A 72,089-nucleotide genomic window follows, 5' to 3' on the forward strand; every position below is an offset into this window, starting at 1 on the left:
TAAAAAAACACTCACGCACACACGAGCACGCGTTCAGAAATTAGAGCAAATGTCTGGAACGCCAACAGATTTGTATCATCTTGCTGACTCGCCACAATTATGAGGATTACTAACCTGAGAGATTCAGAGAGAGTTAGAGAGAGAGAGAATGGAAGAACGAAAGCTGACCTCATGTTAACTGGTTTAATAGTTAGCAAATTAGAGTAATTTAGACGACAATTTTTTTTCTACGTGCCACTCAATTAGGGTGTAAGCGGCCCCCTTGCCGGGTCACACTGGGGACTCGTCGGGGTGGTGGCGGTGATGCTGCTGCTGCTGCTGCCGTGCACGAACACCGCCCGTAATTGCGACGGAAGGATTTGTTGATGCGCCAAGCACGGAACGCATTTGCCCGCGATAATCCGCGTGTTGTTTCGCCGACGCTCCGTACGCGCCACTTATGTCAGGTGATGTTTAATGGACACTTTTATACACGGGTGATGTTTAACGTCGACACTTTTACGCTTCGCGGTCAAATTGCCGACCCGCTCCGTAATCGCTTTTAATCAACCCACTGGGGGTGGGGTGGGCGGTGGGCGTCTCATGCTACGAAAGCAGAACCGAGTGGACAGATTCACACGAGACTCGTGTCACATCATCCCAAAAGGTAGGTTTCACATGTTGTTGTTTATGTGAATGCGTCTTGACATCGAGTGGGGTATTAGTACATCAGTCTAAAAGAAACAACATCAAGGGACCATATTCACATCAGACACTGTCCCAGCATCCAAAAATGTAGTTTTAATTGTTATTTATTTATTTATTTGAATGCGTGTGATACAGTCGGGGTTATGACAAGCGCAGTCGAAAAGGGTGATGACTTCTTGGCAGGAGTTTGCGGTCACCAGCGACAACTACTTTAAAGATCTTCATGGTTTGTGTTCACTTGGCATCCTTAATCATCCTTCACAACTGGCTCGATAATGATAACTATCAGACATCGCCTCTTTCCCCTCTTTTCTCTCCGCCTGATGAAGACCGCTTGTGTTGCGATAGAAACGTCGTGGGTTTTTTTATTTCATTAATTACCATTTTTTTTTATTTTTTATTTTCTATCTACGTGACTTTGCCGAAAGAACCAAGAAGATCAGACATCGCCGAATTAGTTTCTTTTGGGTTAGATCGTGCAAGAGCAGCGTTCTTCGCGAATGTTCAGAGGGGAGCCACCTTCGGCGATAAGACATCGGTGTGAGGAGCGCCACATTTGAAACCACTGGCGGTGGACAGCAGCACGACGATGAGCGGCGGGGTGTTTTCACATCTCGTGTATTGTGGGGGGTCACACGTCAGGGCCCGTACTAAAGGCCACCAGCGGTCGCCAGTGAAGTACACTGGTGTTGTTAAGTAAAACCCACCATTACCCGACAGAGCCCATACAATCACGTGGGCAGATATGCAAATTCATTAGTTTTTTTCAGCAAACCTGAATGTTGGAAATAAAAAAAGCGAATCAATTAGGATGCTTGAGCCCACGTGACAACTTGATTTGACTGGATCTGTCGGGTGGTGGAGGGTTATAGTTAAAACAAATGACACTGTACCTAAACGATTTAACCCACAAGTAATTATGAACCATATAGGTCGTGAAGTCCTAAAGCATAACCTCACACGTGACGCTAGTGACGATTGTGATCATGACTATGGCTATATTATCACACTGAATGGCACTATTTAAAATATAAATAATATTAGAACTAAGTCAAATTGCAAATAGTATTGGGCACAAACACTCACATGTTCTAAACTACTGCGTAGTGTTTTTTTGTATAGCCATCTCAAGTTGTACTGCGAGCTGTTCGGCACGATGTCCAACGTTGGGAGATTCTTCAGGGAACTGAATTTGAGTTTTTTGATAATACAGAAACCCCCCCCCCCGCCCCCAATAAATTGAAGAATGAAAAACTACTTGCTTAACACGCGGACAGTTTGAAATCAATGCTGACCCAATAAAAAAAAAATCAGAAAAAAACACTTCACCGGCCCCTCAAATGTTGCGCTAAGCCCTCCCGCATCCCCAACGCGCCTTCTTGCCCCTGTCCACCACGGACCCAGTTTCAAAACCGACCAGGACCCACCAAATTTGCGCCCCCCCCCCCATCCCCGTAAACTCTACTCTTCTCCTTTTTCTTCAACTGTCCAGACTCCAGCTCCCCCCTCTGCGACCGCCAGCACAGCTGAGTGAGTATAATTGCATCTCCTCGCAGGGGCTGTCACGAGGATTATGCTAACGGCCTCGAGACACGGGGCCCGCCTCACCTGGCCGGGGGGTGGCCTCCAGCAGGTGCGGAGCTCGGCACGGGTGGGGGGGGGGTGGGGGAGGGGCGACGCCGTCACGCACAGAGCCCCCCCCCCACCACCACCACTTCCTCGGGCCCCTCCCCCAACCTCGGCGGGCCACGCCGCGCCATCTGCCCGCCAGGGCTGCCCCGTCACCTGGCGTCCGGGCTGGGAGACGGGGAGGGAGGAGCGCTCCCACCGCCGACTCCCACGCCCACGTCTGCTCGCTCGCTCGCTCTCTGCGGCAGGACGCGGTGCAGGGGAGGGGGTGGGGGTGGCTCGGATGGACGTCGTAGGGCGTGGGGACGGTGCCCGGGTGCGCGATGCCGCGACCTGCGCGATGAAACAGCCGCTGGCGCCACCGCCTACCACCACCGCTGACGCTGTTGCGGCTGTCGCGGCTGCTGTTGCTGCTGCTGCTGTTGCTGCTGCTGCCTGCGAAACAACGAAAAAAAAAAACCATCAGCACATGTTGCGCGCCGTTCACGGACGATGAGACATCGGAGATGAATGCGCGACAGGCCGGAAGTGTTGCGGGTAGGCATCCACAATTAACCGTGCAAAGGTAAAATTAAAGAACGTGCATCAATCGGATCTCGATCAGCAACCGTGTTGTTGTTGTGTTGTTTTATCCCAACTGGCCAGAATAGGATTGGTTATTTTTAAATTCAACTTTGACATCCGTCATGGTTTTTTTTTTGCGGTCGCATAGTCACCCCTCAGTCTCGTCTTGACGCAGATCACATCGCCGTGGGATTACAAACCCCGGTGCTTCGGTTTCCGTAAAAACAACCTCAAAAGCGCTACGCGGAGGGCTGCATTTTCACAGCGTGAGGTGCGTCGCTCAATATTTCACAAAGATCTGCTTTTTCAGGGGGTGGGGGCCCTCTTAACTCCTCACTTTATCGAGCCTCCTCGGTTTTTATGAGCGCGTGAATTATTGCTCGGTCCAATGCACCGAGGGGTGGGTGGGGTGGCGGGGCTTCTGCCTTGTTATTGAAACACACATAAAGAAAATATTATTCCCAGAATAGTCAGAAGTTACCGTGAGTTTGGGAAAGTGACCAGCGCACCCAAACACTTTTTTTTTACTGGCTTATTCAGCGACCGGGAGAATTCCAAAGACGCAGACAAAAGTCTGGTGTTTAATGTTGCGTCTGAAATGCGCGTCTTTCTCACCATGTCTCGGTTGGTCTGTCTGGTCTGCCCTGCCGCCAGCGACTAGTAAACACTGCACATCTAGCCACCGAGGGCTACCCACATTAGCTCACATCTGGAGTAATACTCACTACACACAGCCACGCAATATATTCAGTGTACGGCACACGTGCTCTGTCCCTTTTTGTAAGACGTTTTTGGTTAACTCTGCATTGCAGGTTGCGTGAGAGATGGCGATGGTTTGGGAAGGTATTCATCCAATCGTGGAATGAGCATGTCTGATAATGACGAGGATGATGTGGATTTACCAGTGTTACCAGTGTAAATGTGTATTCCTGGGTGGACATTGCATACAAAATTAATTATTGCCTTTTGTCTCAACACATTAATCCTTTTCACTTCGAGCATCAGATAAACATTTTGAGACCATTGTCAATCCAATGCTGGATGAATTCCACGTCGGTGTCAAGGGGTATTGTTTGACCATACTTCCCCACCCCTGGTCAGCAGTGGGGGGGGGGGGTTGGCCAATGTAGGGGGGGATGGGGGTCTCAGGAGCGGTTCAGATGTCACGCGCCATCGATGATCGCTGTGGCAAGGAATCAAACTCGGAGTGCAGTGCCCTGACCATTGCTTCACCGTGCCCGTTCCCGCACATCAAATATGGCCCAAAAGTCAGGACACATAGGCTTCTTCCATTCATGTTAACACTGGCATTAGCATGTTTTGATTGTTTAATATTTAATTAAATGTTTTAGCCATTCTCATTATGAATTATATATTTTAATGTTTTCCCGTGGAGTCACCTCAAATCCGACCGAGAACTTGAATGAATGGAAGTGAGACGAAACATAATTGTTACAATTTTTAAAAACGCTACTCCCGTAATCTTACGTGACAAAAGGTCCTAAATTCATTTTATAAATATAATTCATGCATCGTGCATTAATGTTAACTGAAGTCAGTTTAAAAATGTGTTAATATGTACTAGATAGCCCTATGTGATTTATTAAAATCAATATAATAACCCTACGTGTCCTGATGTTTGGACCACCCTGTATCACATCGTTTTGACAGCAACGTGTTACCTGTCACGTTGATTTTTGAAAGAGGAAGAAGAAAAACACACGGATAAAACAAACACGGAGTTAGTTGTTTTCAGCACGCTGTTGCCAGCGAAATCGGTCCTGTAAAGGTGTGCCAAGCAGCGAATGACTACGGGTGTCATTCCACGCTACAATTACTCTCACTTATTCTAATGACGCGGCAATTAGTGACATCAACGGCACGGACCGCACAGCGCTTTGTTTGCGCTCCCTGTAAACGCCGCAACAACAAGCAGCCCCGTATTTATAGGCATCTACTTCACGCCATGCGGAGCTTTTGCAAAATAAAAAAAAGCCCCCTCCAAAACTTCCCTGCAGTTATTTTAATGCGGTGACTCCAGATTTTAAAAAAAGCAAAGCGCGGAATCAGACAGCCACGAGCGGGCGGTTTGTTAGTCACCCCGTGAGTAATTGTGTTTGCCTTCGGTCTGGTCCGCAACTCGGGCGAAGACGCGCAACGGGTGGCCGAGTGCAGGGAGGCGGCTGTTGGGATGGAGGGAGGCAGTGAGAGATAGAGAGCTGAGGGTAGAGAGGCGAGGGACGGAGGGAAGGATGGCGGTGCTTTTCACGGCGATATTGGCCCACGTGGGACACCGCCGTCCCCCTTTGTTCGCGCGCTCCACGGTGGCGGTGATGTTCGTGGGGGCACGCGGCGAGACGAGGGCGCAGGGAGGGCGTCGAGGGGGACCCCTCGCGCGCGGTGGTGTTCCAAGTGGCTGCTGGCATGAGAAGTTGGCACGAGGAATTAAATGGAGGTCCCGCTGTTTGAATTTCTTTCAGAATCAACAACGTAATCTCGATATAAGAGGTGGACGAATCCGATGAACTTTGACGCTTTGTTTTTGCACGGATATCCAGTAGACATTCCTCGTAGCCCGGAACCTGGGCCCCATCCGACAACCGTGGTTGCAGTTGTACCGCCTGCGCACTCGATAGCCACGCCACCGGCCCCGCGTGTGAGATTGGGGGGGGGGGGGCATGACCTCACGTGTGCGATGCTGGAGCCCATAGGAGAAGTAGGGAGCGGTGGGGGTGGGTAGCATGCGAACCACACAGACGCCACCGGGCGCTTGGGAAAGACTGCCCAAGGGACACCTGAAATTGCCCTGAACACGTTCCGCGCGGTAAAAAAAAAGAAACCCCGTGTATACTGTGCCGCATACACCCAAGAAATGTTTTCTTTGTCTTTTGTTTAACTCGTTGAGTGAGCCCCGATTTCCTTTTTTGGGGGGGGGGGGGGGTGGTTGTTGCATTATTTCAGAAAAGTTTCAATCTCGTGTCACATTGGGTAATATAAATCATTAAAATTTCCGTTGGAAAAATAGTTTTCTACGAAGGAAAAACAAGCAAAGCAAATAAATGTGAAAAGTAAGGAATCGCAGGGCCCCGGCTGCGTGAGATGGCGAACGTCACAGCTCGCCAGTTTGAGGTTGGAATGAGAGCTTCGCTTCACTCGACGTCTGCGCACATCGTTAATCATAATCATAATAAGTTCGACTTGTAACGCGGTCAGCATTCGCTCGCTCTTGACGAGAGAGGACGGACTCAGAGGCGCGACGAGGAACCACAGACGAGCGGGAGAGGCAGCCGGCAGGTGATGAGGCAGCACCAACAATTGCCCCAGCTCTGTGACCCTCGATATATTAAGATGCTCGCAGACAAAACAATGAGTGTTTATAAATGAGCGAACTGGAGCACACGGAAACAACCATACGTGTGCGAGGGGGCAACACTCTATCCCATGCAGATTTGAACAGATGGAGACTAGTCCACATTCTGCTGTTCCGCTTTATCTTGGCAAGCCAGGGTATGGCAACCTCCACGTCCAGGGGAAAGGAGTTTCGCAACATTTGTGTGACTCACCAACTCCTCGCATCCACAGCGCTGGTATCAGAGGCATGTGCAGCCACCACTGCCCTACCGCACGACCACCTCGCACTGCCAACGAGTCATCTCTCTGCACAGAGCACAGCGGGCGACCGTCTCGCTGCGTCGAATTTCTGCGTCGAATTCAACTCCAAAGCGCGATGTACATAAACGAAAACGCGCGACGCGTGACCATAATTGCAGTGATCCTAGAAACATGTTTTACTCCTGAATTAAAAAACGACAGCTCCCATTCATTCTCACATCTCAGCCCGGGTTCACGTCCCCTACCAGCACCGTATCCACGATAGATGACGAACAGCACGCCATTCACACAACGGACCTGCGAAATGTTTACATGCCACATTTATTTGCCTTGGTTATTTTTCTTATTAGGCAACCTGTTTATATAATCACATTTATTTTGGCGAGTGGGGGTGAGAGGGGGGGGGGGGCTGGTAGGTGGTGCTAGTGGGGGGTGCGTTGAGAAAAGCAACGTAAATAAAAAAAAATAACAACCCACTACACGTTGCCGATGATGTTGATGGCCTGGGACAAGAGGTCAGAGTTCAACAGAGCTGAGCAGAAGCTGTGGGATTCCCTCGTATGGAGCGGTGCCTTCTGTGAGCTCCCCCCTTTGGCCCCCTACCCCCCACACCGTTCGTTCCCACTCCTAATCCCTGCCGCCTGCTGCCGACTCAGCTGTGGGTGGGGCCTCGCGGTGAGCAGGCAGTGGGAGGACCCCGGTGGGGGATGATGGGTGCGGGGCTGTGGGAAGCGGAGAGGTGCCGGCTTACTGTGGCGCCACGTGAAGCTGTGCCGTTTCGCGTGGGGGCGACGAGGGAGGGGGCGAGGGGGGGGGCGAGGAGGGAGGGGGGTACGCACGGTGTGTCGAGATGGCGTGGCGGTGATTGGTGCGTCAGGGACGGTGTCGCGAGAGATCGCTGTGGGGTGATGAAGATGAAATTCGAGTTCTAGATTTGAAGCTTTCGTGACTGCAAGGAATCATATTCTTAGGTTTTTTCGGTAAAGTCACGTAGGTAAAACATCAAAATTAATGAAAATAAAATAAAATAAAAACAAAAATCACGACATTTCGGAGGCAACACAAGTCTCCGTCAAAAACCTAAGAATATGAAATTCGAGTGGTTGAGATGGCGTGGCCGTCGATCGTGTGTTGCTGGAACGGTGTGGCTGAGATATTAGTGAGGCCGGAACAATACATGCGTACATATTTACGCAATTTTTTTTTCGATTCATAAATCTAGTTTAAACTAAATGGTAATCCCCGTGAGCAACAGGTATCTTATGAAAGAGGGAGACCCGGGACAAATACCTAGAAGATATCTTTCAAAAATCGTTATGTATCACCAGGTGAGAGATATTCTGCTCTTTTCCAAGGAAAATATGGATCTTGAAAGCAAATACACGTGTATAGCATTACAATAGAGTTCATAGACACTTGGAATAAAACATAAAATAGTAAACAAATATAGGGAAGGCCATGCAACACATACATCGTTTAAAATATCACCACCAACAACCGTTTATCCATTGCTGGATGAGGCCTTCCCACAGCCTTGACATCAGTGCAGGGGACCCAGGTCTTGTTCAGATATAATTCGCCATCGATGTTAGCCGTGGATATAAATCAAACTAAGGTAGCTGTGTTTAGAGCGTAGTGCGCTGACCACTGCGCCATATATATTACCAAAAAATAAGGGTAAAATTCCTTCGCATATCCGTCTCTCCACATAAAAAAAATACATAAAAGCATTTTTTACTCAAACCATCAGCCGTCGCATGTGGGAGTAGCATCATTTCAGCAGCATTGATTGTCAAGTCGACCAAACTCTGAACCGGTTTCGACGCACAGTGTCTCATCAGCTGAGTCAGGCTCGCTTGAATCAACGCTGGCGAACTGCCGATGTTACAGGCAAGGAGCGTGGCTTTAAAAAAACAGCATTGACCTCTCGGACATATGTAGAGCAACTCGAGTAATTTCTCCTCGGCTTGCCTGCGATGCTAACACGCTTGAGGCACCGACGATCGAAGATTGTGGAGAGTAAAGGAGGGGGAACCCACGCTGCGTAACATTTCTACGCGTCCAATTCGACTCAACCGCAGCCATGGTCACGCCACCTCTGCCCACTGTAATTGCCCGCGGCTAATTTGGCTGCCTCTAATTAAACACTACACGGCAATCGTTGGGCACACGGGGAAGAGGGGCGGAGACTGCCGACGGTGCCAGCACTGCTGGCCCGTGATTCCAGCACGAGTGCCAGCCTCAGGGGGTTGCCACCTGCCACGATTTGCCCCAGGGGTCGTCATCTTTTAGAGGTAGCTAGTTGTCCTGGGAAAACGCGCAAGGCCCGTATATTGGTCATCCCTCGGTTCAGGCTGGCCTCTGGCTCAAGAGAGCAGCCTTGCTCACCGTGAGTCACAGGGCTGCACTGACCTCCTGCGATAAGAGGTGGGCAGCGACTGGCTCACGTGGGCTGCTCATCTCTGACGTCATCACGCCCGTGATGTCAATGGATCACACGTAATGATGATGATGATGGTGGGCCTAATGATGATGATGTGATACAATTATGATGAGACTAATTAGACTGTGGATAGTGATAATGATTTTGTTAGGTGTACTGTGTTGATGTTTGCACTGATCATGATAACGGGACTGGTGATGGTGATGAAACGAACGACTGATACAACGGATAATGTGTCTAACAATAACAAAGCCGAGGCTAGTTTTAGAGGCGACCTGGCACAGTGAAACCACCAACCGAACCTCAACCTCACCCATTCAAAGCAGGGTCCCACCATATTACCATTAATTATCATATCGTTGATTAATCCACTGCTGGATGAAGGCCTCCCCAAGCTACCACCTATCACAATGCCATCACTATTATTACGTGTTTAGTTTGGTGTCTTCACGCATCTCCGATTAGCGGGGGTGCCTACGTATGGTGCGAAAGAAGTTCAACGTACATGCATTAGTGCTCTCATCATCATCATCAGACGATTATACTTGTCCCACAAGCTTCATTAGTTCAATCACCGCAATTAATTTTCACCGCCATTGCTGTCATCCCAAACAGCATTACTCCCATTGTTTTCATCACGAGGTCTACGATCACCAACGCCACCATCATCATCATCGTGATCATAAACAATGCAATCGCTCTGCTCTTCTTGGCTCGAGCTCGATCGAAGCATGCGTCCCACAGCCACGCTCAGAATCTTCCTCGAGACCGAGCCTGAGCCAAGCCACGACTGAGCCGCTCGCTCCCCGTGTGTCCTTAAAATCAACTGAGCAGCTCCAGCCGGAGCTGAGCCGTGTTTGGAAGCAAGCCACGGAACAAGAACACGGGGCCTAAGTCTTCCCGGGGCATTTGGAAGTCCCGGTTTTTGTCAGTCGTGTAACAACACTCCCGGTGCTTAATTGTAGCTGGAACGGTATGGAACGCCGTTTCGGAAAAAAATGTTGGCACGCCACATCCATCTCGCCATATTCTGTCCTCTGGATACTATTGGCACGGTGTGCGGTGTGCGGTGGTGGTGGTGTGCGAAACACGTGCTCGCAGGGATGCCAGATGTCCTGAACGTCAGTACTTGAGAATCTAGGGAACAAAACACATAGGAGAGGGGGGTACTTTATAGAGGATAGGAATACCGTATACTCTAGTGGTAGTGCCTTACGCCGATAATTCCTACTCCGATGCAATCTAGCAAGATTCCGAAACGCATATAGTGAGAATTGAAGCCCCCGAGTGCACCGTTTAATATAAATGGATCTACATCTCGTTCTGCCCTCTTCCGGTAGCTAGATGTTCGTGTTTCCCCGTGATATGCGCTGGGGTTTTTATTTATTTTTTACTACTTCAGAGGTGGTAACCCTTAGTGGCCAGGCAAGGGGTGGCTTCAGCAGCAGCAGCACCACCGTCCCTCCCTCCCGTCTCCGCCTTCAGTGCCGGGAAACAAGAGGCCGCGTTGTGGAATCGCTTCTCACACCACCGGGCTGCCCTCGTTCTCTCGAGGGGGGATTAAATCAGCGTGTAAAACTTCGTGCCGCAACACGCCGTCAATCACCCACAATTAGTGAGGTAATCCAATCGGCACCGGCGCAAAGTGCCCCGCCCCCGCTACCGTCCACCAGCGGTTTAAAAAAAAGCGCCCGAACACCGGCAAATGCCAAGTGCAGCTGATAACAGCTTACCCCAGTAGCACAAGTAGCTGCATATGTAGCTACGGGCCCCGCACTTTCAAGGGTCCCCGCGCTAAATGCTTTCAGGCTAAATTTCGATTTAAAGCTTTCGTGACTGCAGGGATTCATCTTCTTGGTTCTTTCGGTAGAGTCACGTATACGTGACTTTACCGAAAGAACCAAGAAGATGCTTTCAGGCTATCAATTCCGATTCAGTGATTCTGCACTTGCTCTGTTACTATAGTACTATACCACCTTCAACTTTTATGAACGACTGGGTGTTTAAGGTTAGCGATTTGTCGTGTTATCTGGCTGTATAGCAAAAGAAAAAATACAATAACGTAAACAAATGTATGTGTTGTAATATTTACGTATGTTCTTAGGGCCCCCTTTAAAACACAGATCCCACACTCGCTTAATCCGGCACTGACCCTGCGGATAGCACAACAGTACGCAATTTCAGGTTTTCAGCCGCAATGAAAGTACAGACCACCTGACCGCTCGAATGCTAATTATGGTTAGTCTGGCTGTAGAAGATGACTTTAACAAATAACCAAAAGAAATGTGTGTCATGGGGAGCGGTGGTGTAGTGGTTAGCGCGCTGCACAACTGAACCCGGCGGCCCGAGTCTGACTCCCGCTCACGGCCAACACCAGTGAGGATTATCTGAAACGATACCTGAGCCTGCCCTAAGTAGACTCAGCCTCAACTGAGTACCTCGTGCGATGTGTAAAAGCATTGCCACTAGGAAGACAAAGGCGGCCGGGCGTGATGTTGGCCACTCCCACTCTCTCGTGTGCCGTTCCGGCCTTCATAGGTGCTACTCGCTAACAGCACTTGCCCCAACAGTCCCACCCCGCGATGTCTCCGATGTGTTTTAGGGATCGTACTTGCGCGCTATTTCCCACAATATCTGCCAAAGTTTGCTCCACGTGCCGGGGGTTTCTGCCTTCTTTAGGAAACTGACTGGATACGTTCCCCAACACCCACTCCCAGCGCCAACAAGCTACACCGCACAACCGGCTAAAGCCGATGAGCTTTGTTGTTTTTTTATTGCCGGAAGGGAGCGATGCGCTTGACATTTTTTTTCAGGAGGCGCGGGGCGACGAGACCACAGTGGTTTGGCGCCCTTCGGCACCCGGGAAAGATGGCAACGAAGATGTTCCAAGCCTCGAGCAGACCGAAGGCGGGCTTAACGTTGATAAAAAAAAACACGTTCGGCGGAGAGAGGTTTAGAATGTACATTTAAACAAAGGTGGACACTTTCAAACTGGATAATGTTGTTTTGCTCTGTAAGTTACACTGCAGAGTTGATGTGACCTTTAACAAGAGGTTAAACTGAAATGAACGCAGGGCCCTTTTGGAGTGAATTACACTCTGCCTTGCGGGAATCTGGCTCGGCATCGCCGACGATCTGCTTTCACTTCAGTCGCGTTAAGAGGGCCCAAGGTCAAGCTGTGGGGATTGCAGCAAAGTCCTTTTTGGTGGGCACAGACGGACGGCCTTTTGCTCCCCCCCCTCCTCGCCGCTCCTAAAACCAAACAGACGTGGAGGAAAAACAGCCGAAGGCGAAATCTCATCGTTTTTTTTTTTACCCCAAGTTGCTCGTATTTGTTTTTGGTACTAGCGGCGCTTAAAATATTGTCATTGCTTATGTAAAGCTGTCTGCTTCGAAAAAAAAAATCCGGTTTCGGTAAAAAAAGAATCAAGCAACTGAAATACAACATTCCACTCCACGAGGGCTTTTGGAGTTGGATAGCTCGCGTAAATGATAACGAGCACATCACGGCAAAATTAACTGCATACTTCTTCTTGTACGTATGTACGTTGGACTTTTTTCGCACCGTACGTAGCCAACCAGAGCTGCTTTTTGGAACGGCAAAAACAAATGGCATAAATCGGTGTCTGGGATCTTTGGCCGTTCAGTGGCGCTGGCTGTGAGCCGACGCGCGGCTTCGATGCCACGGCCCCACCACGGTCTCGACGTGCGGGCAGCATCAGCAGCAGGTGACCACGTGCTCCACCGGTCGTTCCGCCCGTGCAGTCGCAGGTGGGGACTGTCTCCTGCCTTCCGCTCGCGGAGGAGACGAGCGCATCGGTCCGTGCGGCGATGTCCGAATGTGAAGATTGAACCGTGGTCCAGAGTTTAACGGGGGGGGGGGGCAGAAGAAGGAGACGCCAGAGAAGGGGGGGGGGTCTGTTGAGTCACAGATGCGGTCTTTGTCGGTCCACTCGTGCTCCCCTCCGTTCCGTTCGCCATCTCTACACAAGGCGCAACGCTGTGGCCGGAGTTTTGAATCACTGACCAGAAAGGGTGACGCGGGGCGGGAGGGGGGACCGAGTTCGTGGTGACTCGTCAGCTCAGCGTTTGACGAGGCCCCGTCAGATCCCCGATGGTGATGCCGCTGTTCGACAAACGTGGGGGGGGGGGGGGCGATGCTCGACAGCGCGGTGGGAGCCGCGGAGATGTTTGCGGTGATTTCAGGGCGCCCGCGATCTGATCCTAATAACTGGAGCAGCCGCTGTCCAGATTTTTAACGGCGAGTTTTTGGACGATGTTTGTCCTCGATTTAATCTCGGCGATCATCGTCCAGTGCCGTTGTCGAAAAGTTCGGCTCCTATCGAGTGTGATATGCCGAAAGCGGCTTTCGTGGTATCTCTGTGCGCGTCAATTGATGAGGTTGAAGGATGAGGAGAGAGTTTCTCCGGGTGAGAACGCAGGTGCCTCTTCTCGCCAGTGGCGACCGTTTTTCGGTATTCGAGTTGCTTCGACGGATGGCAGACCGGTGCTGTGTCCAGCCAATGCCACATCGTCGGTGTGTCATTTTCACGAGGATGTCAAGGGCGTAGGTCGCGAGTGTGTATGTGTTGCAAAGTGACGTCGCGAGCATATCGCTGTGAATGTCGAGGCGAGTTCACTTCGAGTTTGTGACGGCTGTTTTGACTCTCCCGATTGACTGCGGATCGGTGCTCCCAATCATGCTTTTACACGTCCTCGTTCGTGGTGCGAAGGGGAGATCCATGGCCTTCACCGAGCCTGTCCGAGCCTCAGAGAGCCACAGTAAAGCACCAGAGATGAAATCAGACGTAGGCGGAATGCAAACTCATCACGTACGCGTGCAGCGCACTATTTCATTAACTGGCTTGCATAATGATTCACCACGGCATTCGAGTCTGCGCCTGTGTACGCTCGCAACGTTTTCCCGATTGCCGTCACAAGCGGGGCCTGTGCCACTAGATGGCACCAATCACACAAGTCAATGCTCGTGTTTTCACCCTGAACGCCGACAATCCTTGCAGCCAATCAAATAAGCCTCACTGTGCCAATGTGCATTCATCAGCAACAAGAAGGGACCATTACTTGCCAAGAACAACCTTTGCATGACAACACACATTAAATTCAACATTTTTAACGACATGGGGTAAATTACAATCAACGCAAAGGGTCTCTGCTCAAAGGAGAATGAAAGGCATCATTTATTTCCAACCGTGGCCATGAATTAGTGGTGGGAATTCCACATTTCCTCGGCTGAGGTCAGTCTCCCTCTAGGATGATGATGATGATGATACAGTAATACCCCGGTTAACGTCGGGGATGAGTTCTTTGAAAGGTGCGACGACGAATAATCGAAACGACGTGAATCAAAGCAATGTACAGGGGAGGCGGAGAAGGCTGAGACGACGGATACGAGAAAGGACGGATGACGATGTGAGCTACGTCTGTGTGGGTGTTGAGGCGACGAAAATAAGGCAGTGTTATGAATTGACGTCATACAGGCAGTCCCTGAATTACCAACGCCCGAGTTACGAGCATCCGCACTTGAGTAACAAGCTTCCATAAGATGTCTATTTTTAACCATGTGACTTGTGAACGTCAACTCGCGCTTGCGAACCAAACCGTGGAACTATTTGTTCAGGCAAATGTACAAATGCACAATATTCTCTGATTTATTAGTTTACACGATTCCATTTTTTGTTGAACTGTAACACATTTCATAACAACTCAAAGCTTTCGTGACTGCAGGAATTCATATTCTTGTGTCTTTCGGTAAAGTCACGTAGATAGGTTCAAAGAAAATATTTTCTTTTCTTTGAACCTATCTACGTGATTTTACCGAAAGACCCAAGACAATACATTTTATAACACTGATCATACGTGCAGTTACATACACTACATTAGTGTGTTCCAAATAACGAACCGTTTGACCTACGCACGGGTCTCAGGAATGGAACCCGTTCATAAGTCGGGGATTGCCCGCATAGAGTGCAAGCCATTATAAGGGTGCTGACCACCGTTGACCCGGTCGTCCGAGTTATATTCCCAGCCACAGCTAACATCAGTGTCAAGTGGCGATCTGAAGTCCTTTATTGGGTCTGCTTGCGCTTTATAAAAACGTAAACAATAAGTCATATCTAATCTGGTCCTGGTCTCCTCCACCTAATGGCCAGCGTGGTTAACTACGGTCAAACAACGCGCATGACTGGCAGGTTTTGGGAATGCAATCATCCGGCAGTGAATTGACAAAAGGCTGTAAATGTTCAATGAAATATTTATTTCAGCTTGCTAGAACTGCAGACTCACGTCGACCGTCAAACCAGGAACTGACATCTACCAGCTTGCAACTGCAAGTCGAGAAATCTGACCAGAGCGCCACTCGAGTCAAATCAATCGCGTTATCAAGATCGTGGCAGACGCGAGAAGAAGCCACGGCGCGCGGGTGCAATGGCCTCGTGGCGGTGGGCATGTCCACCCCTCTGTCAAAGGCAGACCTGTGCATAGCTGCCGCCTACCATGCGCCAACGGGGCCCGGCGTGGCTAATTACAGCTTCCCAGCTCCGCCAGGAGCCACAAATTACAGCTCGCCGCTCAACTGTGAAACGCGGCGACGTTTAAGGCAAAAATGCTACTAAGGGCCCCCCACACCCCCCGCCCCCTAAACAAGAAAGCGCGTCCCACTCTCTCCCCGCGCCTCTCTGATGTTGCGTCTCGCTCGCCCATCACGGGCAAATGTCGCTGGCGGCGACCGAGGCATAACTCGTGTGACGCAATTATTTACTTACTGACCGGCTGACTTGACATTTAAGGGGCGGCTTTTAACCAAAGACCCGGCAGCAGCAGCCGCAATATGTTCACTTCGCGAGAATGAAGTGTTATTGTAACAAACCAAAACAAAAAGCTAAAGCATTCTGCCGATTAATGTTACAGGGTGGATTCATGCACAGATACCCCACTGATTTCAAACGACCGTCAACTTTTTTGCTCAACTGAGTGAATATTGCGAGATAGATAACGCCACGTCTTACGGGCAAGTGTGAAACGATTTAATACGTGCATTGAGATTTGTAGGAGACGTACAGAAGCTTTGAGAATACATTCTTTCTCAACAATATATCCCTTTTGTGGGGTATCTATAAATGGATCATCATTTTTGTTTCCCACTACTCTTCACACACGCGTGTATTGTGGTCATACTAGTTGGTTTGCCCGTCCTAGGACGGAAGCTGTAATATTTACGAAAAAATTGAGCAGAGTATAATTAGAAGTCTGCCTCAGCAGACCATGCTTTCCCACCTGATGATGGACGCTTGTGTTGCGCCCGAAACGTCGTGATGTATTTTATTCCTACGTGACTTTACCGAAAGAACCAAAGAGTATGGATTCCTGCAGTCACGAAAGCTTCAAATCAAGATTCAGAGTATAATTGTATCTTGTGTAAATTTAATGGCAGTGAATCTTGCACGAAAGTATGTCATCAAACATTTCACTGCATTTCAATGTAGCACTGTAAATAACTGACCTTCAATTTGTCTCAAGTGCTGAAGAAATAAAGACACCAAATCCACTTTGTTGCTGTGTAGAATTATTTATTAGATTCACTTCCAATAAAGAAACGTCAAACTTAAAGCGAATTTGCGAAATAAAAATAATTTCCGCTCGACCTTCTGCGTAAGTGTAAAAATCCACCCGCTCATGAATATTAATGAGGGGGGGGGGGGGGGTGCGGCATGTGGAGTGACGTCACGCGCGTTACACACATACATTCTAGGCTCATTACAGTAGTGATAGTTTTCACATTTGCTGGAAGTTCTGCGTACCGTCCACTGAGGAATATTGACAAAACTAGTCGTTTCCACAAGTGATTAAAATGAGGATTTGCGAAATCTTAGCTGCTTTAACACGTGCGTAACCGCTTCAGGTTTACGTGTGGGGGGGGGGGTGTTTGTTAAATGTCAGCTTTTGGCTTTGGAAACTCGTGTATCACCTTTATGCCAGCATGGCGCACGGCAGCTATAAAAAAAAACTGGTGAGAGCGACCGACGTTGCTATAGTATCTGTTTTCCAAAATACTGGACCTCTGCTGAGTGACAGGGCCATGATTTTTTTTTAACACCACCCACACACCACCACCCACACAGGTGTACATGCACCCCCAGGCACTTCCGCAGCTGCATTTTTTATGTTCCTATGAGAAATTAAACTTAAATTTCGATTTAAAGCTTTCGTGACTGCAGGGATTCATCTTCTTGGTTCTGAAACGTCGTGAGAATTATTTTATTATGTTTTATTTGTATTATTTTATTACTTCCCTTCTACGTGACTTTACCGAAAGAACCAAGAAGATGAATCCCTGCAGTCACGAAAGCTCTAAATCGAGAAGATGGAATTAAACTTGTTATGAAATGTAATTGCAAGCCACAATTCCGTGCCTTAAAAGCAATCTGTGAAAGAGCTTCATAGCTCATCGGATTCCTGCAGTTTAAATACATATTGTGATTCTGAAAAGCAAAGGCACTGCCCTGCAATTGCTTGCTCGCACTCCTGCTGGCGAAAGGGCCTCCACTATAGGCAGCCCCTCTAAAGGGTATTGTGGGCTACTTCTCCACGCTTGCTCCCCATGTCTTGGTTGAGGTGGCAGATCCCACATTTTACCCCACCGCCACCTGTGCCCATTATACTGTTGGGTGGACAGATGAGAGGGGGGGGGGGTTGGAGAATTTAGGAAACTTGCACCATTGTTTTAACTGCGGCTGACGGGACATTGTACCAGCAACCTTCTGTAGTTACATTGTAGTTACAGTGTGATAACCGTAACACAACAGCAGCAGCACTAGTAATTAATGACCATAAAACACACCTAACTCAATCCATAAACACAGATGCACTCCACAATGACGCAAATTATCATTGTGATGTGGATTAAAAAAAAAACCCTTGCGTCGAATCAGGAGCCATACGTCCTTGCCTATACACATTAGGCGGTCCACCAGCATTCGTCTAAGCAAGCTTGACTGCTGATGAGACACTGCATTCCAAGAGTTCTCGTATTAAACCAATGTTGTTGGGGGGGAAATAATGCTCCCAGAAGGCAGTGGTGGCTGATGGGATGCGTTAAAAGAATTAGCGGCGTATTGACTGTATTTATTTGATCTCAATCCAGATGCAGAGGCAACGTGGCTTCCTGCACGAGCCCATTTTGTAACACAAAACGGCCAACGGAGATGCCACTTCGGTGCGGAAGCTACAGGTCCTCGGTAATTATCAACGTCTACGTTTTGCCATTCCTATTACGATTCGCCTGGCCCGGCGCAACAATGGCAAATCCCACGCGTCACTGCACTGCATTGGAAATGGCTCCCTCTGACGCAAAACGCACTCAACAATAGCATCCATTCTTCGGAGACAGGGAGAGCACGGAACGCCCCAAAAACATGGAGGCAACATCGTAAATAAAACAAAAACCCAGCAACAGCAACGGTGTACGTGTCAAGACAGCATCACAATCCTCGTAAGGCACAGTGCACTGCTTTGAATTGAATCTTTGGCACTGGGGGAAAACATCTATCAGACAAGTCTAACCCAATGACCATATAATTGATTCTGCACCACGGAAGGATATAGGTTTAACTAAAGGAAGCAACCAATGCTATGCTTCTATGGGAATATGCTTATTTTTTTACAACTGAGGGCACCGTCTTAGGTTTAATTGGCAAAAGACATTTTGAACATTTGATCTTCAAAGCAAAAGCACAATGCTCAAAACGTCCATAAAAAAATATTCAGTGCGCCTCTTTAAATAACCAGATTATATGTACACGTTGCAATGTCATCGCTGAACCAGATCCTGCATTGCATTGAGTTGGGAGTCCAATTATATTAGGTGAATAGTTGCAACTGAGCCAGTTTAGATATTAATGTAGAGCAGCGGGTGTCACGTGGATTGGTCGGATCCAATTGAATAAGTCTGTACTGATACATGAAAAAATATACCCACCACTCGCTACATAATTCACTTATTTTTGTCTGCATTTTTGACAACTGTGCTTTAGATGGTCCCAAAGTCAACACGACAATGGTTTGTGGTGTGTTTTATGATCAAACGTATGAAATACTAAGCTACCAAAGAGACACGGCACTTCAGCTTGTTTTCATTAGAATGTGCATTTATAAGTTCGTGAGAACAGATCACGTTCGTGACAAAGGAGATCAAATCAGTGAGAAAAGTGGCTTCGCCATACACAACGGATGCTTTCGGCTTAACGCCGAGGTGGACTTTCAAGAGATTCTGGAAAAATGCAGGAGGTACAATAACCATTTATAAAAATGGGAAATGTTTGTTAGGCTGGAATTCCAGCAGCTGAATACTGGGCGAATCATTGTTCAGATAACCCTCCGCAAGGGTTAAAACTGCTTGATATATTTCCATAACGAACCTCAGTGCATTGTTTCCGATGTCAACTGCATTCATAAAGATGCCCATTAAGAACTTGAGGTTACAGAGTGATCACAAACAATAATTTTGACAGACCATTTATATATTGCTTAAAGAAACCTACAAGGTGCTTCCGTGTTTTACATTCAGAACATATTGATTAGATATACCGTGACGAAAAGGAAGACAAAAATCGGAACATTTTAAGATTAAAACACAAACTCTTCAACTGTAAAGATTTTGTAGCAAATGAAATGGACACAACAATAAAACACATTCACTGCAAGCGGCCATGGGCAACGTGAAGCCTTGATCTTCTGCAACTGTGGCTTTGTGAGTTGTTGTACAGCATTCAAGGCAGATGCCACCCATAGAAAATAAAAAATCAACTGAGAAGTACCTTTCTATGCATTAAGATGGAGCAATGAAGCCTACATTTCTTAGTCTCCCAAACCAAGGCATCTTATAAAGGAACGTCCTTTGGATGGAAAACAAGGCAGCCAGACCTTAACACGCTTGCACTTAGTACGAGCTCACAAGTGCAAGTCTGAACAGCACACACATTTTTACAATTTTCTCCAGCAGGCCTCTGTGGTCCGCGCGTTCTCGAGTGCGTAATGACCCTGTCTTCAGCATACATTTGCAACTTCTGCGCGTCCAGTTTTAAGTGCAACGGACACACAGATGCTGGCGCGCGGGGGGACTCACAAGCTAAATAAATTTGCCGGAATACATTTTTACTAAAACAATGAACCGGACTCACAATTACATTCAAATTGTGCTGAAATAAAATATATCAGCTGCATTGTGTGCAATATTACTGTACGTACCACACTAGGCATTGTTAGACGGATGTTTCTTCTGCCATGAGTCAAATCACTATTTTGGCTGACCCAATAAAGCCAAGTTGTGCGGTTATTAGACAAAAACACAGCAGCAGCAGAGGATAATTCCATCAATGCCAAGGACAAACCGCGCAAACACACCAACCGGTCTGAGTAGGAAAAAAAAGTTTATAATTTTTTCACATATGGTTACCACTCTGTTTTCTGTTCTCGAGTAAAATACATTCTCATTAGAATTTGAATTGCTTACAAACCTTTACCATCAGAACTTGTGCAAAAAATTAATCCCAGGCTCTTAAAACGACAGCATTCTGCACAGTTAACAGAGGTAAGATCACGATAGCAGATTGCAGAGCGGATCCCAACAGATGGTCGAATAGATGTGACAGGCATGGGACAGGTCCACCTGTACTCACAAGATAAATCATTCAAGGGTTTTTACTGTAGGTGGAAATATCCACTCATATAAAGTGTCTCAAACAAACGAATGCTCTAGTACATCTCAAGAATTTCTAGTTGCAATTGGCTGCTGAAATAATTGCATGGCTGGTCACCAAAGATTGACTAAAGATGGATAAACCACCATGGGAACCAGTTGGCAAAGAATGAATGGAAATGTATAACCCACTAATACAATAACTTGGTCATCAAAAACTGAAAATATACGTACTATTCCAACCAGTGAGCAAAGAACACACGGAAATGTATAACCCACCATTGCAACTGGTGAAACAATTGTTCCACAAACTAATGAGAAGGCTCAGCTGCGCAAATGGAACAGGGCGACAGCAGCAGCTGCACCTAGGCCTGGGGCACAGCGAGGGGCGCCACCGAAGCCACCGGGCCAGCCGATGTGGGGCCACCGCCGCCAGCCACGCGGAATTTAGGCAGGCAGAGGCCGAACTTGTTCTCGATGCCGGCAAAGGTGGCATGTGCCAGGCGGTAGCCTCCAATGTGGTCGACCCGGTTTGGAGGCAGATCTGCAAGAGGAGACTTGGGTACCGTTTCTGGCCTTCTGCTCGGTCAGGGGCGGGATGGGGGGGACAGAGAGAACGTGCGTCAATGGGAGAAATCGGTGACGCGTAGCAGCTCCATCTCTCACAGGCGGATTAAGGGTGCATGGTAACCAAGGCCTATTTTAATGGCGACAAGTAAAATGCCAGACATAAAACTGATTTTAAAAGGTGAAGGTACAGCCGTGGAATGTATTACCCACTCTACTGTTAACAGAAGGGGCCTCCAATAGATGGAGCCATAGCTAACCCCTCTAGAGGGTATTTGACCTACTCCTCCATGCAGGCCAGGCTTATTGGAAGAGATGGGAGTATCCACACCCGACCGCACCACACGCGACCTGGCGATCGACTGTGGTGTGCCCATTCATACGGCTGACTTTGGACTGCGTTAAATCCACAAATCGTAAGTAACGAAACAAAAAATGTCAACTTCAATAGCTCTATATCAACTGTGTAACTGTCATAAACGTTGCTCTGTATTTACTAACACTACGCCATACACTACTTATATGAATACATGACAGAAGCCTATGGTCAAGTGTTAAACAATTCCTCGTAACAGGCCCTGGTGATAAATCAATGAAACTTCTGACACATAGCAGTTTTTTTTATACAAATGTAAAAAAAAAACACACGGGCAAAATACAGCTTGAGGAATTGTGACCCACGAATAAGAGCGGAAGCGCTTCCGCTTAAATAACGGAGTGGGGGTGTCAAGGGTGTGCGGGGCCCCGATGGTGCGTCGCAGTACCGGCCACCGAAGTCGACGTGAAACCACTGCTGGAGCAGCTCGTACGTGAGGAGAGTGACGCCAAACTGCGGAGACGAGCGGCAGACACGAGCTGCAAGCAACAGTGCGACTTGCGTTAGCAAAGGCGACGGATTAATGCACACTCAGAAGTTTAAACGCGACAATGGGGAGCCAAATTTGTCTTTTCTTTCGAACAGCGCAAGCGAGAGCGGCAATAACAAATCACACGCGTCTAACAGGCTTCGAGGCTTTCTGCTACGGTGGAAACTGGGCGCAGAGTTCAGGCAAATCATTTAGAGGAAGACCTGGTGGCTCAGAATTCGTCAGAACGTTGAGATGGCACTGCTGAGAATCCTGGGTTTAAAGTCAGGCACCCGCCTGTGATTAAACTGTATTATCAAGTCCAGCGAGTCGATTCTCTCAGTCCCATTCACAATGACAGTATATGTATTGAAAAAACCTATCATATTTGGATCTGAACTTAATTTGGCTAAGTTCCAGCTCTGACAAGTGTAATAAAGTAGTTCGGTTGTCATGCGTCGAATATCAGTCATATGGCAGGGCAATTTTAACCACGCTTATTGCGTGGTTAAAATAACCGGAAAAAATAAAAAAAATTTTACATGAAGAAAAAAAATACAACACGTGCTCTCATGTACTGCAGGCACAAAACGCTGAGCATTTTTGAAGCTTGAGCTGGCGTCCCACGCGCATGAAGCTGCCCTTCAGCAACGCGTTTCAACGCAAGGCGTGTACATTCGCCACGACCTGGTGGGCGGCAGAGTTCGTCCGTACCTCCAGCGCCCTTCCACAGGGCCCGAGGGCCCTCCTCGTTCAGGATCTTGCGAAAGCAGTCTATGACGCCGCTGTATGTGGTCTGGCCGGCACGCGCCGCCACTTGCAGACGCGTCTTTATCACGTCGGCCGGAGTGACCAGGGAGGCGGCCGGCATGCCTACAGAGAGAGAGAGAGAGACGGAGGGCGGCATATGAATTCCGCGGTGGTCGGACGTACCGTCGCGACCGCCTAACATGGAGGGCGCGTCTTAGCAACGGCGGGCCGGTCAAAAGGCCCAACGCAATTTACACCTCTGACAGAAATGTAAACAATATTTTCACGTATGGCCAATGTGTAAAATTATAGCTGCATGAAACTGGAAAAAATCAGTAATATTAAATGGCAGGTCCTAAAAATACAGAGCCCGTTTAAAATGTAACGTGAGTAATGCGTGAGCGGGCCCTTTATATTGAACGTGGAGCCGCACCCCGACCCGTGCTTGCTGACCTGCGATGGCACCGGCCGTGAGCAGCTGCAGTGGCCCCACATGGCCTTTCTCGTCTGCGAAACTCGACTTGGTGTGCGCGTACACCGGGAAGTAGATGGCGGAGAAGGGGATGTCGCGAAGAAAGCACGCCTTGGCACCCTGCATACATGGTGAGGCATCAGTACGGCATCAGTGGGGCATCAGTGGAGCATCAGTGGGAAAGAGAGGCAGACGCACGCGATTCGTTCTCCAACGGTGACAAAACCGCAAAAAACTCGCAGTGTGAAATACAGCGAAGGGAAAATAAATCCACGGTCAAAATTAGGAATCATATTGACTTCAATTACAAATTATGTTTTCTTAAAGTTACCAGGCTGGCTGCTGGCTGGGCTCCTCTCCACCCCCAAAATTAACTCTATTGATAGTGGCCGCTGTGGGCCGTTGCCACTGAAATAATATTTGGTAACTGGCTAAACGACATTTTACGCATAATAAATATACATTGAATTAATTTAACATGTAGGCTTTCGCGACCAATATTAGCCACAAGAGGTTTATTTTGGTTAGATCGCGTAAATATAAATTTGTCGTTAAACCTGTGTCGGGTGGTGGCAGGTTTTAACAACACATTTATATTTACTCGATCTAACCTAAAAAACGCTATTATGGACATTGAATTGAAACGGCAGAAGATTTTTGGAAGACGTATACTAATAATAGTGACACCAAAGAGTTGGGAATAACAAATACAGAAGATTGACACGGTTCATTTAAAACGTAGTCTTACATTTTTAATTCGTGCTCGTATTAATGTCAATATTTCGCCACATACTGTAAAACCTAGAGAACATGAAAAAAAACTAAACTCACAAACATATGATCTTGCTGCTTTATTATTACGGAAAAAAGTGAGATTTTTGCTCGGAGTACAGGATTGTGAGAAAAGTACGAAAATGACACCTGATTTTTTTTTTCCGGTTCCTCTACGAGCCATTTAAAAAAAGATGGCGACTCGTGCACCATTGGAAAAAAGTTAAACCCTCGCGTTCTTTTGCACACACGTGTGCCCTTGCGCGAATGTTCTGACGTTGGTGCCGGGTGACCATGGGCGTTCCGCGCTGCGTTCGTGCAGTATAGCACCGCAATCAGGCTGCCATGCAGTGTGCTCGTGTGGAAATAAACAAACTTTCGTCTCAGCTTGCAGGGAAACAGTACTGACCAGCTGTAGTTCCAGTACAGGCATGTAGGAAAAACTATTGTTGTGATATCAACACTCAGTATTTTGTTCAACGTGTTAAAGGTTGTTGGCTATAGTGGTGGTGGGTGACGATCCATCCATTAAAATCAATTCTCACACTCAAGATACATCCTTTGCATCACATATGCAAAAATAAATAAAAACCCTTTTGCCATTCCGATTCCAGAACCGGAAGAAAAACTAAAATAAAATAACTTTATCGATACGTCTTCAGGTCGGAAGACATACCGAGGCTTCCACAAGGTCATGCGGGAGGGTGTGTGGCACGGTTTAGCGCCAGCTATCATAGAGTGCGGTCGTGTCGCTACAGTTCTCTGCGGTGAGTACAATGTCTTTAGAAACAACGGCGCTATGCCTCTCTCAATAAAATTAACTCCGAACCCCTTGCACGTTCCGAGATTCAGCAACGCAACAAACGGGACCCACCCCACAACTTGCAGACGTCTCGGAGCGGGAAAGGGTTAAGATGTATGCAAATTACAAATTACATGCAAATGTGCTGGGACGAAAAAAACACACGTACGTGACAGGCGACACGAACCAGACCCCGAATTGTAACAATTTGTCGAACGACAAGGGGTGGCAGCGGGGGGAGGGGGGTCAATCACCTTATATAGGCCCAGGAAGCCCAGGTCACGCAGCACGTTGAGGGCGCTGACACGCGGGCCCGTTGTGATCTCGCCAGCCACCTGCAGGCGGATCTTGACAATCTCCAGCGGGTTGGTGAAGATGACCTGGGAGCCACCCGCCTGTGCCCACATGGAGGGATTGAGCATCACTGGGCTGCACAGGATCCTCTACGCTTCTCGTTTCGTATGGTAGGGAGCCAAGACGAAAACCTTCGCCCGGTTGCCCCCGTTATTCGTTGATTGTTCAGGCTTTGTGTTTCCCGTCTACACGACAGACGTCGTAACAAAGGCTGGTCGATCTTCCGGTATGAACGGAGATATGGGTGGAAAGATGCCACTCAACCTGGCACCAAGCGGCAGATAATAAAAAATCTGCAAGTTGCATTTTAGTCAAATTTGTAATGGGAACTCTGTTATAAAAAAAGTATATTCCTTTTGTTTCTTTTGCCGATGATGTTGGGAGACGACTTGTACACAAAATGACATGCTCATCGTCCTTAAGTAATCGACATCCGAGATAAGCCAGCGGCTTCGAGGTAATGAGCTGAAATTTTCTTAAAAAAGAAACACGTCAAGGCACGGGGCACCATAATTATAACGTGCAACTTTTTCACGAAATTAAAGTACATAAATTTACTTTGGTGGCAGGGACACGCCAACACTTCTGTTTATTGCCTCTCCCCCTCAACGCAGAGTTCATGCAGAGGTCAGAAAATGTAGTGCCTCTCTAAGCAATAACGCACCGCCGACAATGGTGGACTTAGGCGAGGTTTAAGCAAGGTGCTGTGTAACGTGATAACCTGCTCTTAGTTTGCCGCCGAGCGTTGTAATCCGCTCCAAACTACAATGTCCCTCTTCACCGGTGCGCGCCGTTAAAACTACAAAGGAAAATTAACCGCGGGTTTCGGGGGGGGGCAGCGACTCAACTTCTTTTTACCAATCCCCAAATACCCCTTGCGCTTAATTAAAAATTAAGCCCGCCCGAGTGGGCTCATCTCGTTGGCAAGTTAAAGGCTGCTTCGAAAACTCTGCCCGAAGGCCTTGTCCGATTGTCATTTCATCCAATGGTCGCACGCACGCGCGTGCGTGGCTACGCTGGGTCAGGTCACCGAACGCACCGATCTAAGTTCAATTCCCACTCACGCTCAATAAGTGGCGAATATTTGAGCTGGTCCTGGGCCTCCCCCATGTCGACTCAGTCTCAAATGAGTACCTGGTGCAAAGTGTAAACATCGCCACTAGGGAGACAAAGGCGGCCGGGTACGGTGCTGGCCACTCACCCCCTCGTGTGCAGTGCCGGCCTTCACAAGTGCCCGCTAACAGCACTTGCCCCAATAGTCTGTTTAGGCTATACAGGGGATCTTTGTCTTCGTTTTGTGTGTTGGGTAACCAGAGGCTGCAGTGGGTGGAAGGTTAGAAGAGGGCAGTTTTGGCCACAGACTTTTGAAAATTATGTCCCTCGCCCGTATCTCGCCGTACCTCGTGTGCCCGGCCACCTCTCATTTTCTACCTGCCCTCGAGCGAACTGCTGATGAAACCACAGTGACCCTTGAAGAGTCAGAGGTCACAACCTTGGTCAGCTGATTACAGCCACGAAAAAGGGCACCTTTCAGTCACAGCTCTTTCAACATTTGTCTTTCTATTGTGCAGGTTGTACTAAATGAAGCCTCTGTTTACCTGTGACATTCCCAGCATTGATAAGCCTGCTCTACAAAACCTAACACAGGTTTTCTCATCTTATACAACTTCAAAGTAAATATCAAGCTATCGTATAATAAAAAAAGTACAAAGATAGACTATAAACACAAACGTTTGTTTCTAAACACTATTGGATGGCGAGCAAAATTACTATTTTCTTTCCCGCAGTATACAAGTTATTCTTGTGCAACCTTTTCTGAAGCCAAATTTGATGCAATTTTGCCGCATTCCCTTCAGATTCAAGTTGTATTTATGGCTCGGGTACATGAATGCTCGCTTTTTATAAACCTTCTGTGCCTCTGTAAGAATGCCAGTGATTAGGTGAGAGCCAGATTCAGCATCAAGCTAAGGGTGGGGCTGGAAGGTAGGGGGCGGGGTGGGGGAGAAGAGTGGGGTGTATAGGTCACGAAGGGGGTGACACCCAATACTCACACAGCCCCCGGCGATGATTTCTCCAATCAAAGGGATGGAGTTGTCCCTCTTCGTGAATTTATCCCTTATTAAATCATTCATCTGAAAGAAACGCCCAGCCGGTGACTTGTATTGCAACTCACCAACAGAAGCACGCACAGGCTCACAACTTCACCAACAGCAACCCTAGTCCCCTTTCTTTAATCAATATTTTTTTTTTACATTTTCAAAAGCATATAAAAAAAAAACATTTGTTGTCCCAACTGCGCTATTTGTGTGATATCAAGAGATGCAGTATCTCTTCACAACACTCACAAAACATAAAAAAACCTTTGTTTTAAAAAAAGGGCCACATAAGTAGATATCACAGAACTACCTCTGAGTATCCCATAGTGTGACCTGTGTTTTCCAACAGTGGGGGGAGCCAGCACTTTCCCACTCACTCCACCACCGAGTAATTATTCGTCACATGGCAGCCAAACTGATATTCTTAATTCGCATAACTTGGCCAACTTAATTGCAGAATAAAACTTAGTGATTTTTATTTTTTCACTATTATCAGTGACAAACTGAGACCATTAACCGACTACACTCGAGAATCCAGTTTAATCAGAGGCGGCTGCCCAAATTCAAACCTAGGCTTCTCGGTGTTACCAGCTGTGAGCCATCTGGCCCATCTAAATGAATGCTCTTTTAACAGTCACTACAACTATATGAGAAAGGCCATATAAATGACACGGAATAAGTGGGGTCACAGGTCAGATAGAAGGCCCTCTGCATCCCTGATGAAGGTCTTTAAGAGTCCAACGTGACACATCCAGGTTGTGATTTTATTCAACTTTTGCCAACTTCTCTGTTACCGAAACACAAACGCACGCAAGCAGTAAAACGCACAACACCTATCCATTTGTGAATAAGGCATAACACGTCCTGGCAAAGGGTGTGTTTCTCATTACCAAAAGAAAAACGTGAAAATATGTTCAGGGCAAAGGAGGTAACGTCCCGGTGGATTTCCTTCGACACTCCTCGTTACGAGCCGCAAGCCCACAGGCTCCTCCCCAGCAGATCCGTCTGCTCGCTCGCTCACTCTCCCCAAGCCTGCTCAGACGCTGCCTGATGTGCGTCCAACACTGCGAGCTCCCGTCGTGCCCAAAGGTGGGTTCACGCCGACTCAAAACGATGCACACGTCTAACATAGTGCAGATTTTCACGTGAAAAAAAGCAACGTGCAATTTCATGTTCAAAAATAAACTTTGACATAATGAGTTTTTAGCCGCGTGAGCCAATAAACTAATTCAGTCCGTAAGCTAGATTAATGAAATTCTGATTTCTTTTCTTTTTTTCAATTTTAATCTACAAATTGACGTAATTAATGTACGTTCTAGCCAGAAACCCAAGGGAAATTACACAGCAACTAAGATTTCATTATCCGGCGAGGAACGTTATGGAACGCAGCGTGACCTCGGCCACTGTTAATTTAAACAACAGCAATGATTTCTTTCTCCATTTAACTGTGCCACTTACAGTAAGCTTGATGGCCTTTTCTGGAGCCACTCCAAGGAGCTGAGGAATGAGACCTGAAAGGGGGGGGAGAGAGAGAGAGAGAGAAACACGCGGAGGCAGAGTCAGCCGCGGCGTCACGCCGAACGCGAGCGCACGCTCAAAAGCATGCGCACGAAACCACAGGCACTCCGCGAAAAAGGTCAATCAGCTACACAAAGTCAGGAGGTTTCATTATATAATGCACACCCACACAATCACAATAAATCGTGAAATAAAATATGCACGCACATTGCTTTGAAGATGAGAAGGTAGTTATACTTCTGTTTCAACAACAACAACAAAGTTTGCTCCTGGATATGCAATTGCTCACGTTGTAACACGGCCCATTGCTTTTGATCACGTTTTATGGAGCTGGAAGAAAATCACGTTGTTCAAGGGACACAAATGGATACACACAAGGGTGTACGAACAATCTAAGGAAATAATCATCAGCGAACCAGAATATAAATTGTGAAGTAACGAGGCAAATGGAAGCAGGATGAAGTGCATTTAGAAATGTGCCTAAAGAACAATTTTCAATCAGTGTATATAAGATACCATGAGAGAGATCCGACACGTGGATGAGACATACAGAAAATGGAAGAAAAAAAAAACATGGAAAAAAGTAAAAAGAGATTCAGCTTGGGCAGGACACACAGTTAAGAATGACATCTGATGGATGAAACTGATGACAGATGGGCAGATAAAGGGAAGAGAACGTGCCCGAGAGGATGATCACTGGGATAATGGAAGTGATGAGATCAACTCTTGTAGTACAAGAGCGAGACGGATTGTGGCATCACAGGACCAAGAATAATGTTGGAGATGCTGAGGCTTTCATCCAGCATTGCATAGAGCACGGCTGATCATAATGATGACGATTAAGTCAACAAGTATTGACTAATATTCTTAGGTTTTTTTCGGTAAAGTCACGTAGGTAAAAAATCCAAATCAATAAAAGTAAAATAAAAATAAAATAAAAATCACGACGTTTCGGAGGCAACACAAGCTTCCATCTTCAGGTGGAACCGTCACAGCACGCTTTTTTTACTTGATTACAGCAAGCATGCTGTGACGGTTCCACCTGAAGACGGAAGCTTGTGTTGCCTCCGAAACGTCGTGATTTTTATTTTATTTTTATTAATTTTGATTTTTTACCTACGTGACTTTACCGAAAAAACCTAAGAATATGAATACTTGCAGTCACGAAAGCTTCAAATCTAGAAGTATTGACTAATGCACATGTAAGCTTTTTCGTGTGTATAAAGCTGTCTATATTCTTTATTCCGTGGTTCTTTCGGTAAAGTCACGTATATAGAAAAATAACAATTAAAATAAAGTGAATAAATAAAAATAATCCTGTCTAACTACTTATGCTCAACACACTATAAATGCTGCACACACAACTTTTAAGTGAACCAAAAAAACCCACAACGACTGAAAATGTGCAGTGTGCGGAATTGGCCTGGCACGGCTGTCCATCAGCAAGGACACAGGGGGAACGCGTGCGACTGGCAGGTGAAAACAGAGCACGCACGCATGTCCGCTCGCCCGCGAGAAATAGCGCGCATTTTTCCTTCTCCCCAGAGAGGCGCTCCAGCGTGTTTGGCCCTCGTCACGGCTCCCTGGCGCACAACGGCCGCCGGTAAGTGGCGAGGTGAGTGGGCAGCGACCCACGGCCGAGCCCTCAGGACGTAGCTGTCCGTCAAATGCTCGGCACGCCACGGCCACACTGGCCCTGCAAACTGCAGTCCGCCGCATGGGCGCCGTGCTGCTCTGGAGCTGCGCCCGGCACGCTCACCAATTCCACGGCTCCAGCTGTTTAAAGCGAGCGGGCAATTTATTTCGACTTTCCGAATTTAATATCGTAATCGGCAATGGTCAATACACTGCTGGATGAAGACTTCCCCAAGCCGGCACCATCTCTCGTCCTCCTACGATGACACGAATCTGCCTAGTACCCACATGCGAGCTGATTTCATCACGCGAATTCCCGACTTGTTAAATTCCCGGGTTGCCGCTCAAACATTATTCTTGACCATCAGTCAACACCCCTTGTAGCAACGCGCCCTACCCAAGCCCACTTATTAGCATTATATTTTGGGTTCTTTCGGTAAAGTCATGTAGAAGGGAAATACAATTTTTATTGTTTTATTATTTTATTATTTCCCTTCAAGAATATGAATCCCTGTAGTCACGAAAGCTTTAAATCGAAAGTTAGCATGATGTCGCTAACCTGCACGTGCTCTTAAATCCATGGTTCTCCTTTCCATCTCTTAGTGTAATTCCAAGCATGCATTTCACCACGCCATAGATAACATCGGCAGCATGTGATATGTAAACCGGTCCTGGGGTCTCTCCCCTTGACAAACACCCACTGACCAGCGTGGTGAAGTATGGTCAAAGAAGCACCATGACCAACATATCGTGGGGAGGCCTTCATCCAGCAACGGATTGACAGAGAGATGTAAGTATATTTTAAATTTGGGTTAATCTCATGATGGATGTCTAATTAAAATACGCTTACATGCACGCAAATAGCATTTAAATCCCGTCATAAACCACATCGCCATCATGTGAACGCGTCCTTCTGCAGCGCAAATGCCATTGACAGGCGGATGAGTTCACAGGCACATGCACGGAGCACACCCACATCCTGTGCGTGACGGGGACTTGCGAAGGCATGGACAAGGCTGTGGCAGCAGGTGGCAGTAGGTGGCAGTGTCACCACTCGAAGCTACAATTGCCACCCAATTCCACATCGGCAAATGGTCAGGTGTGCCCCCTAAGAAGTTCGGCTTGTCGAGACCATTTGATGGATACGACTGTTCCCAGCATTTTTAGCCACAGGTACATGCATGACCAAACCACAGAGGAAGCACTCCATCTCAGCATACCTCGAAAGTTAAGCAGGTTAGTCCTTGAATAGGCTAGTGCAAGACTACGTTGGGGGCAACAGAGAACACAATGTGACAAAGTCATAATCAGAAAAAACTATTTCGACTGGAGGAATCCTATGAGCCATGAAGCTCTTTTTCACAGTCCAGTAGGGGCGGATCAGAATGTTACAACAAACAACACCAAAAAAAAGAATAGCAGTGCAAAATATAGAAACGGTAAACAAGTCACTAAAAATAAAGTATATACAGTAGAAATTACATAAGTCAGTTGAGTATGCTCCCACATCTGTGCTCCGTGGTGCAGCAGATGGCGTGCTGCTCTATGAACACAGTGAGCCGAGTTTGATACCCATCCATGGCTGACATCAAAGGTGAATTATAGCTGAACCAATCCTGGGCCCCGCCGCTCCCTTCGCCAACCCACACTGAAGTATGCTCAATGAACCATCATTACCCGCAAGGGGAGAGGAAGCACTCATTCAGCAGCGGATTGGCAAGTCGGCTGTATGTGTATACGGGCACAAGCGAGTGGCGTGTGTGCCGAGGAGTGTGGGGAGTGGTGGTGCAGTGGTTAACGCATTGCGCTACAAACCTGCTGAATTCGATTCCGGCTCAAAGCCAAAATCAGTCACAAAATATCAATAACGGTGCTGGCCCTCCCCCCCCCTAGGTCATCTCAGCCTTAAATTAGTACCCGCTGCGGTGTGTAAACACCACCACTGGGGAGATAAAGCTTGGCCGGGCGTGGTGCTATCCACATCAACCCCCTCGTGTGTCGTGTTGGTCTTCACTGGTGCTAGCAAACGGTACTTGCCACAGCAGTCTTGTAAGGACCACGCTGGGCGACCTTTGCCTTTGTGCGAGTGCACCCACCTCGGTAGAGGCCGAAGACGCCCTCGTAGCGCACCACCTTCTTGAAGCAGTCAAAGCTGTTCTTGTACATGAGCTCGCCCACGAAGGAGCCGGTCGAGCGCTGATTCTGCATGCGCGTCTTCACCAGGTCGATGGGGTACACGGCCGTGGCGCCCACCGCTACACGACGGGCACACGGGCGCCCCCCGCACACCGCGTCACATACAAAGGCACGCAGGCAGGCACCGCGCTTCATGTAGCACGTCAAGCGCACACCCCACGCTGTGTGTACGAACGTCACGCTATGTGCGTACACGTGTCACACACGTCAACACACCAAATGTGCAAACCGCTGTTTAATAGTAGGCTCATGGCGAGTGAATTGCAGTCACATAATTCATGAATCCAAACGTGTACTGGAAGTACAGCAAAGCACACAAACGAGACGATAAAATTGTGAAATGCAATTACGAAGGTACGAGAAAAAGAATCGTCATGTTGTGAATAATTGTATTGACAACTTTACCACGTACACATCGCACTCCATGTACATGTGTAGTGACATGGAACGGGTCACTACGTAGCATAGCGCGGGTTACTGGAGAAGGGGATCTGCAGTTGCAGCAGCCCTGTCTGTCAGCAGGTCACGTGACAAGTCAGAGAGAGGGATGTAGGGGAAAGGTGATAGAGGGGGCACGTGAGGGAAGCCCGGGAACCCGCTAGTAGGTTCTAGAAAGGGGCGTGGCCAGGGCGGAGCGAGGCCACGCTGGGAGGCTAAAAGGGGACCCCGAGCGAAGGCTCGGGGCTGTCGGTTGGAATGGGATCCCCTCGTCGTGCTGCTGGAGTCTTCGTCGCCATCTACATCTTCACCTTCTCGGCATCGTCAGTCAGGCGGTCTGCCAGCTGTCCTGACTGGGAGCTGTAGTTACCCCTTGTGAGCTGTGAAGGCTGATAATAGAGCGCGTTCTACTCCTAGTGTCTCTGAATGCGTCACTACACATACAATAAACAAGCCACCCAATGTGCACACTCATCAAGTCACACCATGTACACACCCTCTACAAGCCACACAATGCACACACCCCACACAAACCACATGATGTACACACCCACCAACAGCCACACCATGTATCCATGACACACGTCCCACCAGGTACACACCCCCGCACAGTGCACGCCATGTATACATCACATACACGTCGTTCCAAGTAACTCACATACACACGCGCACATCCTCAGCACGCCACTATAAACTATTTTTATTTAACCATGTAAGGCCCACCGAGCTATATAGTTATTTTTCAGAAGCGACCTGGCCACAAATGATAGCCCAATGAAGTGGCTTATCGTGTCGACATTTCTAGCAGGCAAATACTCTAGATGATCGAATCGACGACCTCCTGTATACCAGGCGAGGCAGTTAACATCTTTCCACTGGAACATTCCGCGTACACACCCCATGACACATGCCCCCACATCACACAAAGCACCAAAATAACAAGGATTTGAAGAGGATTAAAAATTACAACCAAAATGACAGCGAATCGAGGTGCTAAGCGAGAGATGAACAAGACAGCAGTCATCATCAAGTGACGTCAAATAAAAAACAATCTAAATAGCTTTCATTTTATTTGTCATCGATATGTGCAGGCATGCAATGCGTGTGTGGGCACACACATATTTTTATACAGTACATCTAAAAATGCACCATAACAAGCAAAGCAAGATAATTTCAGTAACTCGACCTGAAACTATATATTCACGAGCCAAGAGTCCAAACTCCCAGGCGCATTCTGAACGACTTGTCTGGCTCTCAGGACCGTGCCAGATACAACAATGACCCTTTGGATGGAGCGAGCCGATGCACAGAGGGGTAACTGTAAGGACATCATTGTGGCACTGTGGGCCAAGACTGGCTGGAGCCAAGGATACTAGACGCGTAGTGACAGACGCACTCGAGTCAAATAAATAAATAAGTTGAAATGACCGAGGAGGGGGAAAAATGCCCCACGTAACGAAACACGACGCTTGTCACGATGGCAGCTCGCGTGGGCGATCGTGTTTGCCGCCGCGCCGAGACGCGGCGGCCACGCATCTGGCGTCGTCCGTAATCGGCGCAGCTCCTCGCAATAAAACGTGGAAAAATAAATCACGCGAGCGGTTGCGAGCTCCGCTATAACGTGCGCGTGCTCCACGGCGTTGTGTTGATGAAATGCGATATACCCCGTGTTTGTCTTTATCTTTGAATGAATGCGTGGCGAGTGGCAATTGAAGTTCCCATCTCACCTCCGGCAATTGAGCCCAGACCAAATCTGTAGGCAGATTCGGCCACTTGGATGAGAATGGGTCTTGACTTGTCTGAGGCTTGCTAGCAAAGCATCGTGGGATTAAAAGAATGTTATTTAAAATCAAATACGGTATTAATAACAAACAAAACCATAGTACATATGCACGTACAGCCTTTTGTCAAACCACTGCTGGGTTCGTGCCTCTCCACGCCATGCGGGTCGTGGGGGCTGTTTGCCCATACTTCACCACACTGGTGGTCAGCGTGGGTTGGTGAAGGCAGGGAGCATAGATGTGGGAGCGAAGAAGTACAATACAAACATTGATTTAGCGGCAATGCCCTCTGCATCCTACCACATATTCCCGTCGCAGCCGATAACATATTTTTTATAACATGGTGGTCACCCATCCCAAGCGCGAATTTGCTCATCTTGCGAGATATGACAAAAGCAGGTGCTTTCCAGCTTAGTTCATAGGGTAGGAAAATCTCCCGGGGCTGCATAATGGACTTGAATATAAAACAATTAAATTCCACACTACATAGCTTTCTGTGAAATAAACAAATGGGATAAAACCCTTCCCAAACAACACGTTTACAAAGCAAGGTGGGAGGGGGGCAGGTACACAAAACTAAGTGACCACTACAAAAAAAACAACAATGCAACCTCTCCCTAGCTAGAGGGCATTGGTTTTATATCCCCAAGGACCCTTTATCCTAACCCAGTCCAGCAGTTAATGTGGCCACTGTAAACTTTTTAACTGCCTGGCGACTCCACGTAAAAGCGAGCGGGATTACGCACGCGGCCCCGTGAGCACACCTGCCCTACAGGAATGCAGGTCCCCTTTGCACGGAGAAAGAGGGTAGGTAAGCTCCTCTGCCACGCAGCCTGTAATCCTCCCAGTTTGCCCGGGGGTGGGGGGCGCGGTTGTGGGGGTGGAGGGTGGCCAAGCGGAGGAGGGGGCATCAGAGCGGTTTTTGGTGTTGTGGGCGGTGGGCAGGGTTAGTTGGTGGAGAGGAGCAGCCAAATAACAAAAATAGATTGAGTTCAAACGCGCACAGGTTTTACTGTGGGAACACGGCCCTGCAGGGATGAAACGCGAAGGGATGGCCCACCCAACAGATGTCTGGAGGCCTTTCAGCCTTTGTTTCAGGAAGTGCCGGTATACACCTCCACACACATACACACATACCCTGCCAGATCAGCAGGTTTAGCCTGGAGCGTAAACTGGAAAATGTCTGTTTGGGCAAAACACGTGCCTCTACCCAGCCCAATAAGTTGCAACGATCGTTTGACCACTTAACATGCATCGACAAATAGCGATCCTCTACAAACGTAATGAGGAATTAGTACTCAAGAGCTCGTATGCATAAAACATGTTACAATACACTGCGCTCTGAACTCGCCCACCTGTGCTTGATTCCGGGCCAAGGCTAACATCAACGATGAATGATATCGTAAGCAATCATGGCCCCTCCCCGCTCTCTTCACGCTTCACCACCCCGCACTGACCAGCACGGTGAAGTATGGTCAAATAACCCCCACAAATCGCATGGGATGGGGAGGCCGTCATTCAGTAGCGGAGTGACAAAAGGGCTATCCATGTACTACCACACTGCTGTCATTTAAGAGGTGTGCACATTTTATTTTTCCTGAAGAGACCATAATAGACATATCAAAGCGGAAACCGCCGATGTGTATTATTCTGAACGCAGCGTTGAGCGGTTGTCTCTAGGTGGTCACATTTTCACCTGTGGCAGCTTCACACAAACGCACCGCACAGGTGCGGCCCTTTTGAAATCGCGACATTCCAGCTGCGTTAGCGGAGAGGTGCACCCACCCAGCCCGACAAAATAGCGTTCCAAATAAAGTAGACGTCACCTGTGACCAAATCACCCAGAATGCACCAGATCTCATGAGAACTCAGAAGCTAAGCAGGTCTGAGCCTGGAAAAAAACTCTAGGATAGGTGACTACCATGCATAACCAGGTTGTTATAGGGCGTGTGGCTACACGGTGCACAGCAGATGGCAGTGCAGTAAAATCCATTGTTGTAACGTATGTACTTCTACGCTCCCCACCTTTACAAGGCCGCACTGACCAGCATGGTGAAGTATGGTCAAATAACCCCCACGAACTGCTCAATGTGTGAAGGCCCTCATCAAGCAGTGGAATGGCACAAAATTTGTACGTGATGTGCAACCCGCATTCTCCCTTCGAATCTAAATTCGAGGAAACAGTGACCCAACATAAATGTGTGATGACAGTTAAGACACCAAATAAACCCGAGAAAAGCATGTCAGCACACAGCAACACTTGAGCCCTCTCTCTTTGAGCACTGGAGCGGTGTGTATTTACGGCCACCAGTGGTCACTATTCAAACCCCCTTGTGTACAGCAGTTTCCAGTGGACCATTAATAACAAAAATGACCACCTCATGCCAGTGGGTTTTTGTTCAGCCTTTTGTCAAACAGCCAAAAAGTAATGTGGCAGACTGTCAGATGCAGACCTCCCGCATGGCACACCTACAATTGAGCATCACCTCATGCCTTGGGGGGGTCTACATTTCTCCAAAATTTATGGGCAGACCTCTAACATTTTGGATTCGCACACCCACCAATGTTAGGGTCTGAGTGGGTCTATGGTTACCAGCAATCAATGGACCCAGCGGCTGATCCTGGAATGCCCGGGTATAATGAGTCTGTCTGTAGCTCATCCACCTGCCTCCCCGCACTATCAGGACCACTGTTGTATGAAGGATAAGCTGCACCTTGTTTGCACTGCAGGGGAAAGATGCTTTAAACAAATAAGATGTAGGTGGAGAGGCGAAGTGTCCTTTACCTGCCGCTGGGCTTCGGCCAAGTTATAAGGCATGGCACCGTCCTGGAGGGGAGCTATCCTCTCTATGTCTGCCAGGGTCACTCGACTGCACACACCGGCACAGCAAACAGCAAGCGGTACAGCAGCGAGCGGTACTACTGCAACGACGGCAAAGTTTGTCACCGTTTTTTTTTTAAATCACGGTTGCTGAGCACAGGTCCCAAGGCCCAAAATGCCATACGGCCAGCAACATTTAGCACAATTGAAGGGGGTGGGGGGGGGGGCAAAAAAAATAAGTCAATGCATTTCTTGAATTCAGCGAGGTTATTAAAATAACTGGGAAAAAGAGAGACAATGGGAGGACATTTCAAATTAGAGCAGTGCGATGAAAGAAGCAGTAAAAGGAGTGCCTTGACCTGCGGCATTGGTGGTTGAACACAACGTGCTCATGAAAATAAAACAAGAGGCTTCGGCAACGGCGAGGGATTTGGCCGATTAAACTGACCCCGTTGGCTCGAAGAGATCAGACAGCTGGAACAGGATGTCCACTTCCATCGGAGTCACTTGGCCGAACCTCTGAGCTGCCAGCACGAACTCCTCTGTGAAGAAGAGTACACGGGTTGCATTCAACATTGAACGTAGAGAGAAATGGCACCAGATGGTACCTAAAACCATGCCCCTTTCTTTGTTTGAAAATTGTATTCGGTTTATGGCTAGTATCAAAGGCAAACAACAACAGCTTAAGCAGCAAAGTCGCCGAGTGCAAAGTATGTAATGGCACAGGCCAAACTGGACTATCAAATGTTAAGCAGCGTGGTCTCACATATCACTGCTGTGTGCGAGTGATAACAATGATCACTGCAACAGGAGTATGCTTCAGTCACACTCGGCGAGAAGGAAAACATACTCCCGGTCAGTGATGCTCTCGCATGTAAATTATACCGCTAGATTTTTCAGCTCAAAAGTGTAACATGCTTGCTTAAGATGTAAAAAAACAATACCATCTGACGAAACCTATAACTCTACGACAATCACCGATATCAGCAAACGTTTCCTTCTATACAAGCAATTTAAGGACATTTCACAATAACAGACTCATTCAACACCACCGAATTTTTTAAAATAATAAAACATCTACAACCACTATATGAAGCGTCCGCTAGGCATACCATACACCAATTCACAGAATAAAAATCGATTCTTATGCCCACGATACGTCCCATCAAATTGCGCACTTAAAAGAGACGATTGTTTTCGATTCGTAGACGTTATAAGCATTTGGTGCATGTGACCTCCCCAGCCAAGGCCCGAAACAGGCCCATGAGGATGCCCACTGCAAGTATGCTAGACGGATTTTATTTTACATCAAACGACCGCGAGATATGGCAACAGCTTGGGGAATGCCTTTGTTAGAGAAGCGGATAAACCACCGCCGAGGTTTACGAGGGTGACCTCTGGAGCCACTACTTTCAATTAAATGATAAATAAATTTAATCGGCTCATTAACCGAATCAAACTTCTAATGATGACGGTTGACGAAATTGTCAATCGGGCATAATCATTAATACCCCGTGTGCACTGCACCGTTTGTTATTCATATCTCGAGACGGGGCGAATAAAGTTTCCGTGACTTTTTGATGCACCGGACGAGCTACCTTTGGTGACGCCGACGCCCTTGCGCGATGCACCCAGCGTGCTGTAGATCTTGCGCATCAGCTCCATGTTGTTGAGAAGCGAGTTGAAGGCATTGAAGTAAGAGAAGCTCACCTGGTGAGTTTTGCTGCCTCCCGCTGCCTGCGCACCCACATGGAGAACGAGCGCCGTCGATTCAACGCACGTACGACATGCATTAGAAAATACCAACAGCTTAAAAAAAAAGGGTGCAAGCTCAGTATAAGGCTCGTTACAGAAAGGGGATTAATTTTAGTTTTCCCAGCGGGAAGCTTACAGTTGTGAAATTGACCAATTGGAATTTTTATGAAGGCGCCTAGGGTGCTCGGAGAACAACTCACCGACACGAGGTTCTCCTTCACGAACGGCGACAGCATGTGCGGACGGATGGTGAGCATGATGTCGTTGAAGGCCAGCGCTGGAATCGTACCGGACTTGTTAACGTCCTTCAGGGCGAAGGCCTGCCGAGCATGTTCCAGTTGCAGCTCCTGCCAATCCACGTACATACCCACACACAAAGACAAAGATCCCCCCCCCCCCCGGTTAGTCATAATGACTCGAGCTGGGATGATCGCTCCATCAGGTCAATTAATCGACTTAAAATTATAACAGCCACTCATTTTGTGGCGGTGACATCACCGCAGCACTTGTGCCAGGCGAGGTGCAATTTGAGGCCACGTGAAGTGTTGAAGGCTCGCTGGCAAAAGGGCATGGGCAAACGCAAGCGTTATGCGTTGACTGACTGAGATGATTGACAGATGCACTGTGCCAATTCGCTGCGTTTTGGCTGCCCAGCGCTCTGCTCCTCCGTTGTTGGAGGGCGACTACCTCCAACTGCCCACTAGCGTCCTTCATGAGCCTCCTCCACACAAAGACGAATCTTGACATTGAAGATACCTATCATTAACAAGCTCCATATCCTCCTGTACCTGATCAGCCCAGCTCTTCTCTTGCCAATGCACTGCACATTTAGCCATTTCTATTCAGCCAAACAGAAGATTTTGATTATGTGGTGGCTGAGCATGAGGGCTACATCCTGGAACTCGCAGCTTCCCAAACCTCGTTGGCAAACTCCCACGCCTCCTTCATCCTTTTATTCAGAAAAAGAGCCACTCCTTGTTGTTTGACAGTGCCCTGCCGCGAGTGGAGGACTGTCCACCCCTCGTAGTAAATGGAGGCAGAACCGGTCTACTGGGCCTCCTATATTCCACAGAGCTTTAGTCGGTACCCATCGAGATCCTGATAGAGGAATGGCAGCCTCTCCTCCACAGTGAGTGTTCAGCCATGTCACATGGCAGCCACAGTGGTTTCCTGCTGTTTCTCGAAGAACACTGAGGGGAGGGGACCACCCTCCTGACAGGGTGTGGCACGCACACACACACACACACGTATATATATACATACACCTGTACTTGAACTCACATTATAACAGCTGCACATGATCAAACCATGTTCTCAGAAATTAACCACATAAAAGATCATGCAAGAACTATAAAATAAAAATGTATATTCGATAAACTAGAATGACGAAAAAAAATATTCTATGCCACATCAAACAGTCGTCAATGATAAGCCCCGAGTATTTGAGTCCACGTTCAACTATTACATTTTGGCCAAAAGGAATAATCTCCTGCCTTCTAATTCGGGGTGTTATTAGTAATTATAATAAATGTTGTATTTATACAATACATATTAGAGCCACATGCTGAATATTACATGAATTGCACGACCGTCCCATTGCAGTTACGCAAATACATCTGCAAAGGACCACAACGATGCGTCATTAATACTCCCAGCAACGGCGGTGGGGCCAAAGAGAAAAGCCCAAAGTACAAGGGCCATTACAATTCCACAAGGCACGCTCAGACTGCTTCATTACATTTTGCTTTCTTCATTTATTTATGTATTACTGTACCTATAAACCAATCAATGACATTTGGCTGTAAAGAACACACACTTTGCAAATACACTGTGCCTAAAAAGATTTATGTTACCTTGTAACAAAACACATTTGCAGTGCACGGAAACTTTTCCAATTGGAGAGATCCACAAGAAATGAATGGTTGTCGGTGTCTTGTAATAATTTGACCAACTATGTAATAACTGACTATTATGCCTCGTGAAATCAACGAATTCCCATTGTTTCCATGTTGTACAATGTAGAAGCGAAGTGCCTAAAAATAAAACTTAAATTTGCCACTGTGGTTCAAATAAGTGCGCAGCCAAAACCTGCAGCAGTTGACTTCCCGATTAATTCATGTCCAGAGATGCCTTATGTTTACCCACGGTAGTCTCAAGACTACTGTCTTTGACTAGAGTCCAAATCATCAATTTTAAAGTAATTAATTTCATTGCGCTTACTGCCAGTTAAATAAAAAGGGCAATTTCCTTAAAAACGTAAAGTGTGGTGGCAGAGTGAACAAAAAAAAAGGAGGCTAGGGCTGAGGGTGTGCAAGAGAGTTGAAACACGCTGCTGTAAAGAAACACGTAGTCTCGGTAGTAACGGCTGCCAAATGCTTTCGCTCGTTCTGCTGAGAGCTTTTCGCGGCGCGTGCTAATTTCGCACCATTGCGGGAAAAAAGGCAACTCGCGGCCGATTACGTAATACTGAATGAATTATTTTTGTACAAAATCATATGACCGCGTTTTCTGCTGCATTGTAAAAAGAAAAGCAAAACATCAACTCGATTTTTAAAGCAGGTTATATGGAGAAAAGGGCGAATGTTTACGTGTCACTTAATTAAAAACAGACCTGGTTTTTCTCCTGCACAGAAAACCTGTACTTGATTACCGTGAGTTTCTGTTACACGAGATGAAGTGTACAGCGACAAGTGCTCTTGTTCTCATGTTCAACATGCCTAAGTGGCAATCCCCCTTGCACCAACAATTACTGCAGCCGTACTTAGCCATGCATTTCATGCACTGTCCTGCAAGTGATAAAGAGCTCCGCGTGCAAGAGAAAGGTTGACAGCTTGTCACAATTACATTTGCAACTCCAGAGACGTTTTTTTAAAGAGTTTTTGATTTTGTGGCCTGAAAGAGGTTTCATTTTTCGAAGGTGGTGTAATTTTAAACCCGTGCTTCTTCACATAGCTCCCCCGCCTCCCCTCGCCCCCCAACCCTGCCCCCCCACCACCCCGCTCAGCCTTACCCTACATCTCTGCCTGCACCCCTCCAGCTCCCACCCCCTCCCTTTATAGGGTCCACACAAACCCTACCCAATCCCTCTGCCAGCTTCTGGAGGAGTCACGTTTCAGTGGCAAGAGACAGCAGCAATTTGGACTATAATGGACAAGTGAAAGGCTCTCCCCGACACCTCCGGAAGGAACTCAGCAGGAAACATTAGACGCAATCAAACATGGGCGAGGCAGCGTACGGTCTTGGGAGCGCCGGCAGTTGCGAACATTTGTACAGGCCACTGAAAAAGCGACAAGGGGAGCATGGGAATGCCGTCTAGCTTACCTTCACGGAAAATCTTTACAGTTGCTTTTTTGCGCAATAAAATACAGCGTTAACAAACTGAGTCACGGCAGAAACGAAACGGCACGTGGTTCAGTACGCGTTTCCGTCTTAAAGATAAGCATACGATAACCCCTCCACAAGCAGGGACGTAGAGGTCATGCAGGGAGGGCGTGCGTTTATTATACCTGCAAGAACTGCGTGAACTCGGAGTAGATGAGGCGCCTGGTGCGGTCGTGGCCAAAGTGCTGCCGGATGAAGTCGCAGTCCCAGTTGAAGGAAATATGCTGATGGATGTCGGTCTGGCTGAACACCTCCTTCACCCCGTCTGCCAGACACAACCAACATTTACAAAACGCTGAAATTATCGCCTTCCAAAAGAAGAAGAAAAAAAAAGTTCAATTTCATAAATAATTTCCAGCTTCTTGCATGTTTATGTGACAGCACACTCGCCAGTCTCATGTCAATAGTATTGTATCCGCATTGTCATTTTGTCAAGGATAAATTACACTAATTATACTAATGACTAAATTGCCACTGCCCATGTCTGTAACTAATTGTATTAAGTGCGCAAATGAATACATAAAATGAAATGTTAGGGTATGTCAGTATGAATATCTCGGCCTGTAATGAGCTTCTACACGGAGCCCTGAGAGGGCCTTGCCGACACGCTACCCACTGCTCAACAGCCCAGAGCGTCACAGATTTAAACCCATCCACTGCACACAATCAGGAGCTAATAATATTAAACAGCGGTTACATAAAGCAACTCGCGAAAGTACCGTTTCAGTAATTAACTAGCAACGAAGATGCAGGATACACGAGAGACCTTATTGCTCGGGGTCGTGGGTCCAAAAATAAAATTCCCTGATGCAATGCCTTATTGTGTTCAACAATGTTGATGTTTTTCTGCTTTACACGAACCAGTCTTGAATTATATTTTAGGCAGAAACACCCTGAGGGTTAGATCTCTGCCGTGTTTGTCATCGACTTTATGTGCATCGCAAGGTGAAATGAGTCCCAAGACCAGCTGGCAGGAGGGCAGTAAAGTCTGCAGGACGAGCCCTATAAATACGGTAGCTGCACTATACTGGATCCTCAACCCACCTAGGCCCACCACCGCAAGTGAAATACCTGCTCGGTCCTTTATAAGGAGGAGAACCTTGGTTAAAGGAGGGTGAAAGATTGAGTTGGCAGTGTAATCGGGTTTGATGCGACCGAGAGAAGGGATGGATTACTGACAAGCGCACAAAGGTCACTTTTTTCTCTCCCACTGGAACCCTTTAAATGGAGAAAAAGTTCCCCTGGCGGAAATGTGGAAATTGACATGTCAAACGCGTCAATCCAATTAATATTCAGAAAATGCTATTGGTGGCAGAAACAAAAGGTACACATATTAGCTGCACATCTGACAGGCCGCAAAGGCCAGTTCCCTAAAAAATGCATTCTATGACACAAGAATTAGTATAAAAATCTTCAACTATTTTTGCACTCGCTACGTTGACAAATTCTAATTATTTTAACAGACTAAATTAATTGTTCACATGACCCACGGCGCAACAACAAAACCATTTAAAGCCAAAAAAAGCATTTGGCCGACACTTTAATTTACTTTCTTGTAAACATCTCCGTCCAACGAGCTGCGTTTCCTGCACACGGACAGAGCAGATGACCAGGAAGGCAGCGAGAAAAAGGTCGAGGGTGCTGACCGGGAAGGGCAAGGGTGCCGTGCCCTGCCGTTTAGTCCCCATTAGAAACGCTTAACGGGACACTCACCGAAGGTGACCTCGCCTTTGCCCTGCTTGTCAAAGAGCTGGAAGGCCACCATGAAGAGGGCGTCGGGGGCGCACAGCACCGACTCAAACGCCACAAACTCCTGGAAGGAGATGAGCCTGAGGCCACGAGCGGGGCAGGGCGCGGGATCGATATTACAGGGACAGGGGCGGGGCGGGTCACGAAATGTTGCGATAAGGAACATGCCCGCGAGCAAGACAACTGCATTCGTGGTTTCCGCGCAATATGGAAACGCAAGGGCAGTGCGCCGTTGTAGCTATTCGGTTACTCACTTAATTTGATTGTAATGCGCAATACAGTGCCCTTTTTTTTCACTCCGGAAGAAATATTACGACCGTAGCAGCGAGTCATTCGTGCCGATCAATACGCGGCACAAACCAAAAAAACACGTCGCAGAATTGCGAGACTTGCTTTTTTAACGGAATGAAACACGGCGCCGGGCGATTGAAACAAGTCACAGATGCGGCAGCTCAACGCACCCATCTTTGCTGGTGTCGGCTACGCCAGCGAGCGTGCTCACAGCGCGCGGATTGTGGTTGGGTTGGCGGAGCAGGCCCAGGAAGTGCTGCACAAAGTCGGCTGGAGCCATGAAGCGATCTCCATTGTGCTCGACGCTCGCGTACTGCACTCACACGGAGGGTGTGAGAGAATGCTGAAGGCAACGGGCTACGGGCCCGGAATGAGTAACGAACAAGAGAACGAACAATTTTATTGCAGCAACATATTCCGGGCCGGCACTCTAGATAAGCTGCCTGGTGGAAATTTATGCATAAAAAATAAATCTATATAACCATTGCACTCAAGTTTAACGCGTAATTATACGCAGAGCAGTTTTGCTGCAAGATTGAGTTAGCATGGCAGAAAAAAACAAATGTGTGCGCTGTGAAAGAGCGGTCACATGATCGTAATGCACCGTGAATGGGCTTTCGATAATTTGTACTGCTATAGAGTTTGTATTTTTTGTTTGTATTTATTTTTAAATTAAAAAAATTCAAAGACTCTCTTTGAGAAACTTTGTTGTGGTTTTTCTTTCCTGTCCTTTGAACTGTAGCCTTTTTTATTGTAAGATAAGTTTTTGTACAGTACCTCAAAGTAACATTGCAGTTAAAATGTTAAGGCTATAGCTAATGCATACACCCCGATATAGCATTTACAATTGTAAAGTAATTTTGGAAATCCCTCATGACTCAAAGGTAATTTTGCATTTTACCCATGTAAATAAATATAACTCGGTGTCAAAACTGAAGGATGAATGCTTTCAAGACACAAAACCGTATACGGAGTACTAGGTGGGAATGAAGCCTGCTGCAAAAAAAGGCTTAAACAGTGTAACACTGAAAATCATATTGTCAAATGTAAAACTAATATATATACACATTTCAAAATACCTACAATTTTGAAACCCTGAAAAATGTGGAGCAGTTTTGTGACGCCAAGTCGGACACCCAAAACATACGATACCAGATACCAGCATTCATTCTGTTCAGTTGTCATCACGTACTGCGATATAAACGTGTGTCAAAGTTTACGTAACGAGACAATGTCAAAGTACAGTGTGCAAACATCACATCAGTTTGCTATAAACAATGTATGCCGGCACGTTCAACACAAGCGTCTCTCCAAACAGCCCAACGGCCGCTGGTAAACAGGCTCAATAACTGCTGGTGAAAATTAGATTAAATCACAGAAAAATGTGGCACTTTAATTCATGGCATACGCCGGGAGCACGTTTTGCTCAGAAGCAGCAGACTGCAGCAGAGGTCAGCGAGAATGGAGGCGTAGATACACGCTCCACTTCCAGCCAAACCAAGCCATTATCAGTCAAATGCTTCCTCATGCATCTTGGCCGTGTTTACTTCTGTAGTTACGGCCGGTAATAAAAACAAACGATAATCAAGGGCATAGCTCGTTCCTGCATTCATTAGCGCGTGGGTGCCCTTGTGTACAAACCAAACAGACAGGTTCCATAGCCAACAACACAACAAGAAGTTTAACTATTTGGCATTGTTTACAGTCTTTTGACCTCCACCAGATAAGAGGGAATTTGATAAGTGTTGCACTCCATGAACCGATGACAAGAGAACAAAAACATTCACTGTTTGACACGTAAAAAACTTGATTTGATGTCAGACCTCAAGAGACGACTGACACTACTACTACTACGCGGGTGTTCACAATCGCACTGTACAGCTGCGATGTTTTCGGGTTGCCAAAGCATGATGTTCGGCACGAAGCTTGACGTTTCACTCCATGTGCTTGTTCAGGAACATCGTGAAAGTAAACACACAGTACAGCCTGCAAACACGTCAAATGCCAAGTTGGCCGCAAATTACAAATGAACATATCTTAAGCACCGATGCCTTACATTTTAGAATGGTCGCAGTGTTGCCATACCTTATTAAACACGTTTTTAAGCTCAGCTGCATCCGCTCGCTTCGTGACGGAAATCTGTAATACAACACCATCATTGACATTGGCAATAGCATTGACAAAACGGCATGTGACAAAGCACATGACGGCAGAAGTGAATTGTATTTCAGAAATATTACTTCATTTCTCATTTTCATTTAGCGAGATGAAATCAATTCACACACGCACAGTCAAACACATCGTTGCAGTATCTGAAGCATAATAACAATGAAAGGCAAAGTAATATTTAAAGTTTGACTAGCAGCAGCGGTGAATAATCTAAATCACTTGAGGTTTTTAAGGAGTAACTTACAGGCAAATGATTAACTGATACATACAATCATTGTCAATGGCAATCGTTCTTTATTTGGCAAGGCCCGCTGAAATTGGTAAACTAATTGTCACAATGGCTCAGGACACATTATTTTGATTCATGACTCACAGGCCAGGTCTCCCCCTTACCCATGAGCAGATGAATTGTGTAGTGTGCAGTATGTGCATCAGTAACAGGCGAACCTTCCATACACTCTTCAGTCAGGACAATGAATCCACACTGGCATCACACATTCAACACTTTGACAATTCCACATTCAAAGAAACCCATCTCAGTGGGTTTTCAAACAAGGGTCGAAGTACACATGGGCACACCGCAGTGAGCCCATCGGCAGGTCGCGTATGTGATGGGGTCAAAGGAAGAGTAGGCCGAATACCCTGTGGCAGGGCTCTCTAAAGCTCCTTCCCGTGGAGACACGACCACAAGCAGCGGCATGAGAAAGTAATTTTCATGTCTGCACCGATGTATTTTTTGTTATGTTATATACTGTAAACCAATGACATTGCAATGTCAGTCTTGTCAATGCACACACGAAAGCTACACGGGAGTACGGTGAACTTTAAGTGCTCTCCGCACACTTTGTGTCAATGAACTTCTGGCAGGCAGAGGTTACTATACAGTTCTACATATAAACCAGCTGCAGGGAGGTCTGCTTAGATTGCATAACACACTTACGGAATGATGACAGTAATAATGTTGGCGAGTTCGCCGAAACAATAATTTGTCGACGTGCAAAAAACGTGTGGTGACCTTTTACAAACTTTATTCCAACCGTTTTAAAACTACCCAGTATTTGCCGTTTGCAAGATTTGACCAAGGAACTTTCAAATTATTGCCACGACATTTTACAATGTAATCTCTCACAAGCATCATTACACGTCCTATTATAAACAATTCAGCAGGTATTCTTTAGTTATTCCTTTAATCCTCACCAGCAGGGTCCTGCATTTACAGTTTGGCGAATAACTTCCTTATTAATCTTACAGATATGAAATCGGCAGGGACCCAGAGGAGAAGAGTTAATATATTATCCGGATTATAGGACGAACACTTTCCCCTCAAGGCAAAAGTGTGGGGGGGGGGCGTCTTGTAATCCGTATGGGAGACATTTGACATGCGTGTAACCATCCTGACATACAAGACAAAGACCCCCCGTATAGCCTGAACAGACTGTTGGGGCAAGTGCTGTTAGCAAGTAGCACCTATTAAGACCGGCACGGCCAGCACCACGCCCGGCCGCCTTTGTCTCCCCCAGCAGCGATGTTTACACACCGCACCAGATACTCATTTGAGGCCGAGTCGACCTTGGGGAGGCCCAGGCCGCTTGTTGGCCGTGAGCGGAAATTGAACTCGGGTCGCCGGGTTCGTAGCGCAGCGCGCTGACCCCTGCACCACCGCTCCCCACCTACACCTTGACATGCATGGCATGCATCTTACATGCATCTTACATGCCCCAGATTAAAGAGGGAGTTGTATTATATCCCTTACTTACAAGTACTAGGCATCATACCGTGTGTATACGAGTGGAGGCCACCTGAAAGCCATCACACACTTACACGCAGCAGGTGTCGTCAACCTACTTGTTACGCTGCCTCCAATACATTAGTTGGTGGCGATGCTTCTATGTGTTCGCAGTGGGTGCACGGAGCACAATTAGCGAAATAAAAACCACTCAACACGCTCGTCAACACACAAACGGTGGTGACCTTTATAGAGGTAAAAAAAACATCGGTGACATTTCTGGAAAGGGCTTTTAACTGCACCATCTGTGAACAAGAACTTTATAGCTCATGGAATTTCTCCAGTATAAGTAAATATTCTGATTCTGAATTATGTCCTCTGAAGAAGGGCCATTTCCAGAAACGTCGCCGATTTTGATGTAATGGGGGGGTGGGGGGTGTGATGTGTGTGGTCGCGGCATGAAGGGGGCCATTGCCCGAAACGTCGCCGGTTAGATATTTGTTTCTATTAAGACCACGGTGTTGTTGACGGATGTTGAGTTTTTTGGTTTGTTAATTGTGCCTCCAATGAGAGCCATGTGTGTCGGCGTTTGCGTTGTGTATGGATCGTGACGGCGGCATGCGAGTGTTGAACGTGAACTGTTGGGGTGGAGTGAGTGGAGTGATCGCGGGTAAGGAGATGGATGCGTGGTGTGGGTGTGCGAGGCGTCCATACCCGTACCATGGTCAAGGCGCGCCCAGCAGCTCGACCGAGTCAATTAGCGGTCAACTGCAGCTTAATTAGTGACCGCGAAGTGGGGGCTTCGTACGACCGCGCGTCTCTGCAGCGATACACAGCGGGAATAAATAACAAATAGACGGCCCGAGGTTGTTGAGTGAAGAAAGTTGCTGTGTCGCTTCCCCGTCGCTGCCTGCTACTGGGAAACGCCGTGACGGACGTCCCCGGGTCACCAACCCCGCCTCGCCACCAAACTCCGTGTCACCTTGGCCGCCATGTCCGCGCACATGTTACACGGGTTGGGGGAGGGGAGGGGAAAGGCGGGACCGTGACGTCACACTCAGGCGAAATGACGTCATGTAACGCGTGAACTTGCTGCGGCTATGACGTCACGCGGAAAGGTTGCAACCTCCTCCCCCGCCACCCGAACGGGTTGCCGTTGGTGATTGTTGTTGCTGATGCCGCTGCTGCTGCTGCTGCATTGGCAAAGGGATGCAAACAAGCACGGCCGTCAGAATTAACACCAACACCGTGTCCCTGTGTGTAAAGCCTTTCAATATATATATAACACTAGCGGAAGTACCCGGCTTTGCCCGGGTGAAAAATATATTTCTTAAAAACCTTACATATATATACACAGATACTAATTTTAGTGTGTCCTTCTCCTGATTTTCAGGCTTGCTTGCCGTGTCATCGCACTTGCAGCACCACGTTTTGTTGTCCACTCATTGATATGCTAATTTTTTCTCTAACCCCCCTCCCTCTCTCTGCCTCCGCCCTCCTCTGTCTATTTAAGGCCACCCCACAGAGACGACCACCTCTCTCTGTTACCTGTGTTGCTCTCTCTATGTATCTTGGTGATATCTGTCTGCTAATATCTCTGTCTATAGTTTTCTGGTTAGATTTTATGTCGCTATTTCATTATACCTGATGACGATCGCTTGTGTTGCAATCGAAACGTCGTATTCTATTATTTAATTTAATTTATTATTTTATCTTTAGACGTGACTTAACCGAAAGAAACAAATAATAATAAATAATAAAATATACTAAGGTATTGTCAAAGCCCGGTGGGCTGTTTGTACATTTCTCCACCAACAAATATATAAGAGGCTTTCACAAGTCAAAAAAGTTGTAGAAAGTGTGGGGTAACTAGTTGATGTCAAAAGGTTTCCGAAAATTGTGGTCTCCCCCCCCCTAAAAAAATATCTTTACCCCTCGTAGGTATATATACTAACAACACCTTACATACAACAGAGGAAGTGGTATCTATTGACTCTGTAGTAGTATCTACTGAATGTACCGTAGTATCTACTGAGCCAGTAGTAGCTACTGACTGTGTAGTAGTATTTAGTGACTGTAATAACTACTGACCATAGTAGTATTTACCAGAGGTGGGACAAAGTCATTGTTATGCAAGTCCAAGTCGAGTCGCAAGTCATCAAATTCATGACTCGAGTCTGACTCGAGTCCAAGTCACATGACTCGAGTCCACATCTCATAGGTGGGACAAAGTCATTGTTATGCAAGTCCAAGTCGAGTCGCAAGTCATCAAATTCATGACTCGAGTCTGACTCGAGTCCAAGTCACATGACTCGAGTCCACACCTCTGGTATTTACTGGGCCTACAGTAGTATCTACCGACTATATACTCGTAACGACTAACTGTATAGTATCTGCTGACTCTATAGTAGTATCCACTGACTATAGTGTAACTACAAAATCTATAGCAGTATCTACTCACTCTATAATAGTATCTACTGACTCTAGTAGCTACTCACCGTGGTAGTATGTAGTATGTACTGACTGTAAAGTAGTATATACTGACTGTAGCAGTATTGACTGACTGTAGTGGTATATACTGACTGTTTTAGTATTTACTATAGCAGTATCTACCAACTCGATAGCAGTATCTACTATCACTACAGCAGTGTATACCGACTGAGGTACCTGCTATCACTACAGCAGTGCATACTGCTGTGTTGGTACCTGCTATGATTACAGCAGTGCATACTGCTGTGTTGGTACCTGCTATGATTACAGCAGTGCATACTGCTGTGGTGGTATCTGCTATGATGAGAGGAGTACACATTGTGGTGGTGGTACCTGGTATGATAACAGCAGTGCATATTGACTGTACTCATCATTCACCCTCACCATTCACCACTCATAACTCACCCTTACCATTCATCCTCACCACTCACCACTCCCACTCACTATTCACCATTCACCCTCACAACTCACCACTCACCAACCTCCCTCACCAATCTCCCTCACCACTCACCCTCACCACTCACCCTCACCACTCACCGATCACCACTCACCCTCACCACTGACTCTCACCACTAACCCTCACCACTAACCCTCACCACTCTCACTCACCACTCTCCCTCACCACTCACCACTCACTCTCACCATTCACCCTCACCATTCAGCCTCACCACTCACCCTCACCACTCACCCTCACCACTCACCGTCACAACCACCACTCACCCTCACCACTCAACTTCACCCTCACTACTCACCATTCATCCTCACCAATTACCACTGACCAATCACCACTCACCACTCTCCACTAACCCTCACCACTCACCCTCAAAACGAACCACTCTCTCACCACTCACCCTCACAACTCAGCACTCACCCTAACCACTCACCCTCACCACTCACCCTCACCACTCACCCCTCACCGCTCACCACTCACCCATCACCACTCACAACCGCCACTCACCCTCACCACTCATCCTCACCACTCACCCTCACAACAAGCACTCACCCTCACCACTCACCCTGACCACTCACCACTCATCCTCACCAATCACACCCTCACCAATCACCACTCACCCGCACTGCTCACCCTCACCACTCACGCTCACCCTCACCACTCACCCATCACTAATCACCACTCATAACCGCCACTCACCCTCACCACTCACCACTCACCCTCAACACTCACCCTCACCACTCACCGTCACCACTCACCCTCACTACTCACCACTCATCCTCACCAATCACACCCTCAACAATCACCACTCACCCTCATCACTCACCCTCACCACTCACTCTCACCACTCACCCTCACAACAACCACTCACCCTCACCGCTCAGCACTCACCCTCACTACTCACCCTCACCACTCACCACTAATCCTCACCAATCACACCCTCACCAATCACCACTCACCCTCACCACTTGCCACTCACCCTCACCACTCACCCTCACCATTCACCCTCACCACTCTCCCTCACCACTCTCCCTCACCACTCACCAGTCACGCTCACCACTCACCCTCACTACTCATCACTCACCCTCAACACTCACCCTCACCTCTCACCACTCACCCTCACCACTCACCCTGACCACTCATCCTCACCAATCACACCCTCAACAATCACCACTCACCCTCACCACTCACGCTCAACACTCACCCTCACCACTAATGCTCACCACTAACCCTCACAACTCACCCTCACCACTCACTAATCACCTCTCACAACCGTCACTCACCCTCACCACTCACCCTCACTGCTCACCCTCACCGCTCACCACTCAACCTCACCCTCACCATTCACGCTCACCCTCACCTCTCACTAATCACCACTCACAACTGCCACTCACCCTCCCCACTCACTCTCACCACTCACCCTCACCAATCACCACTCACCCTCACCACTCACCCTCACCATTCACCCTCACCACTCACCCTCACCATTCACCCTCACCACTTTCCCTCACCACTCTCCCTCACCACTCACCCTCACCACTCACCAGTCATGCTCACCACTCACCCTCACTACTCACCACTCACCCTCAACACTCACCCTCACCGCTCACCACTCACCCTGACCACTCACCACTCATCCTCACCAATCACATCCTCACCAATCACCACTCACCCTCACTGCTCACCCTCACCGCTCACCCTCACCACTCACCCTCACCTCTCACGCTCACCCTCACCACTCACCCCTCACTAATCACCACTCACAACCGCCACTCACCCTCACCACTAACCCTCACCACTCACCCTCACCACTCACTAATCACCTCTCACAACCGTCACTCACCCTCACCACTCACTCTTACCTCTCACCCTCACCACGCACCCTCACAACAACCACTCACCCTCACTACTCACCCTCACCACTCATCCTCACCAATCACACCCTCACCAATCACCACTCACCCTCACCACTCACGCTCACCCTCACCACTCACCCCTCACTAATCACCACTAACAACCGCCACTCACCCTCCCCACTCACCCTCACCACTCACCCTCACCAATCACCACTCACCCTCACCACTTACCACTCACCCTCACCACTCACTACTCACCCTCACCACTCTCCCTCACCACTCTCCCTCACCACTCTCCCTCACCACTCTCCCTCACCAATCACCACTCACCCTCACCACTTACCACTCACCCTCACCACTCACTACTCTCCCTCACCACTCTCCCTCACCACTCTCCCTCACCACTCTTGCTCACCACTCACCACTCACACTCACCACTCACCCTCACTACTCACCCTAACCACTCACCACTCACCCTCACCACTCACCCTCACCACTCACCCTCACCACTCACCCTGACCACTCACCACTCATCCTCACCAATCACACCCTCACCAATCACCACTCACCCTCACTGCTCACCCTCACCACTCACCCTCACCACTCACTAATCACCACTCACAACCGTCACTCACCCTCACCACTCACTCTTACCACTCACCCTCACCACTCACCCTCACCACTCACCCTCACAACAACCACTCACCCTCACTACTCACCCTCACCACTCATCCTCACCAATTACACCCTCACCAATCACCACTCACCCTCACTGCTCACCACTCAACCTCACCCTCACCACTCACGCTCACCCTCACCACTCACACCTCACTAATCACCACTAACAACCGCCACTCACCCTCCCCACTCACCCTCACCCTCACCACTCACCCTCACCACTCTCCCTCACCACATGTTAAGGGCGATCCTAAAGGAATCTACAACCATCGATGATTCCTTTGCGCGATTCAAAGAATCGATTCCTGGCGCATAGGAGGTTTCCATTTTTAATTACAGAGTTTTATTTTCATTGTTATGTTATGTTTTAAAGTTTTCAGGAGTTTTTAATTATATTTTAGCCCCGGTCAACGCCGGATTTTTCCCATTCGTAGCAGTTTATATCAACTCTATAACCAACTTATATTTAACGGAAATAAGGCGATTCTAAATGAATCTACAACCATCGATTCCTTTTCGCGATTCAGAGAATCGATTCTTGGCGCGGTCGGGTTTAGAGTTTTAATTACACAGTTGTATTTTCATTGGGATGTTATGTTTTAAAGTTTTCAGAAGATTTTAAATGTATTTTTCCCCCGGGCAACGCTGGGTATATCGAGTTTATACCACAAAGTCGTCGCCTAACAGAGTTGCGTGTCGAGGCCTAGTACCGTGCAGAGCCTCCGGCCTCGCCTAGATTGCCCACCCGGCTGAGACTGGGTACTGGGGCCGTTAACCCCCCCCCGCGCTACAATAATACTGTCTAATCGCTATAATTTTATTATCTACCGACCCTATAATAGTAATTGCACACATTGGGGTGGGGGGGGGAGTGAAGAGGACGTGAAACTTTGATGAATTTACCTCAGAGTCGCGTGTTAATGCGTGCGCATATTTTTAACGGGAATTAAAAATGGCGTCCACCCCGCAGCGAAGTTGTTGCTACCCGTTGCCAGGGGCAACCGCCGTGGTCCGCGCCGGTCGGCGATATTAAATAAATAAATACTTAAATAAATAACTAAAAAGAAATCGCACTAAATCGATAATCGGGCCGATTTAAAGTTTAGAGACGAAAAATCGGAAATGCCTAAGTTTACCGCGGGCCGGGGGCGTGCCCACCTGCAAAATTTAATCTCGGCGAACCCCACGGTCCGAGAGCTACATCCCCCGCAAGGGAGCGTATGCAGACGGACGGACGGACAGACAGACGGACAGACAGACAGATAGACAGACAGACAAAAAATGAATTATATAGGTTAGATAGACCACGTATCGGGCGATTGTTCGTGGCACATAGGTCCACAGAGATAAATTGTAAAAATAAGAGTTACGTGTTTTATATGGTGTGTGATGAACAGTTTTTGTTTATAAATTGGCATGTGAATAATTATCCACAGTCTTCTCCTCCTATTGGTTGATCGCAGCCGGGGTGGGCGTATCTCGAGCGCCACCAACCAATGGGAACGCGGCGGATTTGGATCCGGCGGGCGGGGTGGGGTTAGAGGTCACTGTTCGGTGCGGGCTGCAAACACGTGGGTGAGGAACACGTGCTGAGTGGAGGAGCAGTGGCAGAATTCGTGCGTGTTTGTATGTGTGGGGAGCGGTGGTGTCGCGGTTAGCGCGCTGCGCTACGAATCTGACCACCCGTGTTCGATTCCCGCCCACGGCAAACAGCAGTGACGATTATTTGAACCGGTCCTGGGCCCTCCCCTAGGTCGACTCGGCCTCAAATGAGTATCTGGTGCGGTGCGTAAACATCGCCACTGGGGAGACAAAGGCGGCCGGGCGAGGTGCTGGCCACCCACCCCCTCATGCCGTGCTGGCCTTCATAGGTGCTCGCTAACAGCACTTGCCCCAACAGTCTGTTCAGGCTAACCGGGGGATAATTTTTTGCCACACCAGCTTTACATGGCCTTAACGTGCACATAGCCTGGCACAAGCGCCGTGGTGACGTCACCGCCACTCAATGTCAAATGGCCTTTGTCATACCAGCTCCTGTTTGACAGCAAAGGTTTCGCTCCGAATTAGTCGGGCGGCATTACAGTATGTTTTAATCCGCTGCGTAATGCTGTGGAAGCTACCTGGTTTTTCGCTCTACACGACGCTTCGGGGTTTTCTCGGCCACAATCATAGTCTCCCCTTCTCTTTGCTTGTGAAACATGGACCCCTCCAATGGAGCATTTGCGAAGGTTGGCTGGCCTGCCTACGATCTCGTCCTGGGTTTAACCAGCACGCTGGATTGTTTGAGGAGCTCACAAATCCTTGAAAGATTTGGACACATTCCCATCAGTGAGCTCCTCCGGTAGGCAAGGCTGCATTGGCTGGATCATGTAGCCCGTATGCCCAACTATCGCATTCCAAAGCAGCTTCTCTTTGGCCTGATAGAGGGGGCTAAACGGACACGACACGGGCTGGAGAAGAGATGGAGTGATGCGGTACGGGAGGATGTAGAGCTCAGTGGGCTTGCCGAAGACGGTGTCAAGATCGGCCTCTGGAAGAGGCTCGTAAAGGACGCTGCTACTGGTCAGTTGGAGGCAGTCGGCCTCCAATAACAACGGGGAGCAAAGGAGCGACGGTCACAACAACGAGCACAGTACCGGGCTTATAAAATTTAGCAAGTTGGCACAGTAGGGGGCACAGCTGATGCATCTGCCAGTCATCTCAGTCAGCCAACCCATTGCACCTGGGTCTGTCCCGTGATAAGTCAGCGAGCCTTCGACACTTCACGTGGTCTCAAAGTCCACCTGGCCTGGCACATGCGCCGTGTTGACGTCACCGTCACTTAGTGGCGAATGAGAGTGTGTGTGTGTGGGAAGGTGTAGTGTAGCGACACTTCACGTGGCCTCAAGGTGCACATAGCCTGGCATAAGCGTCGTGGTGACGTCACCGCCATTTAGTGGTTGTTGTTGTAGCGGTCAGCTGCGCTACGAACCCGGCCAGTTCGATTCCCGCTTACGACCAACACCAGTGACGATTATCTGAGCCGGTCCTGGGCCTCCCCTAGGTCGACTCAGCCTCAAATGAATACCTGGTGTGCAAAAATTGTCACTGGGGAGAGAAAGGCGGTCGAGCGTGGTGTTTGCCCCCCACCTTTTCGTGTGTCATGCCTGCCTTCATAGGTGCTCGCTAGCAGAACTTGACCCAACAGTCTGTTCAGGCCATACTGGGGACCTTTTTCATACCTCAACGTGTTATTTAATTATTATTTTTAATGTGTTTGTCCTTAATCTTACATTTTATTCAGGTGCAACTAAATTATTTAGAGCACAAGTATGCCTTGCGGAGAATGTGTGTTTCAAAATATATGGGCAGATAATACACCTAGAATATATTATTTGTTCACGTAAAAAAAGTATTTACTTCAAGTCAACCACGAGGCCTCTTGGGAGTGCATTAATTAAGCAACATTGGTTCAACACAATAATACTCGAGGCGCACAGTATCTCATGAGCATTCCGGCTTGCATGAAGCAATGCTGTTGAGCTGCCAGATGTAGTTGCGTCAAACTAAGATCCATATCTTAATATCCGCGGCACACTGCACCGGCGTGACATTTTCAGAGCGGGTTGAAGGATTAACTACCGTGGTGTGCCGCAGATGATATGATCCGCGAGCGAGTGGGTCCCCTCATATCACGGCGGATTATTTTTTTCGCTGCAAATAAGCAGGCAACGCCCTCTAGATTGTCTCAAATGAAATAGTAAAGTATTGGTACACATCCCATTGGCCAGTGCGCCTTTTCAGCAGAATTAGTTAAATCTAAGAAAACTGGACCGGTTTCAACATTCAGTGTCTCATGAGCGAAGTTGGGATTGCTTAAACATTTTTATTGTTACATATATATTTTTAAGCTCAATTGAACATCATGGGCTATTTTCTTTTTTACTGTAATTTCGATTTCATTTTTCCAACCGCTTAACTTTCTATTGAGGTTATCGGCAGTAATTGTAAGTTATCATTTGTTTCGTGGCGGTTTATTCGCTGTGTATTACAACTGTCAAAAAGTCCGATTATATTAAATGACAGAAAAAACAGCCGGGGCTGCTGGAAAGATAAATGTGGATTTAGGCACCTCAGAGTCGAGCCACTGGTTTGGGCACATGGTAAGGATGCCCCATGGCAGACTCCCCGTGGAACTTGATCGGGCACGTCCCGCCCAGGACACGCTGGCAGGACTGTCGCTCGGCTGGCCTGGGAACGCCTGGGAATTCCCCAGGAAGAGCTAGAGCCTGTGTATAGTGCAGTGTATAGTGTATTGTAATGTAGTGTACAGTAGTGTAGTGCTAGGGTCTGTCGCCAGGGAAATCGAGGTCTCGACCGTCCTACTCAACACGCTGCTGCCGCGACCCTCACCAGGACAAGCGGACTGAGAAACGAACGAACAAGACACGAAACACACTTGCTGTGATGTCCTCTTAATCCGCATCCCAGCCCATAACAAATACTCAAACGTTTGGGGATAGACCACGTGATACGATCTTTGGACTTGTGTATATACAGCCATCAGCGAGCCTTCTCATCCATCCCCATAATACGCCATCGTCATTAGTGACGCCTTGCGTGGCTGCGAGCGCTGTGCACTATTTTGCCCATTGTGTGCCTCGGGTTGTGAGCGCGGTTCGCCTCAGAGACACTGAGATATGCACTGAGATGGCCACCCGAGGGTTAATAGAGAGCGGGGAAACTGGAGCGGCTACTGGTGTTCGATGGTTCAATCCGTAGGTCAAGCTCAGAGATTAGTGCCACCCGGAGGTGCAGAAACGTCAGTGCTGCTGGTGTCTGTGATCAATGAAAGTGAATTGTGACAGCCAAATGTACGTTGGTAGAGTTGTTAAAAAAAATATGCCCCCTTCCAATGTGCAATATACGACCAAGTTGTATAAAACCACACTCGCGGATGGAGGTCTTCCCACACTATTTGGGACAATGGATTTGTTTGATCATACTTCACCATGCTGGTCAGTGCGGGTTGGTAAAGGGGCGTGCGTACCCCGGATCGGTTTAAGTATCACTTGCCGCTGATGTTGGCCATGAACTCGGGGAGCCATGTTCCTAGTGCAGTGCGCTACTAACCACTGATCCATGCACAGTCTGGGTTGTGTGTGTAAGACGCTTCACTGCAACGACTCAGGCCACAATTGCGACATTTTATCTGCAATGCACAATAATAATGGCAACAATTTTAATTACGAAACTATACGTTTTGAAAGTATCGTAGGAATTAACCATTGCATCTTATACAGCTGTTGTTAGTTACACATTGAACAATATGGTTGAGCTTAGATTTGAAGCTTAAAAACGAGTGTCTTCAAAATTAATAATAGTGTCTTAAAATATAGCTATATAACTGAATTGAACAAAACGCATCAATGGGATCGTGTTTAGATCTGAATTACTTTGCAACGTACGGTTTTAAAATTACTCGTGTATTCAAATATCTCGTGATCATCTTAAGACAGTTTATAGCTACCCAGCTAATGCACTGTGGCATTTACCCAATGTGTATTAAAACCACAATGACCACTCTAAACGAAATGTATCACTGCTTGCATGTCAAAACAAAATGAATAGAGATCAAATTAAATGGCCTTGGGCTGCCTTCTTGGTTCCGTGTATACTTACTGCAACAGTGGAGCAGAGCAAGTCATATGCCTTTGAAAAGCAGCACATTTAAGGCGTTGAGGTTCTACACTTATAGAAATTGCATTCACACTTAATTGTGATATATTGTGCGTCAATAGATATTAGCACAAAGTGTTAGGCAAAAAAGAATCGCATTTATTTGGACTTATGTGGATTTGGGCAATACACCACCAACACACAACACATAGAACAATCATTGCTTTTCCAGGTACAGTATTAAACAGTTCTGAAAATGTAGCATTTAAGAACTTAAGATTTACATCCTCTTATTATTTTGACATTCGTATATTTTTTTCTTGAGACAGGATTATCATGGTATAGAGCCAGACATCTGAGGCAAGCAGGGGCAGACGGAGCCACACTGATTTTAAAGTCTGTTGGTGATTTGGCTCTCATTTCGTGGTCTGGAATGGCGCTGGATGGGATGTATTGCAGTGGGATGGGCCCAGATCAAGCGGTCGCTGCATCCCTCCCCTCTCTCTGCTCTTTCTTGGCTCCGTTCTTTCCTCCTGAGCTGCCTCCATCGGCCCCCTCTTCTTTCTCCGTGCCCCTTTGAAGTCTTTCTCGAGGGTGGCGCCGACTAATCCCGAACGCCGCCAGCACCTGCCGCCAGACGGGCAGGGGCTGGAATGAGCAGTAACCGGCTCGGCGTCAGGTGTGTAGGCACGCATTGGCCCATACGCCCAACACACCATGATGTCAGCTTGCGCACTGGAACACACGCAGAGCGGCAGTGCTCGCTCTTCTGATACCGAGCGACCATTTACATTTTACAGGCGCCGTCCCGTCAGCAATTTTGTGGCACAGCGATTCCACTTTTGCCCTTTATGAGGCAGCGGTGGCCGAGGATTCGACTGGGTGGCACACCTCCTTGAACCTATGATGCAAACAAATTGGCCTGCCGAGGAGTTGATCAGCCCACAGGAAAGTCCTGTTGCCAGCAAAACAGGTCACATGCAAAAAAAAGAAAGACCCTTCTTGTGTTACTTTTACACCGTGTACTACGCAGTCTAAGGTGCCTGCATTTAACAAGGGCAAGTACATTCATTAATACCGTGGCTTTGACATATGGCAGCTCTTAATAATTGGGCGTAATTGAATTTCGACACCATTTCCAGTTTATGTTTTAATTTCTTCTCGACAAAGCAAACAATATAATTGAAGCCACGATTTCTATTTAATCTGGCTAGTGTTTATGAATAGCTGCATGAATACTGTACGGGTTATAAACCGGTAATATTATTACTATGATGACAAAAACACATCCACGCCAAGTTCAATAATCCACCTCAGTTTTAATTTGCGCAGTCGGCCTTTTTAAATTATTTTCAACGTAAAGGGCAAGTACCTAGAGTCACATAGATATTGGAATCTTTTCAAAAATTAATTCTGAGGTTTTTGTTTGTTATATTAAATGTTATTTTTTTAAATCCCACCGAGTAGAATGCTGTTACCCCCTGCATGCCCCCCCCCCACGCCCCCAGGGCGGGAGGTGTGTCCGGAGGAAGTGAGTGTTTGTGGGGTCACGCTGTTGCCTCAGGGCTCCTGGCTCGGCGTCTAGACGGTAATTCCTCTGCTGTCACATCATCTGACGACACGGGATGATGTTTAGGCTGCAGCAGAACTGCCTCTTGCCAACGCGAGAATCCAATAACGCGGAGGCCCATAAATTTCATTTCGCAAACACTTTGAGACATAAAAGTGACACAAGCCTATAATTTGAGTGGAATTATTTATGGTGAGGCCCTGTATTTTTTTATGGCCACGCAAAGGTGGAGTTCAGCCCTTCGCGTGAGCGTTTGCGTTTGTGTTTCTTGGCCGCATTCTTAAAACAATTGTACATTTAATTTCGCTGCGATCACGGTACACAATGTATGGTGTGTCGCACCGAGACTGAACTGTGGTACAGATTTGGAGAAATGCATTCAGTGGGAGCAGTGGAGAGACTTTCACGCAGGAAGAGGAGGATCTCTCCGGGAGGAAGCACCGCCCCTGGATGCAATGTCACATTTTGAAGCGGTCAGTCTGGACACGGTAATTGCCTTGTTGTGAAAATTAAAACACGGAAACAACAATGTCCTGTGTGTGTTGATACCTAATTTTCAAAAGTCACAAAATCAATACATTTGTCAAGAACACTTCCCCCAAAGGAAAACAAATATATATATAGTACCTGTATAACGCGTGACTTTTCGGGAAAATGTTCTTCACAACAGAGTGATCTGTCTGCGATGAAGGGTCATTTCCTGAAACGTTACCCACTGAATAATGGCCGTTGCCCAAGCATGTCACCTACGAGACACCGTGAATTACCCTCTTCCTGCATGGCACTGTTATTGACGAATATGGAAGTTGTTTTCTGTATTATTGTTTGTGCTTCTGCACCGCTGGCCAACGTTGTAACACAAGTGTTTTGTTCAAAGTGAACATAAAAAAACACGCAATGTGTCTTGTGTTCTCTAAACACGAGTCTACTGCGGGGGCACACACGAGTACCATCCAAGGTAACATTTGAAGACAAAGAGGGCGTTGTGCTTGGAACCTTACGCACTTTCCATGTTGTTCATCTGCTCTGGTTTAATGCCTCAAATCAGACGCAGATGTTTACCCAGCGTGTGCTTTAGCGCAGTCGGTACGCCGTTTGTTATTCATATGACAAATTGCTAAACGGTTCTCCCAGCCGGGGGTGGGGAGCTTTGTGCCATAATTTCCTATACAATAGATATATTTTACACCCGATTATTGTCAAAACGCATTTTAAGTTTAAACATTGCATGAACCAAGTCCACTCTCGGCGGCTGGCTCGAGACCGGGGCGTCCTTCCTCTGCCGATACTGGCTCTGCGAATTGCATGAAGACTGCGGCAGTTTCCTACACGAGCTACGGAGGTGACTCACAATCACAACCACGCCGGTCTCTCTCTCTCTCTTGCCTGGCAAGGGCTTCCAAAAAAAAGTGAATTATGGAGATCAACCGCATTAGCATGCGCAGCTTTGACATTAAAATGCTTAAGATATATTTTTTTTCGGTGTGGGAGCGGGGGGGGAGGGATTTGCCTTGAGGCAGGTACAGTAGGCTGCCTGGCTCCTGGCAGGCGCATTTCATAAATTGCCCTCCTCATCCGCAATCATGCGGAACAGCGGCCACCCAGAGCCCCGTCATGCCCTTGCAGCTCCAGCGGTGTGGAGGGGAAAGCGTGCGCCCTGAAGAAGACGCCTTGCACTGCGGCGCAATGGGCTCACAAAGAAGAGCACGCGAAGATGAGCATGGTTGTGGTTTTGCATCCAAGTGAATGGACAATTAAAAGCACATCTATTGCTGGATTCAGGCATCCCCGTGCAACTGTCATTCCTCGTGGTCGTTTAGCGCGGTTGGCTACGTACCTCAATCCATCTCACTCCTGCTTCACTTCCAATCTGGTTTTCAGTTTGGGGCCGTCCCCTACTTTGCCTCCCATTCCGATAACCAATCTCCACCATCACGATCCTCCTTAAAACCCATGTACTCCCCCTTCATAAACATAACGTCTCCCATTTTATATTTGTTCTCTGATCCACGTGTTTCTCTTTCTGTCGCTCAGCGTAATTCCGAGCAATGCGTCAGCTCTGCCCGTGGCGTCAGAAATTTACATAATACAATGTCAAATATTGCAACCACGGAAATCGGAGCCGGCCATGCAACACGTGCAACTGCTTCAGGCCCCATTTAATCCTCGCCGACGTCTCCCAGTAGATTATTCCCACAACAGCCCCACACATGGACAGAGTTTGCACCCTCCCCCCAAACCCCCAACCCCCACCCTACCGTATACAACGTTCGGCACCGTGCACCTCGTAACTCACATCAGATCAGGGCACCACGCCGCCGCCGCGCGCGCGCGCACACACACACACATGGGACCAATGTTTGTCAAATTGCTGGCAGGTACGCGGCTGGCCTGTGCAGTGTTGCGTGCCGCTGTGTCGCCACACGTGGAGCCTCTCGCTGGGGTTTTCTTCTTGAAAAAAAAGTTACGCCGAGGCTGAAACACAAAAAAAATAGGAAGAGGCGGTGAGAGTCCTGCAAATTGTCACGCATGGCAAATAAAAAAGGCGGCCATGAGGCTATATCAATTGCAATTACGACCACGCTTTAAAAATCAGATTTATTCGGTAAGCACGGTAACACGAGTAATTTACGCGAGCAGGTTTGCTTTGTTTCTAAAAGCAGAGTCCACTGAAACAACAAGCGCTGGTAAGGAATACCAGAGGTAAGATCAGTGGCATAGTTATCCGAAGTGTAGGCGGTGCAACTGCACCATCCAGGCTCCCACGGCTAGCCGTAGGGGCCCAGGTGGCAGTTGATGAACAATGGGAGAATTAGGGACCTCATTCTATCCCTTACGTTAGTGTCTATAACAACCATGCCACGCGTAAAATGCAAGTAAACAATGTTTTTTTTACAGCATACAACGTTGTGTACGTCTCACCAAAATGTATTTTAAATGTAAGCGAATAACTTCAGATATTTTTGAGAATATTTACGAGATCACTTTTAAAAAATCACACGATAAAGACAAGATTTGAGATATGAACGCTTTTTGTTTAGTGTATTCTGACAAGCCATTGAAATTTCATAACAAACTAGAACACGATTCAGGAAGGGAAAAACATCCAATGAGAACATGTGTGATGTCATGTGTTTATCAGGATGTGTGCACTGTTTCGGGCCAGGTGGAAATGCCGTATAAACATCGCGGCACGGAGGAATTAGCGGGAGGATCAGACTGATTTTGGGTTAGGTGATTTAAGGAAATAAAACCTGTCTAACCGACACACAAACGTGCAGTCTTTAAAAACTAGTACCAAATAAAATCCTCAATCGTGAACAGTTTACGGCGTTTTGCTTTTTTTTTTGGTCCAAGCTTTGAATAAAATGTTTAGTGACTTGGCTGAGCGATAATCTATAGCACACACATCCATTGGAAAAAAAAAACATTTACATAGATTTCCAATATAAATTTTGTTTAACTGTGGGTCTGACTTATTTTGATGTAGGGAGACAAATGCACTGCATATCAAAGTCATTTTCAGCAATACAGTACTATTCAATCCACTTATAAAACCCATATATTTCCACCGAGTATTCAGTGCAAATGGTTATGTTTTTTGTGTCAGCTATATACACGGTCATTTTCACCGTGAGTAAATAGGAGGAAGTTAACTTGCGATGCGTTTAACAGAATTGACGGAGGCATTTGAGGAAGTCTTTAGATGCATTTACTTGCATCCGAGGTTCATAGCGTCCTCTTTAAAATATAAAATCATGTTGCGCGACAATGGGTTATGCCAGTGCAGTGTGGTGAACTTCGATGCTCGCGTTAACCCAGCTGTTGCTGCCGCTTCACGCATTAAACGTCCAGCAGAATTCGGCCTGGGTAGGATGCAGCGCGTTACGTCAAAATGAATTTTCCCCAATAGCTAATGAATCGCACATGGCATCAGAATTTTCGTTTTAAGCTAAAACTTAACCCTCCTCTGTCACACAGGTTCGCACAATCCCCTTTGATTTCCAATGTGCTCCATTTATGATTTGATCCTGACACTGTCAAGGCGTACACGCGCATTGAACGTGGCGGATTGAGTTGGGGAACGTGAAATGTCCATTCGAAACGCGTTGCACGTACATTTCAATAACCGCTGATGAACGCCGTTGTGTGGAGATTTATAGCCGGAGCCTGACCTTTGCCCTCGCACTTGACAGCCTCTCCGTCCCCGTGGGATTATTTCAAAGTGTGCGCCGCGCACGTTCGGGTATAGAAAGGCATCAACCTGCTCGACGGCGTATCGCCGACGCGCCGACTTGAGACGTATTTATCGTAGCGGAGCCTCGATCGGGTCCCAGCGCTCCTGCCTGGCCAAGGTGGTGGGGAGAAAAAGGGGGAGACTTCAAACCTCACTGGAGCAGTCTTTTTGCTCTAATCAATGCTCACACCTCCCCCCCCCCCACACGTATAGCCCATATACACAGCAGCCTGTACAATCCTCCGAGCCACCTTTCGCACGGGGATCTGCAGTCCTTGGTCAATCCACTGCCAGATGAAGGCCTCCCCATGGCGTGTCTCGTACATGCGGCCTTTTTGTCCATATTTCACCGTGCTGGTCAGCGCGGGTTGGTGATGGGGCGTGCATAAGACGAGACCGGTTCAAACGTCACGGCTGAAGTTAGCCGTGGCTGGGAATCAAACGCAGGTCGCTGGGTTCATAGCGCCTGCGCGTGAGACGACTGCACCGCCGTTCCCCACATGCACCGAGTGAATTCGATTTTAACTTGATCTGTGGGCGATGTCGATTTGACTTCGACCTTTTGATGAATGAAAGAAAGAAAGAATGGTCCCCCTCGTTTCTAGACGTGCAGCGTACACATGGCCGGGTCATTAGTGCAGTCCACTGGGATTGGCCGACAAAAACGTGGAATCTATGACAACCGTCCTGCAGGTGACAGGAAGGGTGGCGGGTGCCGGTTGGGCGGGGGGGGGGTAAAGGGGGGGGGGGTGCTTCGCTACAAACGAAGGCAAGCGCTAATTGACGCCATTCAGTTCCAAACTGGCAACATCACAGCGGACACTGGTGCCAGCGAATGAGGTTCCGTGCACCGCTCTCCAAAGTGAAGCATTGATTAAAATCATTCGGCCGTGACCAGGCTTATCCTGTAATAAGGTATAATAGCTGATAATCTGACCACACAAAGCTACATCTTTGCACTGATAAGCTCCTTAACCGTGCGTGTCTATTCTGCCGAACTAAACAACGTGTACGTAACGCGTTATATAAGCGACCAACATTTTTCAAGTTGCATAAAAATGTGGAAAACACATAATGAGCTCAATGCTGCGTTTTATATCGCAGTGCATGACGGGCACCGCGGATGATTTCTGCAATCAGTGTCTAAGTCGTGCTCCTTTGAATTCGGACTATTTATAGGGGTTTTTTTCTTTCAAGAAGTAGATAACAATAACGAAAGAAAAAAAGGAACGGCCTTTTGAGTAACATCAAAAATTGTCATTATTATCGCTGTAGGGATGCACTGGGCCCTAATTGCAGGACAGAGTGCGCGTGCGAGCTACGTTCTAAAAGCGTGGCTGAGTCACAATGCGTTGAAAAGGGGACAGCTGTTCTGTCTATCTTCAACGAAACCCTCGCATTTAAATCTACAGGGGTCTGGTTTTTATCTTCACGCGAGCTGGAAGCGTGAGCCCCAATTTTGACGTTCGTGTTATGACCTTAAAAAAAGAATTTCCAAGACGCTAATTTAGAATTTGCAAGTTCGTGTTTGGCAGTCGCGACTCTGCCCCAACAATACGGGTGCCTCGATGCAACGCGACAAAGACCCAGACGTTAACGCTGTAGACTGTTGGGGACAAATGCTGTTAGCGAGCACCTATGCAGGCCGGCACGGCACACGAGGGAGTGAGTGGCCAGCACCACGCCCGGCCGTCTTTGTCTCCCTCGTGTCGATGTTCACAAATCGCACTGGGTACTCATTTGGGGCTCAGTGGACCCTGAGGTGGCCCAGGACTGGTTCATGTCCGCGAGCGGGAATCGATCTCGGATCGCCATGTTCGCATAGCGCAGTGCGCTAACCGCCGCGCCACCAAAGACAAACACGCAAACACACACCACGCACGTAATGTCTGTATTTTTCTGCTATAAAACAACACACAAATACACCGGCTCGAATATCTCCCGGCGCTGCAATACAATAATCGGGACAACTTAACCCGAAAAGGCATTTGTGATAGTGACAAATTCAAGCGGTGGCGGTGTAAATGGCAATGCTCGGGCAAGTTTTGCTGCAACCAGGTGCGACGTTTTAAGGCCCAGAAGTCCCCCCCCACACCCCCCGCGCTCCTCCAAACACGACCACAATGCTCGCGTCCCTACCCAGCACTTTAACCTCTCTTCACGCCGAGTGGTGCGGGCGAGTCAGCCTCGAGTGTCACGGCAGGGGGCGGCGAGAGGAGGCTTCGACGGTGGTGGTGGTGGGCGGAGGGATGGAGAGAAAGGGGGGGCCGATGATGTTCGTTGCTCTATGACAAAAATAAAAGAATAAAAGTCCGAGTCGTCTCCGCAACGCCGGCGCAGAATCGGTGGGTTCCTGCCGGACTGGGAGGGTGTCTTTCTGTGTGTGTGTGTGTTCTGGACAGACACCTGCCCCACCTGTCCCCCCACCCACCCCGCCCGCCCCACGGGGCTGATGCGAGCTGCACCAGCTGTGCCCCTGGCTGCTGTGCCGAAGCAGCGTCTCGCGAAGGGGGCGATAGCACGCGGGCGGGGGGGGGGGGCGGCGGCGATGTCCTTCCCTGGCGAGCCCCGCCGTGGCACCGAACGAAATCTGAGCAACAAATCTTCGCAACTCTTCAAAGGCGTCGAAGAATGTACGTTTGACGAACGGCGGCGGGCGGCGGGGGCGGCGTGGAAATCAAAATAAATACAACGCAGAGGTGGTGACGAGTAGCCTTTCCGTATGCATTTTTTTTGTTGGAGTTGTTATTGCAGCTCGTTTTGTAAAGTCGGTGTGGAAGAGAAGGCCAAAATTCCCTCTTCTCCATAGAGCTTCCTCCAGGTGGAAGCCCTTCAGCCAACAATGGCGCGAGCGAGGGATTCCTCGGCTGCATCTTTACATTTTGCACGACGGTCTCCCTGCACCGTTTCGGTCATGGGGGTCGTTTGACCATACTTCACCACCCTGGTTAGTGTGGGTTTGGAGAAGGGCTCGTGGGTGTTGGCCGATTCAGATATCGCTTGGCACTGATGTTAGCTCGCGGTTGGAAATCAAACACAGGAGGATGCCAGGTTCAGAGCGTGGTGCGCTAACCACTGCGCCACCGCTCCATCGGACAGTTGTATGCATGTACGTATGTTGAACTTCTTTCTCACCGTACGTAGGCAACCATGCTAATCGGATGTGCCGGGGAGGGACAACAAATCTCTGCATATGCCGTGGTAAGTAAAAGTTAAAAAAGAATACTCATGCTACACGCTATTAAACTCGCAATGTGCCACTGTGGTACGACAATCTTAAGCAGTAACGCAGGTACAATATCGCCACATCTCAGGCAATAATCCAAATAGCCAGGGAGAAGAAGGAGGGGGAGAGGTCTTAAGCATAAGGGGTCCAGTGTTTATCCCACGTGGGCGCGGGACGGATGGGTGATCAGAAGGGCGCCGTTCCTTTGTGCGCGTCGCGAAGACTGGGACCTCGATGGAGCCAGGCCAGTTCCAGCTGATGACAGCCCGGCCAGGGAAGCCCCAGGGTCTCGTGGCATCGCGATAAAGATCAGCGCGAGTGTGTTTTTTTGTTGTTAATCTGACACTGAGATTGAACTGCCTTGTTCCCACCGGCGCGCGGCAGCTATTGCACGGCTCTTGTGTGGCGACGCTGCGTGTGCGGCGTGCGACGAACTTGGGAGATCACGGAGCGGCGCGTGTGTCAATCAGAATCTGAATATTTAGTTTTTATTCTGGGGGAATCCGATGAGCTATAAAACTATTTTTTCACAGACGTTCAATGAGGGCGGGTCAGAACATACACATTCAGTCGGGCACCTTAGGCTGCATGCGGCATGGGACAACCCACATGAGCCCAGCAGCAAGGGAAGACCCTCATCCAGCAATGGATCGACAAAATGTGATGTACATGTACCCATGCTGGGTTTGATATTTGAAATATAAGGATACATCATTGAAATTAGTGCACGTGTTGTGTTATTCCTTTCTCGTTTTGTGCACCCATAATGCATATTTTATTTGTCATTCGATATATATGTTTTTGGCTCCTGAGAGGGGAATTTTTATTTATTTTAAGGTGTTATTTTTGTTTGTATGATATCGCAGGATCGTGAAAGATGGCATTGCATTGGGGAGGCTTTGATTCATCATGGTGGATGGCTTTATATATATGATCAATATAATACATTTTCCAAAGCTTTTTTCACTCAAAACAACAACATCTCAGCAACAACAACAAATATAAAATTGCTTACCCCAGTGTTAAGACAAGGACAACAACAAGCTCGTCTCTCAACCTCTCCAAGTTGAGATGCGTATGAAACATTGCGCAAACTGTTGAATCCTGAATAAAATAAGATTTCAACCAAAGCCAGAGCGTGGCAGCTCAGATCTGGCGCTTGTGCGGCATGACCTTCCGCGCGGCCGAGATGCCCCGTGATGGGCGTGCGGTTCCTGTTGCGTGTGGGGAGGGCATGTTGTGGAGATTGGCCATTTCCTGCCGCTCAAGCCACCACTTTACTCCCATCAGCAGCTCGCAAAGCCGGCTTGCAGCAACAGCAGCAGCAGAAAGCAGCAACAGCAAGCAACAGCGGCAGCAGATGATGATCCAGGGCCACGCAAGTGAGCGGTTGCGTGCTAACCGAGCGTTCAGCGAACATAAAAGCGAGATAAAGGAAACCAGGGAAAGCGAGAAAAAAAATTGCCCTGGCTTGTGGCCTGGCGTGCTTCACACTGATTTTTGCCTGCAAATGCCCCAGGCAATGTAAAGAGCCCAAGATCAGACCGCCGCTCCACTTGGCGGCAACATGTGACCCCTAGGGGTCACGCTCAGCGCCATCTGTTTGTCATCATGGCCGGTTCCGGAGCAGTGAGGCCCAACCTCCGACCTCGGCGGTGATGTCACGCGGTTTTGCGTTATGTCAGTAAAAAGGAATGTCACGATTATGATGGAAATACTCTCCGGATGAATAGATAGTGGCCGAGTTTTTATATTGCTGCATTCTTACGGTGAAAAAATATATAATGAGGCTAAAGGAGGGAGATCAATGTTGTTAGCGGACGTCGACAAATCAAGGACGATGAAGCGTCAATGTATCGGACACATAAAGCTGGAGAATTACGGCGAAAAGCGGCACTAAATATTGTTCACGCATATATGTTTAAAAATAAAGAAATCAGTTGCGCGTAATTATCTCGACAATGGCTCATATCTCAGAAGCAGCTTGGCTCATTTACCGCCCCTGTCCCATTGCAGCCGCTGCTGTAAGAGGCGTCTCTTGTTCAGCACAAAGCGCCACGCATTGTCTTCAACGCGGCAATGTTTCAGCCACTTCAAAACTAAATCTTCTGCCGACAGAAGCGATGGCTGGGCACGGCCACATAGTTCATCCTTTCAGTTGCGGATGACAAGATGAATTACACACGTGGCGATAGCCGACGCGCTCGTCTTTCAGAATTTCGCAGTCACTTCGCGCTCTCAGTTTTGTCTCATCACTGCATCACAATTCAGGCGCAAAATGCTCCGTTTCTTCATATACATATATATATTTGAGATAATCTTTTTTTGTACATTTTCTTTTTTATTAACGTCATGATGCTGTACAGCAGCGCAAGCCCTAGATTGCCGTATAATAGTACACTTTAATGTGTCACAAGAGCATTCATTTATTTGTTTGGCATCGTGCAATTTGCATCACATTATCCAAGCTTTTAAATGTGCGGGAAAAAGTTACGCAGATTTGAGTTGAAATTGATGCCCTCGTTATTTTATGACCTCTTCCAATCGTCGCTTCCTTTTTTCAGCGAATGCAATCAATCCTAACGATTAATTGAAACTATGGATAACTGTAAGAATTATGTCAGCTTCTACTTTGCGAATGAGCGAAGCTTTTTAGAGGGAGCATTGAGTAAAATCCATTGCGACCGCGTTTCAATTATTGTGTCTCTGGGCGAGATGATGTCGTTGCATTAGTACCTGACATGGTCACGCGCGCATGTATGTGGTGTCTGTGTGTACGTGTGTGTGTGGTTGTGTGTGGTGTCTGTGTGTACGTGTGTGTGTGGTTGCGTGTGGTGTCTGTGTGTACGTGTGTGTGTGGTTGCGTGTGGTGTCTGTGTGTACGTGTGTGTGTGGTTGCGTGTGGTGTCTGTGTGTACGTGTGTGTGTGGTTGCGTGTGGTGTCTGTGTGTACGTGTGTGTGTGTGGTTGCGTGTGGTGTCTGTGTGTACGTGTGTGTGTGGTTGCGTGTGGTGTCTGTGTGTACGTGTGTGTGTGGTTGCGTGTGGTGTCTGTGTGTACGTGTGTGTGTGGGGAGTGGTAGTGTCGCGGTTACCAAGCTGCGCTACAAACCTGGAGACCCGGGTTCGATTCACGCTCACGGACAATACCAGTGACGA

The 72,089-nt window shown here is 47.8% G+C and overlaps 1 protein-coding gene across 1 annotated transcript; it reads right to left on the minus strand.

The window, feature by feature from the left end:
* Window positions 1-19,449: 19,449 nt before the first annotated feature.
* LOC144720863 (electrogenic aspartate/glutamate antiporter SLC25A12, mitochondrial-like) lies at window positions 19,450-49,774 on the minus strand. The gene is made up of 18 exons (XM_078597960.1): window positions 49,486-49,774; window positions 46,956-47,009; window positions 45,041-45,183; window positions 44,544-44,659; window positions 42,956-43,095; window positions 39,650-39,796; window positions 39,293-39,431; window positions 38,143-38,236; window positions 37,659-37,743; window positions 34,820-34,901; window positions 32,555-32,713; window positions 28,764-28,816; window positions 27,261-27,341; window positions 25,110-25,250; window positions 23,264-23,402; window positions 22,775-22,933; window positions 21,980-22,070; window positions 19,450-21,227 (listed from the first exon to the last, which is right to left on the minus strand). Exons 1-18 carry the CDS (start codon window positions 49,486-49,488, stop codon window positions 21,014-21,016), a joined length of 2,040 nt encoding a protein of 679 aa, XP_078454086.1. The 5' UTR covers window positions 49,489-49,774; the 3' UTR covers window positions 19,450-21,013.
* Between the last annotated feature and the right edge of the window lie 22,315 nt (window positions 49,775-72,089).

The sequence above is a fragment of the Lampetra planeri genome, chromosome 10 (assembly GCF_965212315.1).
Source record: "Lampetra planeri chromosome 10, kcLamPlan1.2.h2, whole genome shotgun sequence".
NCBI lineage: Eukaryota > Metazoa > Chordata > Hyperoartia > Petromyzontiformes > Petromyzontidae > Lampetra > Lampetra planeri.

Bases quoted from the DNA above. Each gene is read 5' to 3' on its own strand.
- LOC144720863 (XM_078597960.1), bottom strand. The intron at 28,817-32,554 runs GTGGGTGCACTC...CCCCCCTTTCAG, and splicing joins CGTCTTCGGCCTCTACCGAG to GTCTCATTCCTCAGCTCCTT. The intron at 25,251-27,260 runs GTGAGTATTGGG...ATGTGGGCACAG, and splicing joins AAATCATCGCCGGGGGCTGT to GCGGGTGGCTCCCAGGTCAT.